Genomic DNA, 72089 nt, shown 5'->3' with positions numbered 1-72089 from the left:
GACCACACATGGAATATTGTGTGCATTTCTGTGCACCAGTACTCAAGAAGGACAAATCAGAACTTTAAGTATTAAATGGAATGAGCAATATACAGAGAGGTTATCAAAATTTGGGTTATTTACCTTAGAAAAAAGATGACTGAGGGGCGACCTAATAACTATGTATTAATATATCAGGGGAAAATATAGAGATCTCTCCCACAATCTATTTATACCCAAGAAGGTTTCTATACCAACATAGAAAGGGGTTCTTTTCCGTAAGAGCAGTGAGACTATGGAGCTCTCTGCCCAAGGGTGTGGTGATGGTGAACTCGATAAAAGAGTACAAAAGGGGCCTGTACGTCTTTCTGAGCATTACAATATTATATTTTATAGTCACTAATTACTTAAGAAGGGTTGTTGATTCAGATGTTATTCCGATTGCCAGATTAGAGTCAGGAAGGAATTTTCCATGGGGAAAATTGGTCTCTACCTCATTGGGATTTTTTTTTTAAAAAAAAAACATTGGAGGCAGTGTTCAAAAACAACCTTCTTTTTGGCGCGGATATTGCAAGAACAAACTGCTGTACTGTCAGATTGAATTCAGGAAGGGGTTCATTTATATTAAATTGGTAATAAAAATCATTTTTTGCAATCTAAGAAAAAACAAAATTGACAACCAAAGTAAAAAAAAAAGTTTTTTAAATTGTATCAAATATCATATGTACTACACCTTATAGAACACGGATGGCACTAAAGCTGGCGGTTTCAACGGCCACAGTCTGCTCACACAAGATGAAGTTCATTTTAATAGTGGATGATGCTCAGGACTAAATTAGAGTCTAGATAGATGTCTCCCATAAATTATAAGGGTCATGGATTTGTCTGTCAGGCCAGTATTGGCCGCAGCAGAGCACAATATAGTACGGAATTGAGTTGTGACAAGTAACCTTGATTGATTTGTAGAGCTATGGTTTTCATTTTAGCCGAGGAAGCATATTTATTGTTAACGGAGTCCAAGGAAATGCTGATATGACCTTTTCTGAAAGTTAGTATGAAAAAAAAAAAACTTCAACATGAACCATTTCTTTGACAAAAAGAATCTATTTTACCGTTAAATATATTGCTGTTTTTTACCCACTGAAACTGCTGAACTTGTAATCTGTTTTTGCTTATATTTTCATTTAGATCTATGGCCTGCTTAAATTTCCAACCCGTAATAATTTTTTTTTTTATTCCTTGAGAGAAATAGCACTCGCTCCATAAACTATTTTAAATAGGCCGTAACACAAATAAAATTAAATGAGCCATAAAACGGAGTACAATCTGTGCAGTCGGCCAATTGGCTTTAAAGGTAAGAATTCTAATTAATGAGGCTATTAGGCATTGAGGTTTATTATATACCAGTATGTACTTTTTTATTTTTTCCATCTATTCAGTAAATTTTCGTTGACAGGCATTTCTCTAATTATAAAAAGCAGAAAAAACTTTTGCTTGCAAGAGAGTATCAACATAATGATGGTTCAATCAGCCCCTTAGCATGAGACCTCCATGTGTAAGGGGGTAACAGTGTATGGCATGTTGTTTGTTTATGTCCGTTCAGTATTAATGGTAGTGGTAAAAGGGACTCAGGGGTCCCTGGCTGCTCCCTTGAATTTTACATCTGGTTTCTGAGCACCTAAGCAGGTACTGATATTATGTATAGTGCAGTTACAGATGGAGGCGGGGTCAGCATATCTCTTTTTTATAAAAACACTTGACCAAACCTGAACAATATGAATTACGTTTCCATTGGAAGGGTTGTATACTTGAACATTACTTCCCAGTGACTCATGGCTTAGTCTCTTAAAGAGACAGTAGCCAATTACTTATCACCCATTATATGTATACTCATTACATCCTGTTTTACACTGATATAATAACACTTTAACCAGAAGTCACATGTACAATATGTCTCAATCATGGTCCGGTAAGGCACTTCAGTCTCTCTGGTTACTGTCTGTATTCATAAATCATATTTTACTTAAGGAGGTCCTCGACATGCACTTTCATCGCAGCCTTGTGCACTGTTTGTGCAAACATCTTGTGCGTAAGACAGACCATCTTCTTCATATATCAATAAATCCAGAGCTCCACAGCCTAGTGGACTCACTGTTTCACAGGTGCAAGGTCAATCATGCAACGACTGCATAGACAGTGGTACGTCATTTCAATGTACCATAACTGTTCCTTGGCACGTAGCGCCTCTGTAAAGTGCCTTGCCCCCCCTGTACATGCAGTTCTTAAGCGTTTCGTGGAACACCATTCAGCTGAGAGCTGCCCCTAATTGGTCCCTGCGCTGAGCCAATCAGAGGCAGCACTTACTCACCCATTCATGAATTCATGAATGGGTGAGTGAGAGCTGCCTCTGATTGGTGAGGCTGTGACCAATCAGAGGCAGCTTATTCAGCAGGCGGGGATTTTAAATCCCCACCTGCTGAATACTACAGAAAGCAGTTCAGGAGAACTGCCGGCCAGGCGCAGCTGAACTCCGGCTGCAGCAGAAAGGTGAGTATACATTTTTTTTTTATTTTTACACATTTTAGGATGATTTTCAGGTAAGGGCTTATATTTTTAAGCCCTTCCCGAAAATTCATCCCGCGCTCACCGGCAGCCCATTGCTTTCAATGGAGCCGGCTGTATTGCCGGCTCCATTGAATTGAATGGGCTAACATCGTTTTTCTCTGCCACAGCTGTTACAGTTGTGACAGAGCAGAACGATCTTTATGATGACAGTGCGGGGGGTTCCACTCATTGATCACCCTCACTGTGTAATATCTAATTTGCGTCTCCTCCCTTTCAGTTTCACCTCATTGCTTCTAGTCTTTCCTTGTGCAGATGAGAATAGGGCTGATCCCTCTGCATTGTGACAGTCCTTCAGATATTTGTAGACAGCTATTAAGTCTCCTCTCAGCCATCTTTTTTGCAAGCTAAACATTCGCAGATCCTTTAACTGTTCCTCATAGGACATGATTTGCAGACCGCTCACCATCTTGGTAACTCTTCTCTGAACTTGCTCCAGTGTGTCGCTGTCTTTTTTAAAGTGGGGTGCCCAGAACTGGACACAGTATTCCAGATGAGGTCTGACTAAGGAAGAGTAGAGGGGGATAATTACCTCACGTGATCTAGACTCTATGATTCGACATCCCAGAATAATGTTTGCCTTTTTGACTGCTGCATCACATTGTTGACTCATGTTCAGTCTGTGATCTATTAGTATACCCAAGTCTTTTTCTCTTGTGCTGCTTAGCCCAATTCCTCCCATTCTGTATGTGTTTTCTTCATTTTTCTTGCCCAGATGTAGGACTTTGCATTTCTCCTTTTTAAATACCATTCTGTTAGTCGCTGCCCACTGTGCAAGGTTTTCTAGATGTTTTTGAATACTCTCTCTCTCTCTCTCTTTCCTAGTTTTGTGTCATCAGCAAATTTGATCAGTTTTCCATCAATTCCCTCCTCAAGATTATTTATAAAAATGTTGAACAACACTGGGCCTAGGACAGAGCCTTGTGGTACCCCACTTGATACATTCTTCCTTTTGGATATGCAGCCATTAATGACCACTCTTTAGCGCAGAATAGTGAGTGCTGCTCTAAAGTATAATACAGGATGTAACTCAGGATCAGTGCAGGATAAGTAATGTATGCACACAGTGACTCCACCAGCAGAATAGTGAGTGCATCTCTGGAGTAAGTTGTGTGTTGGAGAGCTCTGCTGGTTCCAGGGTGTGGTCGCAAGAGGCAGGTGTAGCTCTTGCTGGATCCCAGGAGCAGTGCACTATTTCTGGATTCATCTGCTATGGAGTCCCGTGCCCCCCCCCCCTTCCCCCGGCTCCGGTCGGGAGGGGGGAGGAATGAACCCCAGGAGGGGAGAGGATCTAGCCGGGGTACAGGCAGCGCCACCCAGACTCCCTGGAAGGACGTGGAGCACAGGAAGACCAGAAGCCAAACCAAGAGCAAGGTCAGTGCTGCAAAGGCACCTACAAGTGCCAGCTGGGGAGAGCATAAGAGGTGCGAATCTGTGACTGCCACGGCGTCTCGGATAGCTGCGAGTTTAAAAGACTATAGGGAGGTCGGAAAGCAGCTCCAGAAATATCGCAGGGAGCTACAGACTGCCCTCAGCGATCTGGATAAGGCCCCACGGGGAAAGAAGAAAATTACTGCAGCGGAGAGAGTTAAATCCTGCAAGGAGGCAGTAGACTACTACAAAGAGGAGAGGTATAAGATACTGCAAGCCAGCAGCCCATTTAAAGAAAAACTCTTAAATGATGAGCGATTTTCTGGAATGGCGCATGTGAGCAGCGACAGTAGCTCTGATGAGTCAGAAGATGCACGGGAGGGGATGGCGTTATGTTCAGGGGAGCAGCCGTCCCTACAGCAGAGGGGACCTGCAGGGAGCAGCATTCCTGCAGAGCAGGTTAGCCTGCCCCCCACATCGGAGGAGTCCAATGCTGAGGATGCAGACGACGACAGCGACAGCAGCAGCGGTGAGGGGGCCCTCATCATGCAGCAAATTATGCTGCTGGAGTCCCCAGAAAGTATGCAGAACATGTATTTTGGTGACGACATGCCTGAAACAACATCTGCGGGCAAAAAGAAACAGAAAAAAAAGATGAAGACCACCGTGCAGGAGAGGTTTGTGTACGTCACCAAGCACTCCGGTCCGGCTGCAAAGTCAGATCGGGGTGCTAGCCCTCGTATACCCCTAGTCCCGGGCTCTGCAGTAGGTCCGGTGCAGGGGACTGGGGAAGAGAGGGTTAATGCGGCCCAAAACTCCATTCCTGCTTGTGCCAGTAGTGGGAATGGAGGCGATAAGGAGACAGAGAAGGTCCGTGGAAAAGATGGAATGAGGGGTCTCGGCCAATCCGGAGGTGCTGGTGCTGATGACCGTTTTGACTCATAATGAGTCCTCTCTTGTTACGATATCATGACTTGGATAAGTTGGTAAGGAGAGGTGGTGGATATGCCCAATAAGAACCGGGACGAACACGGCATCTGGTCCGGAGCCTGGACGCTTATGGTGAAACTTAAGCATTCAGGGAATTCGGTGGCCCACATACCATCTGAGGCCTTCCTTGGCAGGGATCGTATCTTGGCCTTCTACCAGGGGCAGCCGAAGCTCTGTCACAAGTGCAGCGACCCCACACATTTGAGTGCAGCCTGTAATGTCATCAAGTGCGCTCTGTGTGGCGAGGTAGGTCATCTTGTGGCATCTTGTACAGAGATTAGGTGTCACCTGTGTGGTGACCTCGGTCACCCATTCAGTCGCTGTCCGCGCTCTTTCGCCAATGCGGTCAGGGCCCCAGTGGAGGAGAGCCATGAGGTTGCTTCTGCAGGGGAGGGGACCAGCAGAGGCGATGGAGCCCAGGAGCCAAGGAAGAACAAGCATGCTGGGGCAGCCAAGCTAAGGCACCAAGAGAAGCGCGGAATGGGCAGGGAGCTGGTGGAAACCCAGGTGGCAGGTGGGTCAATGCTGGCCCCTGCTCCCGACACAAATCATGTGGCTGAGGCTCCAGGGGACAGGGAGCTGGATGAGGAGGTCAGGAGGATCCAAAGGGAAGAGGATGCCACTTATTCAGATTCTTCCCACTATGAAAGTGTGGGTGAGGGCAAGGATGAGTGGCAAAAGAAAAAGCGCAAGCAGGGCTCCAAGAAAAAGAAAAAAAGGGAAGGGAAATCTTCCCCTGCAATGGCCCAGGTGCAGGAAGGCAATCCAAACTCTCCTCTTGTTGGGCTCTCCAACAGGTACCAAGCTCTCTCGTCCTCGGAGGAGGCAGAGGGAGAGGTGTCTAGGGCAAGTGTGGGGCCTACAGGGGGTGCTGAGCCTTCCTCTTGTGGGGGTTCAGTGACCTCCAGGGGAAGGGCTGGCCCAGAGCCCAGTGGCAAGGAGGATGAGGTTGAGGAGCCCCTTGCCATGGACCTTTCAGTGTCCAAGAAACGTGGCAAGGGGTTATCCTCAGACCCTGATGAGAAGGGGGGTGGGAAGAAGAAAGCCATCTAACTCAATCACCAATGATGGCGGGACCCGCTCCGTTGACGCTGGCATCCATTAATGTTGCCAGCATTAAATCTGATATGGCTAGATTCGAGGCCTTTGATTTTCTCGGCCGCGTTGAAGCTGACATTTTGTTTTTGCAGGAGACCAGGCTGCCAAATTTGGCAGCTGTGCATAAGGCAAGGAGGGAATGGAGGTCTGGTCCATCTTACTGGTCTCTTGCGGCCGAGCCATATAGCGGAGTGGCGGTACTTTTTACCGCAGCGGTTGAATGCCGACGGGTTATCGAGTTAGAAATAGGGAGGTGCCTGATCCTGGATGTTCTCATGAAGGGACAAGAGCTTCGGCTAATCAACATCTATGGTCCCCAAAACAAGCGGGACCGCAAGGCTCTCTTTATGAGGATCAAGCCGTACCTTTTTACCAGTCGGCAGGTGATCTTTGGGGGTGACTTTAACGCAGTCACGAGGACCCGTGACAGGGAAGGCTCCCTAGGCAAGCTGACTTATGATAGCGTCGCGCTTAATAGCATAGCTAGCGAAGCTCGCCTGGTGGATGTCCACATCCGGCACACCCCAGGCCACGCGGGTTTCACCTATTATAGAGGCGAGTGCAGGTCTAGAATAGATAGGTTTTATTTGAAGGAGGAAGCCATCTCTTCACCAGTTTCTGTTGTTGAGGTGGAATTCTCCGACCACTGTCTGATTTTGTTTTCTCTGAATGTTGCAGAGACCCCCCGGATGGGTAGAGGCTTATGGAGGCTGAATTCATCACTCCTGGAGGAAGCAGAGATAAGACAGTCCTTTGAGGATTTTCTGCAGAGCCAGGTACCATTACTGGATCTTTGTTGCAGTAAGTCAGAGTGGTGGGAGATGCTCAAGATCAGGGCGGCGAGGTTCTTCAGCCAGCTCTCTAGCCTTAGGAGCCTGAGTAAGTACTGTCTTTATCAGGGACTGGGGAGGAAACTCGAACATCTCGTCTCGACTGGAGGTAGCCGAGAGGATATCTCCAGAGTGAAGTCTTTGCTCAAGGGGTGCCAGTATAATAGGCACGCATCTTTGGTTTTTGAGAGGGACTTCGGGAAGTACCACTCGCCCGACCCCTACAGAAACTGCAAGATGTCAGTGAATAGTAAAGTTGTCACTGGACTGATCGACGGTACGGGATCTCTGAACAGGTCCAGATCAGGGATTCTGGAAGTCATCAGATCCTTCTACTCGCGCCTTTTGAGAAAGAGGGATCTAGATCGAGAGGTAATGTCAGCTTTCCTGGCTGAAGCTGTCCCTGAGCCAGGAGATGACATCTCCCTTAATGTTTTGACGGAGGAGATCAACATAGAGGAAGTTAAACTGGCGATTGATGGGCTTGCGCTCAAAAAATCGCCAGGACCGGATGGCTTAACATCCGAGTATTATAAAACCTTTAAGGACCTCTTGAGTCCCCTCTTGACTGAGGTTTTCAATGAGTGTCTTTCCTCGGACACTCTCCCAAAGTCAATGAGGAGGTCGGCTTTGATCCTTCTGTCAAAGGGTAAAGACTCGAGCCATATTGAGAACTGGCGTCCCATAGCACTTCTCAATACGGACAGGAAGGTTCTGGCAAAAGTGCTGTTTAATCGGCTGGTCAAGTTTGCACCCCGGCTCCTCTCGGGCGCCCAGCATTGCTCTGTTCCAGGCCGTAGCACCTTTAGTGCTGTTCTCGGTGTCCGGGAGGCAGTGGAGCAGGGTAGGGCTGGTCACTGGGAGGGGTACCTGCTGTCCTTGGATCAGGCCAAAGCATTTGATCAGGTTAATCACAAGTACCTCTGGTCTGTTCTTCTGAGATATGGCCTGCCAGTGGGGTTTGTCAATTGGCTCAGGACATTGTACGCGGGGGCTATTTTCCCGCTAGTGAACGGTTGGGTCGGCCACCCATTTGAGGTTGGGTCTTGCGTCCGTCAGGGTTGTCCTCTGAGCCCCTTGCTGTACGTTTTTGCCATTGATCCTTTCCTTAGGAGGATTGATGGTGGGCCTATGGCTGGGGTCGGGATGGATCGGGCGGTGCCGGAAGCCACCCTCAGGGTGGCAGCATACGCTGATGACGTCACCGTCTTTGTGTCCTCGAGGGGGGAGGCAGAGTACGTGATGGCAGAGGTGGATCACTACTCGGAAGCATCCGGGTCCGGCATCAACTGGGACAAGTGCGAAAGTCTCTGGTTAGGAAGGGGAGATCCTACATTTGGTCTCCCGGACACCCTTCCAGTGCCCCAGGACGCTAAAGTTCTCGGCATCAAATTCGGCCGGGGAGATTACCCCATGCAAAATTGGGTGGTCAGGCTCAATGGTGCCACTCAGAAGGTGGCCCAGTGGAAGGGTTGGTCTTTGACCCTTCGGTAAAGGGTTAACCTGATCAAAACATACCTGCTCCCTTTATTCATCTACCTGGGCAGCGTATGCATTTTGCCAGAGCCTCTCTGGACCTGGGTCTACAACCTGTTCTTCCTAATGTTGTGGGGGAACAGGTTGAGCCTAATTAGGAAAGATGTCACATATCGCACGAGGAGACTAGGGGGGTTATCTATGGTCAACCCCATGGTGTTTCTTGTAAACACCTTTGTTAAGATCAATATAGGCAACCTCTGGCAAGAGAGGGCTCCTCCGTGGGTATTCTCCTGTTGGGGATGGCTTCGGCCTTTCTTCCAGGAATGGGAGACTGGAGGGCGAGTGAAGGATCTTCGCACGCCGCACGGGCATCTTCCGGCTTATGCTACCGTGGTTCTGAAGATGATATGTCGGTGGGGTCTGGGGATGTGGGAGATCAGAACTCTGTCGAGGAAACTCCTCGATAAGAGGGTTCTGTTGACCCATTTCCAGAAGCCCCTGGCGGTCAAGGACTGCCCAAGTCGGGACCTGGAGGGAGGGTTACGTTTATTGAATTCTGACAGGATCCCCTTGAAGTTTTGGGACTTGACTTGGCGCTGTTTCCACGGGAGACTGTATGTAAGGGGCAATTTGAAGAGCAGGCCGCTGGTGGATAGGGGTTGTCCCCGCCAGGAGTGCAGCGATGTGCTGCAAAGCATGGAGCATTTCCTGCTTCAGTGTCCCTTTAATACAGAGGTATACAATCGGGTGGGAGCCTCCATTGGTTGGCCCAGGTTGGCACGCCTCTCGTATGCAGAATGGGTCTATGGGGCATTCAGGGACCTTGGTGGCAGGGACCAGTGCACTTTATTCTTAGTCAGCCTAGTGGTCAGGTTTCACATTTGGAATGCACGGTGTTTAGTTTCAACGGAAGAGAAAATCCTCCCCGTGGATGAGGTGAATAGAAACATCCTGGGTGACCTGGTGAAGGTGCGCTCTCTGGATTATGAGAGGTTGGGCACTACTAAGGCCTCTCTCCTATGGAAAGGGTTTGTATTTCGTTAGGGACAGTCTTCTTATTGTTAGGGTCTTTTTAGGGACAGACTAGGGAGAGGTAGGGACAGTTTCTCTGAAGGTAAGTTTTAGGGAAGGAGTAGGGACAATGTAGGGACAGATTAACTATAGGGATAGTTTTTCTCTATTTGGTCGGTGCCCGGCTTATCATATCCAGTCCTTGTGGAGGGCTGTGTGTGACACTAGTAGAGTTTTTGTTTTCGGTCAAAGATAAAGTATGTACTGCTGCAGGTAACTGAACCTTAGGCTTTCGGGTATTAATGTGTAGTGTTGGTTTGTAGTTGTGTAGTATAAGAGATGTTATATGTTTTGTTTTGTATATAGGGCTAGGGGTTATAGATAGGTTGGGTGGGGGTTTATTGGGGGGGAGGGAGGGATTTATGCCTCAGCCGTAGCTTGACACGTCCCGGACAATGAACACTGGGCATGGACTGTTGGTGCGGGCGTGGCCCTCAGGCTGCGGTGGGCAGGGTGTGTGTATGCAGTGCAGCTCGGCTCGTCCTGAACATAGACATTGAGCACGGACTTGGGATGCAGGCGTGGCTCCCAGGCTGCACCGTAGGGGGTTGTTTGGGGTGTGTGGTGGTTTGGTCTGGGTATAGGGTTAGTTTAGGATTATGTAAGGTTTTATTCTTTAGGTGGTGGGCATTAAAAAAAAAAAAAAAAAAACAATTTTAAATTAATAAATAAAAAAATAACAACAACAAAAAAAGGCATTGGGTTGTTCTTATTGTTGTTATTATTATTACATTTGTTATTGTTGTTTTAAAAAAAATTGCTTCGGTTATTAGTCAAGTTTTCTTTCTTCCTTTTTGGGATTTCTGGCTGGATCCTGTGAGTTAGGGATATGTTTTCTTACATGTGTGTATATTGCTATATGTAGTATGTAGTGTATATGTATTGGTGAGTATGGGTGAGTGTAGTTTTGGAGTGTAGGTTGGTGTAGTGTGCTGTGTGTATTATTAGGACCAGATGGACCTTTTGCTTTTGTTCCTTTATCCTGAAGTAAGGCAAAGTACAGTTAATATAAGTGATCATTTGTTTTGGTTTTATGTTTATGTCTTATGTAGAGATGAGCGAACGTACTCGTCCGAGCTTGATACTCGTTCGAGTATTAGCGTGTTCGAGATGCTCGTTACTCGAGACGAGTACCACGCGATGTTCGAGTTACTTTCACTTTCATCTCTGAGACGTTAGCGCGCTTTTCTGGCCAATAGAAAAACAGGGAAGGCATTACAACTTCCCCCTGCGACGTTCAAGCCCTATACCACCCCCCTGCAGTGAGTGGCTGGTGAGATCAGGTGTCACCCGAGTATAAAAATCGGCCCCTCCCGCGGCTCGCCACAGATGCGTTCTGATAGAGATCAGGGAAAGTGCTGTCTTGGTGGAGTTGCTATAGGGAGAGTGTTAGGAGTATTTTAGGCTTCAAGAACCCCAATGGTCCTTCTTAGGGCCACATCTAACCGTGTGCAGTACTGTGGAGGCTGCTTTTTGCAGTGTTGCACTTTTTTTTTTTGTATATCGGCCGTGCAGAGCATTGCGCCCTGCAGTAATTATACATAGTGCAGGGCCAGTAGTGGTGAGGCAGGGACAGAAGACATATATTGTGAGGCAGGGACAGAACACATATATTGTGAGGCAGGGACAGAAGACATATTTATTGAATATAGTCAGTGGGCCTTTGCAAAAACATTTGGGGAAAAAAATCTATTTGGGCTGCCTGTGACTGTCCTCAGTGTTCTGGGTCTGTGCTGGGTATAGTTGTCCTCCTAATTCATACGCAGCCAGCTAAGTGTTACAGCAGGCTTGCGCAAAATTATTTCCTGGCTCTGTGTTGGCTGTTAAATCACTGCTATATTCCAGTCCACAGTGCAACAGTCTGCAGTTATTTGACATACTCCAGGGCCAGTAGCGGTGACGCAGAGAGAGAAGAGATATATTTATTGAATATAGTCAGTGGGCCTTTGCAAAAACATTTGGGGAAAAAAATCTATTTGGGCTGCCTGTGACTGTCCTCAGTGTTCTGGGTCTGTGCTGGGTGTAGTAGTCCTCCTAATTCATACGCAGCCAGCTAAGTGTTACAGCAGGCTTGCGCAAAATTATTTCCTGGCTCTGTGTTGGCTGTTAAATCACCGCTGTATTCCAGTCCACAGTGCAACAGTCTGCAGTTATTTGACATACTCCAGGGCCAGTAGCGGTGACGCAGAGAAAGAAGAGATATATTTATTGAATATAGTCAGTGGGCCTTTGCAAAATTATTTGGGGAAAAAAATCTATTTGGGCTGCCTGTGACTGTCCTCAGTGTTCTGGGTCTGTGCTGGGTGTAGTAGTCCTCCTAATTCATACGCAGCCAGCTAAGTGTTACAGCAGGCTTGCGCAAAATTATTTCCTGGCTCTGTGTTGGCTGTTAAATCACCGCTGTATTCCAGTCCACAGTGCAACAGTCTGCAGTTATTTGACATACTCAAGGGGCCAGTAGTGGTGACGCAGAGAGAGAAGAGATATATTTATTGAATATAGTCAGTGGGCCTTTGCAAAAACATTTGGGGAAAAAAATCTATTTGGGCTGCCTGTGACTGTCCTTAGTGTTCTGGGTCTGTGCTGGGTGTAGTAGTCCTCCTAATTCATACGCAGCCAGCTAAGTGTTACAGCAGGCTTGCGCAAAATTATTTCCTGGCTCTGTGTTGGCTGTTAAATCACCGCTGTATTCCAGTCCACAGTGCAACAGTCTGCAGTTATTTGACATACTCCAGGGCCAGTAGCGGTGACGCAGAGAGAGAAGAGATATATTTATTGAATATAGTCAGTGGACCTTTGCAAAAACATTTGGGGAAAAAAATCTATTTGGGCTGCCTGTGACTGTCCTCAGTGTTCTGGGTCTGTGCTGGGTGTAGTTGTCCTCCTAATTCATACGCAGCCAGCTAAGTGTTACAGCAGGCTTGCGCCAAATTATTTCCTGGCTCTGTCTGGGCTCTGAAATCACCGCTGTGTTGCAGTTGACAGTGCAACACTCTGCAGTTCTGTGACATACCCTAGGGCCAGAAGTGTGGAGGCAGGGACAGAAGACATATTCATTGAATATAGGCAGTGTGCCTTTTCTAAAAAATATTGGTCAAAAAATCTATTTCGCCTGCCTGTGACTGTGCTCAGTGTTCTGGGTCTGACTGTGCTGGGTGTAGTAGTTCTACAAAATCATACGCAGCCAGCTAAGTGTTACAGCAGGCTTGCGCCAAATTATTTCCTGGCGTTCCGTAAGCGAAGTCAGCCTCCAACCACAGGCCAATAAGCGGCACATTTAATTACAGCGTTCTGTTTCTGCATTACTGGTAATTAAAGATGAGCGAACACCAAAATGTTCGGGTTCACGTTATTCGAAACGAACTTCCCGCGATGTTCGGGTGTTCGTTTCGAATAACGAACCCCATTGAAGTCAATGGGCGACCGGAACATTTTTGTATTTCGCCGATGCTCGCTAAGGTTTTCATGTGTGAAAATCTTGGCAATTCAAGAAAATGATGGGAACGACACAGCAAGTTCTCCTCTGCCACAGCTGTAACAGCTGTGGCAGAGAAGAACGATGTTTGCCCATTGAATTCAATGGAGCCGTCAATACAGCCGACTCCACTGAATGCAATGGGCTGCCGGCGATCGCGGGATGAATTGTCGGAAAGGGGTTAAATATATATGAATTCATGAATGGGTGTGAGTGAGGGCTGGCCTCTGATTGGTCAGGCTGTGACCATTCAGAGGCATCTTATTCAGCAGGCGGGGATTTTAAATCCCCGGCTGCTGAATACTACTCACAGCTGTTCAGAGCAGTTCAGGAGAACTGCAGCCTGCCGCGCTGAACTCCGTCTGTCGGCACCAGGTGAGTATATATATATTTTTTATTTTTACACATTTCTGGATGAATTGCAGGAAAGGGCTTATATATTTAACCCCTTTCCGACAATTCATCCCGCGATCGCCGGCAGCCCATTGCATTCAGTGGAGTCGGCTGTATTGCCGGTTCCATTGAATTCAATGGGCAAACATCGTTCTTCTCTGTCACAGCTGTAACAGCTGTGGCAGAGAAGAAGGATTTGTCTTCTATATGTTCTCAATGGGGTTGGCGCTGCTGCCGCCGGCCCCATTGAGCGCATATAGAAAAGATTTCTCAGGGAAGAAAGTTAAAGTAACCCGAACATCCGAACATCGTGTGGTGTTCGTTACGAATAACGAACATACCGAACACCCTAATATTCGCCCGAGCATCAAGCTCGGACGAGTACGTTCGCTCATCTCTACTGGTAATACACCATGCTGACGGGTAGGGGTAGGCCTAGAGGACGTGGACGCGGGCGAGGACGCGGAGGCCCAAGTCAGGGTGTGGGCACAGGCCGAGCTACTGATCCAGGTGTATCGCAGGAGACTGCTGCGGGATTAGGAGAGAGGCACGTTTCTGGCATCCCCACATTCATCTCACAATTAATGGGTCCACGCGGTAGACCTTTATTAGAAAATGAGCAGTGTGAGCAGGTCCTGTCGTGGATGGCAGAAAGTGCATCCAGCAATCTATCGTCCACCCAGAGTTCTGCGCTGTCCACTGCTGCAACTCTGAATCCTCTGGCTGCTGCTCCTCCTTCCTCCCAGCCTCCTCACTCCATTACAATGACACATTCTGAGGAGCGGGCAGACTCCCAGGAACTGTTCTCGGGCCCCTGCTCAGATTGGGCAGCAATGGTTCCTCTCCCACCAGAGGAGTTTATCGTGACTGATGCCCAACCTTTGGAAAGTTCCCGGGGTTCGGGGGATGAGGCTGGGGACTTCCGGCAACTGTCTCAAGACCTTTCAGTGGGTGAGGAGGACGATGACGATGAGACACAGTTGTCTATCAGTGAGGTAGTAGTAAGGGCAGTAAGTCCGAGGGAAGAGCGCACAGAGGATTCGGAGGAAGAGCAGCAGGACGATGAGGTGACTGACCCCACCTGGTTTGCTACGCCTACTGAGGACAGGTCTTCAGAGGGGGAGGCAAGGGCAGCAGCAGGGCAGGTTGCAAGAGGCAGTGCGGTGTCCAGGGGTAGAGGCAGGGCCAGACCGAAGAATCCATCAACTGTTTCCCAAAGCGTCCCCTCGCGCCATGCCACCCTGCAGAGGCCGAGGTGCTCAAAGGTCTGGCAGTTTTTCACTGAGAGTGCAGACGACCGACGAATAGTGGTGTGCAACCTTTGTCGCGCCAAGATCAGCCGGGGAGCCACCACCACCAGCCTCACCACCACCAGCATGCGCAGACATATGATGGCCAAGCACCCCACAAGGTGGGACGAAGGCCGGTCACCGCCTCCGGTTTTCACCGCTGCCTCTCCCCCTGTGCCCCAACCTGCTACTGAGATCCAACCCCCCTCTCAGGGCACAGGCACTACCGTGGCCTGCACCCACACCCTCACCTCCGCTGTCCTCGGCCCCATCCACCAATGTCTGTCAGCGCACCGTCCAGCCGTCGCTAGCGCTAGTGTTGGAGCGCAAGCGCAAGTACGCCACCACGCACCCGCACGCTCAAGCGTTAAATGTGCACATAGCCAAATTTATCAGCCTGGAGATGCTGCCGTATAGGGTTGTGGAAACGGAGTCTTTCAAAAGTATGATGGCGGCGGCCCCGCGCTACTGAGTTCCCAGTCGCCACTACTTTTGCCGATGTGCTGTCCCAGCCCTGCATGACCACGTCTCCCGCAACATTGTACGCGCCCTCACCAACGCGGTTAGTGGCAAGGTCCACTTAACAACAGACACGTGGACAAGCACAGGCGGGCAGGGCCACTATATCTCCCTGATGGCACATTGGGTGAATTTAGTGGAGGCTGGGACAGAGTCACAGCCTGGGACCGCTCACGTCCTACCCACCCCCAGAATTGCGGGCCCCAGCTAGGTGGTGGTATCTGCGGCGGTGTATGCTTCCTCCACTAAACCACCCTCCTCCTCCTCCTACGCAACCTCTGTCTCGCAATCAAGATGTGTCAGCAGCAGCAAGTCGCCAGCAGTCGGTGTCGCGCGGCATGGCAGCACAGAGGTGGGCAAGCGTCAGCAGGCCGTGCTGAAACTACTCAGCTTAGGAGATAAGAGGCACATGGCCCACGAACTGCTGCAGGGTCTGACAGAGCAGACCGACCGCTGGCTTGCGCCGCTGAGCCTCCAACCGGGCCTGGTCGTGTGTGACAACGGCCGTAACCTGGTGGCGGCACTGCAGCTCGGCAGCCTCACGCACGTGCCATGCCTGGCCCACGTCTTTAATTTGGTGGTTCAGCGCTTTCTGAAAAGCTACCCATGCTTGTCAGACCTGCTCGGAAAGGTGAACCGGCTTTGCTCACATTTCCGCAAGTCCCACACGGACGCTGCCACCCTGCAACATCGGTTTCATCTGCCAGTGCACTGACTGCTGTGCGACGTGCCCACACGGTGGAACTCTACGCTCCACATGTTGGCCAGGCTCTATGAGCAGCGTAGAGCGATAGTGGAATACCAACTCCAACATGGGCGGCGCAGTGGGAGTCAGCCTCCTCAATTCTTTACAGAAGAGTGGGCCTGGTTGGCAGACATCTGCCAGGTCCTTGGAAACTTTGAGGAGTCTACCCAGATGGTCACCATTCCTCTGCTATGCCTCTTGAGAAGTTCCCTGCAAAGCATAAACGCAGATGCTTTGCGCTCGGAAACAGAGCCGGGGGAAGACAGTATGTCGCTGGATAGTCAGAGCACCCTCCTGGCTATATCTCAGCGCGTTGAGGAGGAGGAGCATGAGGAGGATGAGGAGGAGGGGGAAGAGACAGCCTGGCCCACTGCTGAGGGTACACATGCTGCTTGCCTGTCATCCTTTCAGCGTGTATGGCCTGAGGAGGAGGAGGAGGAGGAGGAGGAGGAGGAGGAGTAGGAGGAGGAGTAGGAGGAGGATCCTGAAAGTGATCTTCCTAGTGAGGACAGCCATGTGTTGCGTACAGGTACCCTGGCACACATGGCTGACTTCATGTTAGGATGCCTTTCTCGTGACCCTCGCGTTACACGCATTCTGGCCACTACGGATTACTGGGTGTACACACTGCTCGACCCACGGTATAAGGAGAACCTTTCCACTCTCATACCCGAAGAGGAAAGGGGTTCGAGAGTGATGCTATACCACAGGACCCTGGTGGACAAACTGATGGTAAAATTCCGATCCGACAGCGCTAGTGGCCGAAGGCGCAGTTCCGAGGGCCAGGTAGCAGGGGAGGCGCAGAGATCAGGCAGCATGTACAGCACAGGCAGGGGAACACTCTCTAAGGCCTTTGACAGCTTTCTGGCTCCCCAGCAAGACTGTGTCACCGCTCCCCAGTCAAGGCTGAGTCGGCGGGAGCACTGTAAAAGGATGGTGAGGGAGTACGTAGCCGATCGCACGACCGTCCTCCGTGACGCCTCTGCCCCCTACAACTACTGGGTGTCGAAGCTGGACACGTGGCCTGAACTCGCGCTGTATGCCCTGGAGGTGCTTGCTTGTCCTGCGGCTAGCTTCTTGTCAGAGATGGTGTTTAGTGCGGCAGGGGGAATCATCACAGATAAGCGTACCCGCCTGTCAACCGACAGTGCCGACAGGCTTACACTCATCAAGATGAACAAAGCCTGGATTTCCCCAGACTTCTCTTCTCCACCAGCGGACAGCAGCGATACCTAAACAATACGTAGGCTGCACCTGCGGATGAAAGCATTGTTCTCTATCACCATCAAAAACGTGGACCTTTTAGCTTCATCAATCTGTGTATAATATTCATCCTCCTCCTCCTGCTCCTCCTCCTGAAACCTGACGTAATCACGCCGAACGGGCAATTTTTCTTAGGCCCACAAGGCTCAGTCATATAATTTTTCTAAACAATTTTTATACGTTTCAATGCTCATTAAAGCGTTGAAACTTTCACCTCAACCAATTTTTATTTTAACTGGGCTGCCTCCAGGCCTAGTTACCAATTAAGCCACATTAACCAAAGCGATTAATGGGTTTCACCTGCCCTCTTGGTTGGGTATGGGCAATTTTTCTGAGGTACATTAGTACTGTTGGTACACCAATTTTTGGCTGCCCTCGCCTACAGTGTAATCAAATTAATTTTTAGCCCACCTGCATTACAGCTGACGTTACATCAGCTGTGTTGGGCAATGCAATGGGATATATTTATGTACCGCCGGTGGCTTCCTGGCACCCACCCATGCTGTGGGTCCAAACGGAGTTGTAACTGCATGTGTCCACTTCTAAAGAACCCCAGTCTGACTGGGGCATGCAGTGTGGGCCGAAGCCCACCTGCATTAAACATGACATTACCTCAGCTGTGATGGGCAATGCAATGGGATATATTTATGTACCGCCGGTGGGTTCCAGGGAGCCACCCATGCTGTGGGTGCACACGGAATTCCCATTGCGGAGTTGTACCTGCCTGTGACTATTTATAAAAAAACGCCGTCTGACTGGGGCATGCAGACACCTTGACAGAATGAATAGTGTGTGGCACATAGGTTCCCCATTGCTATGCCCACGTGTGCAGCTCCAGATGGAGGTGGCACAGGATTGGATTTCTCATTGCTTCTGTACAGCATTGTGGGCTATTGCCCCGCCCCTTTTAAAGAGGGTCGCTGCCTAGCCGTGCCAACCCTCTGCAGTGTGTGCCTGCGGTTCCTCCTCATGGCAGACGCACTTATAAATAGACATGAGGGTGGTGTGGCATGAGGGCAGCTGAAGGCTGCGCAGGGACACTTTGGTGTGTGCTGTGGACACTGGGTCGTGCGGGGGGGGGGGGGGGGGGTGCTGGTTGGTCAGCATGTAACCCAGGAGAAGTGGCAGCGGAGTGTCATGCAGGCAGTGATTGTGCTTTGTTGGAGGTAGTGTGGTGCTTAGCTAAGGTATGCATTGCTAATGAGGGCTTTTCAGAAGTAAAAATTGTTGGGGGGGGGGCCCACTCTTGCCGCTATTGTGGCTTAATAGTGGGACCTGTGAACTTGAGATGCAGCCCAACATGTAGCCCCTCGCCTGCCCTATCCGTTGCTGTGTCGTTCCCATCACTTTCTTGAATTGCCCAGATTTTCACAAATGAAAACCTTAGCGAGCATCGGCGATATACAAAAATGCTCGGGTCGCCCATTGACTTCAATGGGGTTCATTACTCGAAACGAACCCTCGAGCATCGCGATAATTTCGTCTCGAGTAACGGGCACCCGAGCATTTTGGTGCTCGCTCATCTCTAGTCTTTTGCCAAGTGAGCGATATTTATGTTCTGTTTATTGTTATGTTTTTCACTTCTATATATATAAAATTGAATGTATGCGTGTCTGTCTATCTGTCTGCGTGTCTGTCTGTTTGTCCTTTATGCGCTACTACACCATTCATCCGATCGCCATGAAACTTTGGGAAGTTGTTGAGTACACTCCTGGGAAGATTATAGGCATAGTACAACTATCGTATGATAAATGGCGCGCGTGCAAGCGTCGACAGTTACGCCCCCCCCTCACGTAGATTGTTTGATTTCCATCATTGCCACCAATTCTCTCACTTCCCAATGTCGTAGAAACATGAAATTTGGCACGACCATTGATTATGTCATAACTAGGAAAAGCTTATGGGTCCCAACTCGATTATTCGATTCTAAGCGCCAAAGAATTAGCATCCAAATTTTACGTACGGAATCTAATTTCCTCACTTCGCGATGTCATAGAAACTTAAAATTTGGCACGAGCATTGATTATGTCATAAATAGGAAATGTTAATAGGTCCCAACTCGATTATTCAATTCTAAGCGCCAAAGAATTAGCGTCCAAATTTTACGTACGGAATCTAATTCCATCACTTCCCAATGTCATAGAAACTTGAAATTTGGCACGACCATTGATTATGTCATAAATAGGAAAAGCTAATGGGTCCCAACTCGATTATTTAATTCTAAGCGCCAAAGAATTAGCGTCCAAATTTTACGTACAGAATCTAATTTTCTCACTTCGCGATGTCATAGAAACATGAAATTTCGCATGAGCATTGATTATGTCATAAATACGAAAAGTTAATGGGTCCCAACTCGATTATTCAATTCTAAGTGCAAAAGAATTAGCGTCCAAATTTTACGTACGGAATCTAATTCCATCACTTCCCAATGTCATAGAAACTTGAAATTTGGCACGGCCATTGATTATGTCATAAATAGGAAAAGTTAATGGGTTCCAACTCGATTATTCAATTCTGAGCGCCAAAAAATTAGCGTCCAAATTTTACGTGCGGAATCTAATTTTCTCACTTCGCGATGTCATAGAAACATGAAATTTGGCATGAGCATTGATTATGTCATAAATAAGAAAAGCTAATGGATCCCAACTCGATTATTTAATTCTAAGCATCAAAGAATTAGTGTCCAAATTTTACGTACGGAATTTAATTTTCTCACTTCCCAATGTAATAAAAACTTGAAATTTGGCACGACCATTGATTATGTCATAAATAGGAAAAGCTAATAGGTCCCAACTCGATTATTTAATTCTAAGCGTCAAAGAATTAGCGTCCAAATTTTACGTACGGAATCTAATTTTCTCACTTCGTGATGTCATAGAAACATGAAATTTGGCACGAGCATTGATTATGTCATAAATAAGAAATGTTAATGGGTCCCAACTCCATTATTCAATTCTAAGCGCAAAAAAATTAGCGTCCAAATTTTACGTACGGAATCTAATTCTCTCACTTCCTGATGTCATCTATATATATATAAATGAATGTATGTCTGTCTTCCTGTCTGTCCTTTATGCATTACTATACCATTCATCCAATTGCCATGAAACTTTGGGAAGTTGTTGAGTACACTCCTCCGAAGATTACTGGCATAGTACAACTATCCTACGATAGGTGGCGCGCGTGTGAGCATTATCGACAGTTATGCCCCCCAGACAAAAATCGTTTGATTTCCATCTCAAGCACGAAAGCAAAAGGCATTATGAGCAACGGGATGCGTGTTCAACTACAAAATGATGCATCCGCCGAATGTTTCGCATGACAATTGCTGGATATTGATAATGCTGAGGTAAAATGAAAGGTGTGCTGTGATTGGTTGCTATTTCTTATATTGCTGAGGTAACATGAAAGCTGTGCTGTGATTGGTTGCTATTTCTTATACTGCTGAGGTAACATGAAAGCTGTGCTGTGTTTGGTTGCTATATATTATACTGCTGAGGCAACATGAAAGCTATGCTGTGATTGGTTGCTACTTCTTATACTACTGAGGTTACATGAAAGCTGCGCTGCGATTGGTTGTTATCTAGATATATAAAAACGAATGTATGTATGTGTGTCTGTCTTCGCAGCAACGCGCGACGGGTAAGCTAGTTTATAATAAAAAGATCTACAGGATATAACTCAGGATCAGTACAGGATAAGAAATGTATGCACACAGTGACCAAACCAGCAGGATAGTGAGTGCAGCTCTGGAGTATAATACAGGATGGAACTCTGGATAAGTACAGGATAAGTAATGTATGTACACAGTGACTCTACCAGCAGAATAGTGAGTGCAGCTCTGGAATATAATACAGAATGTAACTCAGGATGAGTACAGGATAAATAATGTATGCACACAGTGACTCCACCAGTAGAATAGTGAGTGCAGCTCTGGACTATAATACAGGATGTAACTCAGGATCAGTACAGGATAAGTAATGTATGTATACAGTGACTCCACCAGCAGAATAGTGAGTGCAGCTCTGGAATATAATACAGAATGTAACTCAGGATGAGTACAGGATAAATAATGTATGCACACAGTGACTCCACCAGTAGAATAGTGAGTGCAGCTCTGGACTATAATACAGGATGTAACTTAGGATCAGTACAGGATAAGTAATGTATGTATACAGTGACTCCACCAGGAGAATAGTGAGTGCAGCTCTGCAGTAAAATACACAATGTAACTCAGGATCAGTACAGGATAAGTAATGTATGTACACAGTGACTCCACCAGCAGAATAGTGAGTGCAGCTCTGGAGTATAATACAGGATGTAACTCAGGATCAGTACAGGATAAGTAATGTATGTACACAGTGACTCCACCAGCAGAATAGTGAGTGCAGCTCTGGAGTATAATACAGAATGTAACTCAGGATCAGTACAGGATAAGTAATGTATGTACACAGTGACTCCACCAGGAGAATAGTGAGTGCAGCTCTGGAATATAATACAGAATGTAACTCAGGATGAGTACAGGTTAAGTAATGTATGTACACAGTGACTCCACTAGCAGAATAGTGAGTGCAGCTCTGGACTATAATACAGAGTGGAAAAAGCCAGTACTATACATTTGGTATATTGTGAGAGTTTCCATTTTGTGGTATATACTGTACAACGAACCTATACGTTACTTGAGCTCCAAAAAAAAAAAAAAATTATAATTACATATAAAATCAAATAGGGTTCAAAGCTGGACTTATCCTTTGAAGACTTCATTGTCTTAAAATGGTTACTTCATGAAGACATTTGACATATATGTATCATAGCTAAAATGGAGAGCCATGGTGTACGAGTGGCTCCTGGTTTTGTATTACATGGATGGTCATTGATCTGGGGAACAGCCTAGTTGACTATGGCTTTCCTCTGGCAAATCAGCTGTTTTGCTTAGATGTTTACCCTGATGGCCACATATTAGATGGGGTAAATATGGTTCTATAATATACAAATTTCCTCATTTCTGTTTACTATGTTTTGATATGTCCATCCATATTTAATCATCCCGAGTTGCTGTAATTTTACACAGCACTTTGAATTCTCATTACACATTGCAGATAGAAGCTCTTTCAATTCTATCAAGAATGAAATATAAAAATCAAGACTGGCTGAGTCTATTACTTTATGAATTCTCAAGCGTCCTTCAATGTGTGAGTGTTTTTTTCTCCAGCCAGTTGGAGATCAGCAATCTTTTTATAAGTGAACGTCCAGCTGTTAGATATAATGGGCCTCTTTCTACTTCAGCTTGAGAACCAAACTGTTTTTGCCTATTGACTCTTATTGACGACGATGGTAGAATCAGGAGAAGGAGCAAAATCTTCTTTATTCTCTAGTATTATGTTGTTCTACTGAAATAAAGTACAGAGATAGTAAATAAATTATTTCTTCTAATGTCAGATATTTTGGTGGCTTAAAAGGATTCTGTCATCAGCTTCATGCTGCCTGAACCACGGGCATCCCACCCAGGACTGTTGCCCTGCGTATATATTCTATTCTGAAACCCGTTGGTGTTTTACAATAAACAGACATTGAAGTTAGACTCATAGCTGAGCTCCGAGTCAGAGGCAGGTCGTGCTGGCCCTACTTCTCAAAGGACCTGAACTTGACAAGGGGAATATGATCTTCCCAAAATCCTACCTGACGGATTGAGTATCCCTTGGGGTTAACTTTGGTGGCTCTGCACCATAAAGACAATGCCACATTGTTGCACAACAAGGACAGTCATTAACTTACAAAGTATAACAGTTGGATGACGATATACAAGTTTGTTAATTGGCGAGAGCAGCACATTGGCTTAACCTCTCTGTCTCCAACAGCTACTACTGGACTCTCCATCATCTCCTGACACCGGGACAGTTTATGTCTGCAAGAAGGTAGTGCCAAAGACAGGGAAAGAGTGTCAGGAGATGACTTAAACTCCAGGAGTAGCTGTGACAGATGAAGAGGTAAAGCCAATGTGCTGCTTCTGCCAATTAATAAACTTGTGTACCGCCATCCAACTTCTATACTTTGCCAGTAAAGGACTATTCTTGTTAATGTGCAACAATTTGTCATTGTCATTTTGGTGCTGAGGTACCCCAGCTAACCCCAAAGGTATACTCAATACGTCAAGTGAGATTTTATACACAGTACTGTTCAGTAGTTATAGGCATGTAAGAATGCTTTCAAAAATATATTTGTCAATTAACAAAATGTAAAGTGAACAAAGGAGAAATGTAAATCGCATCAATATTTTTTGTCTCTGCCTTCAAGTCAGCAGCAATTCTTCTGGGTATACTTGCACACAGAAACAAGGCATGGAGGTCGTTCCAAACATCTCGGAGAACTAAGCTCAGATCCTCTGTGGATGTAGCTTGCTCAAATCCTTCTGTCTCTTCATGTAATCGCAGACAGACTGGATGATGTTGAGATCAGGGCTCTGTGGGGGGCCATATTATCACTTCCAGGACTCCTTGTTGTTCTTTATGCTGAAAATAGTTCTTGATGACATTGGCTGGATGTTTGGAGTTGTTGTAATGCTGCAGAATAAATTTGGAGCCAATAAGACACCTTCCATTTTTGAAAAAATTCTTACTCCACACCTGCCTAAAATCTTTCACAGTGATATATATATTGTCATGCCTGTATCCGGCTTTCTCTGTTCTCCTTCTCTCTGTGTGTTGTGTGAGCAGCTTCTATGTGTGGTGGCTGCAAGAAAGGTTTGTGTCTTGTGGTTTTGTTTGGTTATGTCGCTGGACTCATGGTTAGTGTATGGACTAGCGGTATAGCTAGGAGCCATGACGTGGCCCACTAGTTTCCATATTTTGGCCAAAATGTCACCAACTACCCAGCATTGATAACATTAACATCTGCTACTAGTGTTTGTGTATTGGCTTCTGTATGGTTGATTATGGCTCTGTGTGTCTTCTTATCCTGTCCAGTTGTCCCTGTCAGTGGTGGCATGTGTATGCATCCTAGCCTGGGTGCATGGGTTCCTAGGGGCACTAAGGGCCCAGATCTGATGACCGCTGAGCTGCCACCTATTGGGGCAATGTCCCTGTTCGGGTAGGTCCTTGGTCATCCTCCTTTGTAGAAGATAGGGAGGTGTTAATCGGTGGTTGTTTCACATAGTGTTCCCTATCCTTAGTAATGTTCGTGTGGGCCCAGTGCTCACTTGTCCACACGAATGTAACATATATGGCATATATGTGCACTATGCACTTTATTTGCATATTGAGGAATTTTATATGGGCTTTATGCCATATATATATACCATTTTGTCCTCCAGGGGAGGGGCGGTGACGACACACTGGACTTCAAACGTGCGTAAACTTAACTTTAGTTTTTATTTGGCATGGCACACTCCAAATAAAAGCAACACAACGTCCTTTTAATCCAATAAGGTGCACCACGCAGGGTGCTCAGGCCCACACAGATGGCATTCCCACCTCAGGCTGTCAGGCTGTGTGCCTCTCCTCAGGCTGTCAGGCTGTGTGCCTCTCCTCAGGCTGTCAGGCTGTGTGCCTCTCCTCAGGCTGTCAGGCTGTGTGCCTCTCCTCAGGCTGTCAGGCTGTGTGCCTCTCCTCAGGCTGTCAGGCTGTGTGCTCCTCCTCAGGCTGTCAGACTGGATCACAAAGTTCATATACACCCCACCTGGGTGTTGAGGTTAGAGTGGTCACCCCTATCAACCTGCCGACTTGCCTGGTCTGTACTAACTCCACTGAGCTGTCTCTCTGGCTCTCTCAGCCAACATCTCCCCTGACTGTAGCCAGAATGCACACTTATATCCCACCTCCTGACCCCACCTGTGGGCGTTTTCGCTTTTCTCAGGCACCAGAATGCCTGTCTGTTGCCCCCTACAGGCCCTTCTCTGTAGTGCACCTTTAAAATTTATATATATATATATATATATATATGTATATACATTCCTTAAAGCACATATAAAATTCCTGTAGGACATACAGGTATAGGAAAGGTGAAAGAAAGGGTGTATAAAGACCTTTTGAAGACCTGCCAACTGTGACACCTTATGGCTTCTCTCTGCCCTATTACCTCACTTGACACTAGTTTTCTGCTCTAAACTCTCTTTTTTTATCTGCAGCTCACAGCTCGCCATTATTCCCTATATACAAACAATATGAGAATTGCGCAGGGGTAATTAAGAGAAGTGGAATATGAAAAGAGCAGGAATAAAGACATAAGAATGTAATTGCTTTGCACTAGTTAATTAGGGAACAGCGGAGTGAAGATAAGGGAGGTCGTAGAGGAAAGAGATTTAATAAAATATAACCCCAAAAGCCGTGAATATCTTGTTTTAATTATTCATAAATATTTCGATGCTTAGCTAAAGGTTTTTTGGAAAAATATGCACAATACAAGCCAAGCATCAGCGAAACAGAAAACCCAGGAAACTCATTCAATGAGATTCCATTTACAGCACATAAAATACATTATTCTCTATTCGAGAAAATAAAATCTTATTACTAAAGAGTATTTAAAGGGCCACTCCAGTGATTAAAAAAAAAATCATTCATTATGTAGCTATCTCCCCAGTATCTATAGGTCACCTAGTGTTTTTTTCCTATCTGAAACTCCTGGGCTCTTTTTTCCCAGATGCTCACGTAATCTTACTTCTGACCAGCTCAGATCTACTTGGGGTTATGTGTTCATTTTCTATGTCAAATTCTCAGTTTGTGTGATGCTGTTACATGAATCTACCACAGACACTGCTTACAGAGCGACACAGACACTCCTTTCACAATTACTGATGACGATCGTGCAGCTTTTGTCACACAGGCATAATAGAGGAGATCACAGAGCATCCTCCTGACTGCATACTTATAGGCTGTAGCTTATTTAGATGAATATAGATGGTAATGATCATTGAACTGTCCTCCCCCAGCAAGCAAAAATGATATAACCTCAGCTATTGCTGTGCTGATGCATTATGGGATTGATGTGAAACTTAAAGTAAAAAAAATCTCAACAAGACTGTGCCTCATAAGCATCAGAGAGGAGGCTGCACTGCATGGAAATGGCTGCAATACACAGAGGAGATCTACAGAGTGTGACATGCTATCAGGTGAGGGGGACAGGGATGGAAAATGTGTTTTTGCTGGAGTGGCCATTTAAAGGGAATGCCTTCTGTGTTTATTTTTTTTAAACTTTTTAAAAAATTTCCTTGGGGCTGGTCATATTGGAGACACCAACTTCCTATATTTACTGTATGCAGTGCAGCAAGGGTTTTGTGCTTTATGGCAGCAGCAAGGTACGGGCAGAGTGAACTTAAAAAAAGTGTGCACAGACCAATATTGTCTCTAGAAGCAGATGGAGTACACTTCCTCACCGGAGACTAGGGGTGGCAGGAGAGCTGTAAACAGTGCTTTGTCTGAGTATATAGTGTTACCATGTCTGATCTAGGCTTCCGGCAATACAAAAGAATGGTGATCTGTCCTCTTCACTCTAAAGGTACCTTTACACACAGAGATTATCACCCAAATAATTCATGGAAAAAGCGATTTTTGGAGATAATCGGCCCATGTACACACAGCCACCGACAGGGCACTGAGCAAGAAATCACTCACTTGTCAGAGTTGCTTGGTTTTTAGCTTACCTAAAAAGCAAGTAATTATCAGCCATGTAAACAGGCAGACAGTCATCTTTGAATGACTGCCTGTTCATAGTGAATAGTGACAGGCAGCCAAAAAAGATCTCCGGCTTACGCGCCCAACAGTTGTCCTGTGAAAAGGTACCTTAAGGCTTCATGTCGCAGATCTTCAGTGCAGGCTGGATGAGGTGCCTTAAATGAATCCACAAGAGGAGGGGGGGTGTTACTGGCTATCATTGAAGAGACCCAATGGGTGACTTTTTTCAGGCAATTTTCCATTTCAAAAAGTCTAAGGCATCTCATCCAATCAAGCAATGACTCTGCTCTGTACAGATAAAGGGCAGGAACTCTTCCATTTGGAGAAATCTCTAATTTGACTGGCATGAATTTATTTGCATACTCTTTCCTTGCCTGAAACTAACTCTTCATACACTCACTTGTTCACTTCAATGAGAAGTGCCCCCTCGACTACCCCAAATCCCTATGTAATGCAAAGGATGACAGTTGCCCCGTTGTGTCTCTTCAATGAGAATCAGTGCCCCCACTACTGAGTTGCATCTAAGACATCTCATCCAGTCAACCAGCCCCATGCTATGTACTGATGAGGGCAAAGAACTCTGGAATAGTCTGCTTACGGATGGGTTACTCTTTCTTTAATAGAAATTCCTGGTTTGGCTGCTAATTTGCAAACATTTCCCCATGTATAGTACTGCCTGCAAATAAATCTTTATAAACCCACCTGGTCGATTCAATAAGAACTAGTCCCCCCCAAAAAACATAAACCTATGTAATTCAAAGAATGAAATCTGTGCCAAACCTTACAGAGAAATATAAACATTGGAAACTGAAGTGAATGGTGTAGGGTTCCCCTCAGTGAAGACATGATCCTGACTGCTAGGGTGAAAACAGGGGAACCACAGATGCTGCCTCCGATTTTAGTCCCAAGTGAAATACGTTCTGAGGCAGAGCAAATCCACATCCACTGCTATGATAGATTTTCATCTGTTTCCTTAACGCCTTGCAGGGTCGTCGGGAAACCAGCCACAGGTTTCTTATCTCAGCCAGGAAATGCTAGGCCCATTTACACTGCATGAGTGTTGGGCATCCAGTGACCGGCATGTAAACTGGAACATATCAATATTTTTTTATATTTTTTCACATTTAAACTCACTATAAATGGTAGTCAGCACCCCGCTGCCATTATTTACAGTGATTCTGATTCCCCCCCCCCCCCCCCCCCATATGAAGTTTAGCTCTTCTAGGATTTTCCTGATATTTTCTTAGTTGCATTTTTCTGAAAAAGCCGTAGAGAGCTTATAGCACATCAAAGGGTCTGATTGTTGGAAGGTATCACTAAGAAGAAGGGGACTGAAACAGTTCCAAGGCATTACATAAACCATGGGACACAGTGAAGACAGTCATCAAGAAGTGGATTACATTTGGCACAACAACCAAGAACTGGGCGTCCCTCAAAAAATGATAAAAAGACCAGAAGATAATTGGTCCTGAAGGCTGCCAGGAGGCCAACAGCAACTTTAAAGGAGCTGCAGGAATTTCTGTCAAGTACTGGTTGTGTCAAAGGCTACATCAGCAAAGTATTAGTTTTAGGGTGTGCATATTTATACAGCTACATTCTTTTAGTTTTTTTTGTGTTTTTATTAATCTTTCCGCCCTATAAGATTTCCGTTCGTTTTTCAGTGAAATTGTACAGATAATGGGTCACTTGGAGCGCTTATTCACATGAACCATATTCTCATGCACGTTTTGTGTTATGTGATGCACACAAACCTTGCACAAATATGAAATCCATTCTTTTGAATGGATTTATTTGCATGAGGATCACGATTTCACAAAAGTGATGTGAAGTGTCTTTGAATAAAAAAACAATTCACACTGCGTGAAAAACGTACATTGGCAGGCGCAATATCGGGCTGAGAAACTCACACTCGCCTGTGTGAATGTAGTCTGAAGATGAAAATAAATCTGAAATGGTTCGTTTCTGCTGGATTTTTAAAATGGCAAAAACATTGCATTTTAACGGGGGAAGGGGGGTGTGAAATTTTTATATCCACTGTAAAGGCCAATTTACACGGCCCGATGATCACTCAAAGATTGCTCAAAGGACAGTTTGATCGCTCAAAGGATATTGCGATCATTTTGCATAAACGTTTAAGTAGCTACTCAGCTACTTAAGAGCAATTAATTGTGCAAATGAAGCCTTAGCTGAAAGCAGTTAATAGCGGGAGAGCTCTTATCTGTGCTCACATCCTTTGTTCTCCAGCCGAATACAATGCTATCAGCACTTCCCGTGGAGAACTGCTGATAAGGCTGACTGACGAGTTTTAGGTTGGACTAAATTTAACAATCAGCTAGCAGTGCACGAAACGTACACGATGGGCGCACATTTAGACGCAACGTTTATCGCTAAAACGATCGCTTTTTAGCGAACATCACTGCATGTAAATGGGCCTTAACACTTTCGTTTGTTATTTCCTTCAGATTGATTGCTACATGAACAATCTTCAATAATTCCATGCAAGTTGCGGACATATAATTTAGGAAGAATAAAAATGAAAGTGATTTGAGGACCATTCTAGACCATTTATGGGTCCTCAAGTTTCTTTTCTTCCTTACATGATATTGGTGGCCTGAGCAGCTGTCAATCACCCATATTGTACACATTACCAGACCCAGGTAATCCATTCTTGCAAATGAGAAGTTAAGAATTTCTCTATCATCACAAACACTGAATGACTACTTTGTTAGAGACCCCCATCTAATAGCACATTAGACCTCCTTTGGCCTCCAGAACCAAATCATTATGGCATAGATTCCACTCGATGTTGAAATCATTCTGCAGCAATGTTGGCCCATGCAGACAGAAATTTTCCTGCAATTGCCACAAATTACATGGAGCTCCTAACATGTACTGACCAGCTGACAGGAAGGGGTCATCGATTCATGCTGCTTGTGCCAAATTATGACTGTCAATCAGCATGGTGCAGCAGAAATCTGGATTCATCTGAGCAGGAGATGTTTTCCACTGCTCAGTTATACAATTTTTGTGCTCTTTTGCCCACTGGATTTGCAATTTTCTTTTTCTTTTGGACAGTAACGGCGCTGGAACTGGTCGTCTTCTGTTATAGTTCATCTGTTCTAAGGAATGGTAAGTTGTATATTTGGACTTGTTAATTGGAGCACTAGTGTTGTACTTGGCTACAATTTGCTTAAATGTATACCAACTATTTATCAAATGACATTTTTTTTCTGACCCTTTTTTCAAGAAGTTGTTTATATCTACAGGATCCCCTTTTACCGAATGTTTTTTCTCAATCACACTATTATTGGTATACTCAGCACTGTTGTATGAGAAATCCCCACGCAGTTGGCAGTGAAATCCCGTCTACGGCAAGTCTAGCACCGATGACCAGGCCCTGATCCAAGTCACTCAAATCGCTGGATTTTCCCATCTAATGTTGATTTACAATGAAGCTTATCTTGCGATTTTATGCTGCACTCCTGGGTCACGGCTCTAAATTCCATTCAGAGAAGCTCCAATCATGAAACGGCATCTTAAAGGCTGTATTTACATGGGGAAACATGTTACTGGTGCGAGATACTCGGACTGATATAGCACTTATAGTCCTGTGATTTTCTGAGTGCAATGCGTTTTGTGAGAAAAACGTAATGCATCTCTGAACATCTCATGAAGTCATGCATGAAAATCACATATTATTTCTATAGGTAAAAAAATCGTTATGTGAGTGCGATGCAATTTTTTTCTACTCCCATTAGGAAATAATGGGTGATACTGACCAAAAAAATAGAACATGTTGAGGTGTATCGACTCGCAGTGTCGCTGCGATAAGAAAAGTCACCCTTGTAAATAGACACATTGCAAGTAACGGGTTCTATTTTCATGCAAATTTTGTACGTCTCAAAATGCACAACACTTGCATAATAAAATCCCCCGTGTAAATACAACAGCATATATGGCAAGATTTACAAAAGTTACCATTTGCAGATGATGACCATACAATAGAGATGAGCGAGCACCAAAATGCTCGGGTGCTCGTTACTCGGGACGAACTTCCCGCGATGCTCGAGGGTTCGTTTCGAGTAACGAACCCCATTGAAGTCAATGGGCGACCCGATCATTTTTGTATTTCGCCGATGCTCGCTAAGGTTTTCGTTTGTGAAAATCTGGGCAATTCAAGAAAGTGATGGGAACAACACAGCAACAGATAGGGCAGGCGAGGGGCTACATGTTGGGCTGCATCTCAAGTTCCCAGGTCCCACTATTAAGCCACAATAGCGGCAAGAGTGGGCCCTCCCCCGCACTGTCAGCATAAAGATCTTTCTCCTCTGCCATAGCTGTAACAGCTGTGGCAGAGAAGAACGATGTTTGCCCATTGAATTCAATGGAGCCAGCAATACAGCAGGTTCCACTGAAAGCAATGGGCTACCGGCGATCGCGGGATGAATTGTCGGGAAGGGCTTAAATATATAAGCCCTTCCCTGCAATTCATCCAGAAATGTGTTACAATAAAAATATATACCGGCGTATAAGGCGACGGGGCGTATAAGACGACCCCCCAACCGTCACCTTATATGCCGGGAATACAGCGGAGCAAAGAATAAAAATCATTACTCACTTCACCGGGCGTTCTGCGGTGCTCCTGCAGGCTGTCGCTCCCTCCTGGTCCCCGGCAGAGCATTGCTTTCTGGACGCAGTGGTTGAAATCCCCGCCTCCAGAAACACACGTGCCTTCAGCCAATCACAACCATTCAATGACATCATTGTCATTGGCTGTGATTGGCTGAAGGCACGTGTGTTTCTGGAGGCGGGGATTTAAAGCCCTTCGTAGAGAAAGCAATGCTCTGCCGGGGACCAGGAGGGAGCGACCGCCTGCAGCAGCACCGCAGAACGCCCGGGGAAGTGAGTAATGATTTTTACACACAGCTGTCTTCTATATGTTCTCAATGGGGTCGGCGCTGCTGCCACCGGCCCCATTGAGCGCATATAGAGAAGAGAACAGGAATCGCAGATCGCACATAGGTGCGATCTGCGATTTCTATGGCCTAAGAAGGACCGTTGGGGTTCTTGAAGCCTAAAATCACTCCTAGCGGTCTCCCTATAGCAGCAGCACTTTCCCTGATTTATGTCAGAAGGCACCTGTGGCGAGCCGCGGGAGGGCAGATTTTAATACTCGGGTGACACCTAATCTCGCCAGCCACTCACTGCAGGGGGGTGGTATAGGGCTAGAACGTTGCAGGGGGAAGTTGTAATGCCTTCCCTGTCTTTCTATTGGCCAGAAAAGCGCGCAAATTTCTCAGGGAAGAAAATGAAAGTAACCCGAACGCCGCGTGGTACTCGTTACGAGTAACGAGCATCTCGAACACCCTAATACTCGAACGAGTATCAAGCTCGGACAAGTATGCTCGCTCATCTCTACCATACAATAAAAATGTAACTTTTTAATAGTAAACAAATATGTAGGATGTTTTGGAAACTTAGGTTAAAAGTGGGCATTTAGATTATTAAAGAAATTGAGTGAATACTATCTTTTGTTTTTGATATAATGTTGTGTTTTTTCTTTTTGGTAGCCTCCATTGATTCTGCAGCACATGCCATGATTGATTGGGAAGAAGAAGTCATTCATTATCTGACTGCAGTTTGATCAGACAATACTTTATTACAGATATCAGATGGATGAATCTGCTGGTCACCTGAGCGACTACTCCGAGTGTTAGTAAGTATTTAATAAATGAAAGCCTTGGTCTCCGTGGGCAGTGAATTACATGAGGAGAATCTTCTATTATGTATTATTCTTACTTTATTGCTTGTACTCAACCAGTAATGAGAATGACCTTTATTACGTAGAAGAAAAAAATGAATTTCAAGAGCAAGATAATCCACTGCTGACCACTATATCAAAGCTAGCGATGTCATGCATATATCCTATGCTATACGTACAGTACATTTTAGTGTATTAACCGTGGATATCATTTTATGCCCCATTAACCAGCATAAACTCCTCAATACATTTTATAGGGGAAGCACTGCTGAGAATTAATAAGGTATTTCTCTCTTATATGGCATATTGTATGCACTATGTTGACGAAACTATTGGGACACACATATACAGTGATGACATTTTATTTTATTCTCAGTTTTTAATTGGTCGCCTTTGGCCTCCATAATTGCAGAAGGCCTCATAGGCATGCTTTCAACCAAATTCCCATAGATGTGTGTAGGGATTTGCCTCCATTCCACAAGGACAGATTCAGATTGTGATGTGAGAGATGATGGTCATGTTGGTTGTGCACAGATACCTAGGTCATCCCAATGATGCTAGATAGCAGTCAGTTCCGGACTTTGGCTGGCCAATGAAGTTTGCAGATGTTCAGCTCCTCAAAACAAAACCTCAACACTGCATGGTGGGGGGCCCAATATGTTTGTCAACATAGTGTAAATAGAGGTGGAGATTAGAGATGAGCGAGCACCAAAATGCTCGGGTGCTCGTTATTCGGGACGAACTTTTCGCGATGCTCGAGGGTTCGTTTCGAGTAACGAACCCCATTGAAGTCAATGGGCGACCCGAGCATTTTTGTATTTCGCCGATGCTCGCTAAGGTTTCCTTGTGTGAAAATCTGGGCAATTCAAGAAAGTGATGGGAACGACACAGCAACGGATAGGGCAGGCGAGGGGCTACATGTTGGGCTGCATCTCAAGTTCACAGGTTCCACTATTAAGCCACAATAGCGGCAAGAGTGGCCCCCCCCCTCCCAAAAACTTTTACTTCTGAAAAGCCCTCATTAGCATGGCATACCTTAGCTAAGCACCACACTACCTCCAACAAAGCACAATCACTGCCTGCATGACACTCCACTGCCACTTCTCCTGTGTTACATGCTGCCCAACCGCCCCCCCTCCCCCCCAAAGCACACACCAAAGTGTCCCTGCGCAGCCTTCAGCTGCCCTAATGCCACACCACCCTCATGTCTATTTAGAAGTGCGTCTGCCATGAGGAGGAACCGCAGGCACACACTGCAGAGGTTGGCACGGCTAGGCAGCGACCCTCTTTAAAAGGGACGGGGCGATAGCCCACAATGCTGTACAGAAGCAATGAGAAACAGAATCCTGTGCCACCGCCATCAGGAGCTGCACACGTGGGCATAGCAATGGGGAACCTATGTGTCACACACTATTCATTCTGTCAAGGTGTCTCTGCATGCCCTAATCAGACCGGGCTTTTTAATTCATAGACACAGGCAGGTACAACTCCCTATTGTGAAGTCCCTGTCGACCGACAGCATGGGTGGCTTCCTGGAACCCACCGGCGGTACATAAAAATATCCCATTGCATTGCCCAACACAGCTGAGGTAGTAATGTCGTGCTTAATGCAGGTGGGCTTCGGCCCACACTGCATGCCCCAGTCTGACTGGGGTTCTTTACAAGTGGAAACAGATGCATTTATAATTCCCTGTGGACCCACAGCAGGGGTGGGTGCCAGGAAGCCACCAGCGGTACATAGAAATATCCCATTGCATTGCCCAACACAGCTGAGGTAGTAATGTCGTGCTAAATGCAGGTGGGCTTCGGCCCACACTGCATGCCCCAGTCAGACTGGGGTTCTTTACAAGTGGACACATGTAGGTTAAACTCCGTGTGCACCTACAGCATGGGTTGCTCCCTGGAACCCACCGGCGATACACAAAAATATCCCATTGCATTGCCCAACACAGCGGATGTAACGTCAGCTGTAATGCAGGTGGGCTAAAAATTAATTGGATTACACTGTAGGCGAGGGCCCACAAAAATCAACAGTACTAATGTACATCCAAAAAATTGGCCATGACCAACCAAGAGGGCAGGTGAAACCCATTAATCGCTTTGGTTAATGTGGCTTAAGTGGTAACTAGGCCTGGAGGCAGCCCAGTTTAACGAAAAATTGGTTCAAGTTAAAGTTTCAATGCTTTTAAGAGCATTGAAACATATAAAAATTGTTTAGAAAAATTATATGAGTGAGCCTTGTGGCCCTAAGAAAAATTGCCCGTTCAGCGTGATTACGTGAGGTTTCAGGAGGAGGAGCAGGAGGAGGAGGAGGAATATTAGGCACAGATTGATGAAGCAGAAATGTCCCCGTTTTGGATGGTGAGAGAGAACGTAGCTTCCATCCGCGGGTGCAGCCTACGTATTGCTTACGTATCGCTGCTGTCCGCTGGTGGAGAAGAGAAGTCTGGGGAAATCCAGGCTTTGTTCATCTTGATGAGTGTAAGCCTGTCAGCACTGTCGGTTGACAGGCGGGTACGCTTATCCGTGATGATTCCCCCAGCCACACTAAACACACTCTCTGACAAGACGCTAGCCGCAGGACAAGCAAGCACCTCCAGGGCATACAGCGCGAGTTCAGGCCACGTGTCCAGCTTCGACACCCAGTAGTTGTAGGGGGCAGAGGCGTCATGGAGGACGGTCGTGCGATCGGCTACGTACTCCCTCACCATCCTTTTACAGTGCTCCCGCCGACTCAGCCTTGACTGGGGAGCGGTGACACAGTCTTGCTGGGGAGCCATAAAGCTGGCAAAGGCCTTGGAGAATGTTCCCCTGCCTGCGCTGTACATGCTGCCTGATCTCTGCACCTCCCCTGGTACCTGGCCCTCGGAACTGCGCCTTCTGCCACTAGCGCTGTCGGATGGGAAGTTTACCATCAGTTTGTCCACCAGCGCCCTGTGGTATAGCATCATTCTCGAACCCCTTTCCTCTTTGGGAGTGAGAGTGCAAACGCTCTCCTTATACCGTGGATCGAGCAGTGTGTACACCCAGTAATCCGTAGTGGCCAGAATGCGTGTAACGCGAGGGTCACGAGAAAGGCATCCTAACATGAAGTCAGCCATGTGTGCCAGGGTACCTGTACGCAACACATGGCTGTCCTCACTAGGAAGATCACTTTCAGGATCCTCCTCCTCCTCCTCTTCCTCCTCCTCAGGCCATATACGCTGAAAGGATGACAGCCCAGCAGCATGTGTACCCTCACCAGTGGGCCAAACTGTCTCTTCCCCATCCTCCTCCTCCTCCTCATGCTCCTCCTCCTCCTCCTCCTCCTCAACGCGCTGAGATATAGACAGGCGGGTGCTCTGACTATCCAGCGACATACTGTCTTCCCCCGGCTCTGTTTCCGAGCGCAAAGCGTCTGCCTTTATGCTTTGCAGGGAACTTCTCAAGATGCATAGCAGAGGAATGGTGACGCTAATGATTGCAGCATCGCCGCTCACCACCTGGGTAGACTCCTCAAATTTGCCAAGGACCTGGCAGATGGCTGCCAACCAGGGCCACTCTTCTGTAAATAATTGAGGAGTCTGACTCCCACTGCGCCGCGCAAGTTGGAGTTGGTATTCCACTATAGCTCTACGCTGCTCATAGAGTCTGGCCAACATGTGGAGCGTAGAGTTCCACCATGTGGGTACGTCGCACAGCAGTCGGTGCACTGGCAGATTAAACCTATGTTGCAGTGTCCGCAGGGTGGCAGCGTGCGTGTGGGATTTGCGGAAATGTGCGCAGAGCTGGCGCACCTTTCCGAGCAGGTATGACAAGTGGGGGTAGCTTTTCAGAAAGCGCTGATCCACCAAATTAAACACATGGGCCAGGCATGGCACGTGCGTGAGGCTGCCGAGCTGCAGAGCCGCCACCAGCTTACGGCCGTTGTCACACACGACCATGCCGGGTTGGAGGCTCAGCGGCGCAAGCCAGTGGTCGGTCTGCTCTGTCAGACCCTGCAGCAGTTCGTGGGCCGTGTGCCTCTTCTCTCCTAAGCTGAGTAGTTTCAGCATGGCCTGCTGACGCTTGCCCACCGCTGTGCTGCCACGCCGCGTGACACCGACTGCTGGCGACGTGCTGCTGACACATCTTGATTGCGAGACAGAGGTTGCGTTGGAGGAGGAGGAGGAGGAAGGTGCTTTAGTGGAGGAAGCATACACCGCCGCAGATACCAGCACCGAGCTGTGGCCCGCAATTCTGGGGGTGGGTAGGACGTGAGCGGTCCCAGGCTCTGACTCTGTCCCAGCCTCCACTAAATTCAACCAATGTGCCGTCAGGGAGATATAGTGGCCCTGCCCGCCTGTGCTTGTCCACGTGTCCATTGTTAAGTGGACCTTGGGAGTAACCGCGTTGGTGAGGGCGCGTACAATGTTGCGGGAGACGTGGTCGTGCAGGGCTGGGACGGCACATCAGGAAAAATAGTGGCGACTGGGAACCGAGTAGCGCGGGGCAGCCGCCGCCATCATGCTTTTGAAAGCCTGCGTTTCCACAAGCCTATACGGCAGCATCTCTAGGCTGATCAATTTTGCAATGTGCACGTTTAACGCTTGAGCGTGCGGGTGCGTGGCGTCGTACTTGCGCTTGCGCTCAAACTGTGGCACTAGCGACGTCTGGACTCTGCGCTGAGAGACATTGCTGGATGGGGCCGAGGACAGCGGAGGTGAGGGTGTGGGTGCAGGCCAGGAGACGGTAGTGCCTGTGTCCTCAGAGGGGGGTTGGATCTCAGTGGCAGGTTGGGGCACAGGGGGAGAGGCAGCGGTGCAAACCGGAGGCGGTGAACGGGCATTGTCCCACCTTGTGGGGTGCTTGGCCATCATATGCCTGCGCATGCTGTTGGTGGTGCCTCCCCAGCTGATCTTGGCGCGACAAAGGTTGCACACCACTGTTCGTCGGTCGTCAGGCGTCTCTGTGAAAAACTGCCACACCGTAGAGCACCTTGACCTGTGCAGGGTGGCATGGCGCGAGGGGGCGCTTTGGGAAACAGTTGGTGGATTATTCGGTCTGGCCCTGCCTCTACCCCTGGCCACCGCACTGGCTCGGCCTGTGCCCACACCCTCACTTGGCCCTCCGCGTCCTCGGCCGCGTCCACGTCCTCTAGGCCTACCCCTACCCCTCAGCATGCTGTATTACCAGTGATTTGATTTCCCAGACAGGAAATAAATTGGCGCAAACCTGCAGGCCAAATATAATTTTTTCGCTTTTTTGCAAAGGGAAGGCCCCACTGCGTATATTCAATGAACAAGAAGTTTAATAACTGTGGTGTGGCCCTGAAAAAGTGTCACACAACTATAGTGTAGCAGAGTTATTAACTCTAGCAGAGCAGGTATTTGCCAGTCAGGAAAGACAATGGCGCAAGCCTGCAGTAAACCGTAGCTGGTTGCGTCTGATTTTTGTACGTTGTCCACGCAGCACACACGTACACGGAGACCTTAGGACTGACACAGGCAGGCCAAATATAATTTTTTGTCCTTTTTAGCAAAGGGAAGACCCCACTGCGTATATTCAATGAACAAGAAGTTTAATATCTGTGGTGTGGCCCTCAAAAAGTGTCACACAACTATAGTGTAGCAGAGTTATTAACTCTAGCAGAGCAGGTATTTGCCAGTCAGGAAAGACAATGGCGCAAGCCTGCAGTAAACCGTAGCTGGTTGCGTCTGATTTTTGTACGTTGTCCACGCAGCACACACGTACACGGAGACCTTAGGACTGACACAGGCTGGCCAAATATAATTTTTTGTCCTTTTTAGCAAAGGGAAGCACCCACTGCGTATATTCAATGAACAATAACTGTGTTGTGGCCCTGCCTACACAATTCTGTCCCTGTAGTATCAATGGAGGGTGCAATGCTCTGCACAGACGATTTTTAGAAAAAAAAAAATATGCAACACTGCTAACAGCAGCCAGCACAGTACTGCACACGCTTAAATTTGGCCCTAGAAAGGACCGTTGAGGTTCTTGAAGGCTACACTCACTCCTAACACTCTCCCTGCCTATGCACCACTTCTGTCCCTAATGCCGGGTGCAATGCTCTGCACTGCCGATTTTGAGAAAAAAAAACACTGCTAGCAGCAGCCTGCACACAGGTAGATGTGGCCCTGAGAAGGACCGTTGGGGTTCTTGAAGCCTACACTGACTCCTAACGCTCTCCCTACAGCAGCACCAGCACGATAGTACTTTCCCTCAGCTAACTCACAAGGCATGTGTGGCGAGCCGCGGGAGGGGACGACTTTTATACTCGGGTGACATCTGATCTTCCCTGCCACTCACTGCAGGGGGGTGGTATAGGGCTTGAACGTCACAGGGGGAAGTTGTAATGCCTTCCCTGTCTTTCAATTGGCCAGAAAAGCGCGCTAACGTCTCAGAGAGGAAACTGAAAGTAACCAGAACACCGTGTGGTATTCGTTTCGAGTAACGAGCATCCCGAACACCCTAATATTCGCACGAATATCAAGCTCGGACGAGTACGTTCGCTCATCTCTAGTGGAGATCCAATCTGTTTGACTCTCTTTTATTCCAAGAATGAAGGACGAAAGCTCCTTCTGCTTCTCCTTCCCACTTTCAACAAAATCATACCTTTTTTTCCGTTGATGTAACTGTTTGATGGATTGTTCTTTGCAGGGAGTTTTATTTTTCAATGCTACTATTTATTATATTATATAATGCACTAAAAAACGTTACATCATTTCTAAGTGGAGTGAAATGAAAAAAAAAATAATGCAATTTCACCATCTTTGGATAGGGGTCTTGTTTTTATGGTGTACACACTGCAGAAAACATGACATGATAAATTCATTCTGTGTATCAGTACGATTACAACAATGCCAAATTAATTTATTTATTTATTTATATTTTTGGTGTACTATTTATATGTCTCTCTCTTTCTATCTCTCTATCTCTATCTCTATCTCTCTCTCTCTCTCTATCTCTCTATCTCTCTATCTCTCTCTCTCTCTATCTCTCTCTCTCTCTCTCTCTCTCTCTCTCTCTATCTCTCTCTATCTCTCTCTCTCTCTCTATCTCTCTCTCTCTATCTCTCTCTCTCTCTCTCTATCTCTCTCTCTCTATCTCTCTCTCTCTATCTCTCTCTCTCTCTATCTCTCTCTCTCTATCTCTCTCTCTCTCTCTCTCTCTCTCTCTCTCTCTATCTATCTCTCTCTCTCTCTCTATATATATATATATATATATATATATATATATATATATACACGTTCATTGTCAAAAAATAAATCAAGCACCTAGAAGAAGTTGTCCGAATAGAATTAAACTTTATATGTGTGATTAAAATATTGATAAGCATGATTACAATATCAGAGCTAAATTCATTGCAGAAAACTGAACCCTTGAAGGGAGGCTCTAGTACCCTGTTGTACCGCCTCTAGCTTTCATACAAGATGTGATACAGGCAGGCATGGAGGCTCTAGTACCCTGTTGTATCTCCTCTAGCTTGGATGCAAGATGTGATACGGGGGCATGGAGGCTCTAGCACCCTGTTGTACCACCTCTAGCTTGGATACAAGAGGAGTTACATACGGGCATGAAGGCTCTAGTGCCCTGTTGTACTGCCTCTAGCATGGATACTAGATGTGATACGTACGGGTGTGGAGGCTCTAGTACCCTGTTGTACCGCCTTTAGTTTGGATACAAGATTTGATACGTATGGGCATGGTGGCTCTAGTACCCTGTTGTACCACCTCTTCCTTGGATACAAGATGGGATACGTACAGGCATAGAGGCTCTAGTTCTCTGTTGTACTGCCTCTAGCGTGGATACAAGATGTGATACGGGCAGGCGTGGAAACTCTAGTACCTTGTTGTACCGCCTCTAGCTTGGATGCAATATGTGATACGAGCAGGCATGGAGGCTCCAGTACCCGGTTGTACCACCTCTAGCCTGAATACAAGATGTGATACAGGCAGTCATGGAGGCTCTACTACCCTGTTGGGCCTCCTCTAGCTTGGATGCAAGTGATCATGGAGGCATATAGGTTTGACATTTGCTATAACTTAGCCTCTAGATCGTGCAAACTCAAAGTTGATGTCCTAGATCCGTGATGGCGAACCTATGACACGCGTGTCAGCACTGACACGCGTAGCCATAGTCGCTGACACGCGGCCACTGACCCCGTTAATGAATACCGGCAGTGGCCGTGACTCCCCTGCTGGTATTCACTAACCAGCACTACTAGCAGCGCTGATCCTGGCGCACACTGTGATGTCAGTGTGCACCGGGATCCTCCTTCCCCCATCCCCCGACATCTCCTACCTGTTGGTTTCGCGTCCGGGGGAGGAGGCGTCCTGCAACACACTGATGTCACAGTGTGCGCCGGAGACCATCGCTGTTAGTGGCGTGCCGGGCACAGGAGAAGCGGAGCATCCACGAGGTAAGTATGTGGGTCTCGTGGGGGGCAGTCACCGCTGGGGGGGCCCGCTTTAAGGGGGGCAGTCACCGCTGGGGGGGCCCACTTTAAGGGGGGCAGTCACCGCTGGGGGGGGGCCCGCTGTAAGGGGGGCAGTCACCGCTGGGGGGGCCCGCTGTAACGGGGCAGTCACCGCTTAGCGGTCCCCTGTAAGGGGGCAGTCATCGCTGGGGGCCTCTGTGGGGAGCAGCTAATGCTTGGGGCCACTGTGGGGGCAGGTAATGCTGGGGGCTACTGTTGGGGGCAGGTAATGCTGGGGGCCTCTGTGGGGGTCAGATACTGCTGGGGGCCTCTGTGAGGGTCAGATACTACTGGGGGCCGCTGTGGGGGGCAGATACTGCTGGGGGCCGCTGTGGGGGGCGCTGTCGCTGCTGGGGGCCGCTGTGAGGAGCACTATCACTGCTGGTGGCTCATCATTACTGAGATAAGTGAGGGGGAGGCTGGGAGAGGCGAGGGCCTGTGCTATGGGTGTTTTGGGTTTATTAAATACAGTTATACATTACAATTATACATATTTGTTATTTAAACTATAAATATCGCGAATTTATGGATTTCTTCTCGAAGTGACACACCACCCGAGTTATGCTCCGTTTTTTGGCAAATTTTGACTCACCAAGCTCAAAAGGTTGCCCACCACTATCCTAGATGGTCCAATACATGTTCTATTAGCAATAAATCTGGCAAACTGGCAGTCCACAGAAGTGTGTCAATGTTGTGAATGCATTTCAGTGAAGCCTGCTGGAGAATGCCTCTTGGAAGCTGCCATGAGAGGAACACATGTGGCTGCAGGATGTCTTGAACATATCGCTGAGCTGTCATTCTGCCCTTCACCGAAACTAGGGGTGACTGTTATGTGCGATGGCCCCCCAGACCATGGCACTAGCAGACCCTGATATGTACCTAACAATTTCTCTTATATCCTTTGGATTTGTTATTTCCTCTAATGACCCTTGCTGACCCATCACTTGTTCCCAGCTATGAATCCATAAGGTGCCTCACCAGAGTAGCCGCTGGTTAGTGGAGCATAGGCCATATTCCTCAAAAAGTGGTTAAAGGAAGAAAAGCCTGCGGTCTCTAGTTGTTGCTAGGCACAGTAGCTCGTGCCAAGCCTGATCTTGGTCTTGCTGTTGCCGTAGAAGGAATTTTTGCCAAAATATCTACGTGACAGTAAAAAAAAAAAAATATATATATATATATATATATATTACATTCCCTTTAAGTGACTGGGACTACAGCTACATGCAGCCAGAACTTTATCTCTAAAACCTACTGTAGGCCTATGCAGAAGATTTGGATCTCTGTTTTAGCAAAATGGAGCTGAGATTGCTAGGAAAACGTTTTACGAAATCACAGAGCTAAAAAAACTATTTTATTTTGCTCTCTTATTTTACCAGCATTTTACTAGCACTTTTTCCTCCGTGTGATGAAAACTCAGCAATAATCTCCATCTATATTTCCTTCTTTGTCTCTCAAATTTGATGCAAATTGTTGTGTAAAAATGTAAAAGCTTTTTCAGAACTGACAAAAAATGGATGGCTGTATATATTTTGGAAAAATATTATTTTTTCTTCGACAGAACATTAAATTGTTGCCCACTTAGCAACAGACTCATCTGCATTCAAAACTGAAGAAAAAAAAATAAAGCTTTCCCATATATTACACATCCAGCCAGCATTTTCCTGATGAGTCGCATAGCAATCTTCCCGGCTGCCAAAATAGGCCATTAACCAAAGTTGTTTGAAGATCAGGTACATCTGAATGTGGGATTAATAGCCCATTTTTCAATATGACATGACAGTGCGGGATTGAGAGAGCCGTTACATTTTCATGAACCATCATTGCAGTCTATCACATCATAATCACCAGACGTTTGTAGCAAACTTCAAATACCGCGGACATTGCCTCATTTTCTTACAACACAAAAATACGGAGAAGTAAAAAAAAGTAATAGGACATGATAGATTTTTGTAAATCCTTTCACTATTTCAACTTTTTACGTGTCAATATACGGCAAAATGCAGATTAGATTAAAAAAATACAAATTCCACGTGGACCAAGTCGCAGGTAACAAGCTAAGTTAGTTATAATATAACGCGCGTGTTACAGGTTACATTGGTGTGGCAATGTCAGATAGAGGGCACATTTTTATCAAAAACTTTTTCTGAACCATAACATTATTTACAAGACGTTTCTCCATATGAGGGTTCATAAACTGGAACGTTGCGTCACAGTTCGTCATAACATCATGCATCTGTATTTTCTTAAAGCAACTTTAACTAGATTTTACACTCCCCAGTGTAAGCTGCTGGTGCTTACATCTCCTTTTCATCTTCTCCTATTTGGCCACAGCAAGGCACGTCTCATGGGTCTTCATTTCTCTCTCACTAACTGAAACTTAAAGGGGTTCTGTCATTAAAAAATGTTAAGGGGTGTCACAACACTTTCAGCTGGCTGATTCTTCTGCTTCCTGTGACGTTATTTACATTCACAGACAGTCTCCTTCCTGTCCAGCAATGTATGCTACACCACTAGTTCACAGCCCAGCATGGAGTGCCGAGCTATTGTAGAGACTGCTCATGCATACTGTCTCTGCAATAGATCAGTATTCCTTCCTAGCCAGTAAATGCTGTGTTACAGGGAAGTGACCTTCACTGACATGCAGGAAGAAGAATGCGAGGAATGCTGGCTTCATAACAAGTCGGCCGGCTGGAGGTGACGTGACCCAGGGCACTGGAGATGCTGACCGATGAAAAGATGAGGTAAGTAGACTGTCTGTGGAGGAATAGGTGAGTATAGAATTTTTTATTTATAATGACAAAATCCCTTTACCTTCTCATGCACCATAGAAGCTGCGCCCTTTCCACGCAGGGCACCCAAATGTCAAAAACATAATTTATTCAAAGACCTACTCGCACAATAACTGCAGCCTTCTTCTTACGTCACATCATCTATAATTATAACCTGCTGATTCACCTTAAGAAGTGCCTTGCTACGTCATTACCTAAACATAGTACATCATAAACAAGGTAACGTAACAACTACTTAGCGAAAAACATTCAAGTTTTTGCAATGACCTATCTGGTGCCATTATTACTGCTTTATTCTAATGCTTAACAGTCTCAGTGAGTTCGTGTTTTACGGTGTCCTGGGGAATGAATGCACTCATGCATCTACTTCTCTGAGTCCACAGTGCTGTCATTCACTTCAGCCCCCAGGTCATCAGGGCTCACTAGTCTGGGAAAACTGCTTGCTGCACTGCCCTGTAGTAGGCGTCCGCCACTTTAAAGCCTACTGGTGCTCTCTTTTGCCTGGGCTGCTGCTTTGCTTAGGAGCTGTGATGAAGTCCCTCCTCTTATACAGCAAAGGCCTGAGAATGTTCCTGATGATCCTAGAAGGTAGGCAAGGACTAGCCCTGTTCTCTGTTGCCTGCTCCATGGTAGTGATGCAATCCAGGAGCAAAGCCAAAAGTCCTGCTCACTGCACTGGTGCAGAGAACAAAGTCCTGAAACACACAACTACACAAAGTCAGCAAAGCAATAGGGTTTTCCCCTTACATTAGTGAAAGGACGAATGTCCTAAGGAAAAGTAGGCTGTGGAAATCAAGTTGCAACAGCTTTCCTGCATTTTTGATTAATAAAAATCTACATGTGTAAGGGGTTAGTGCTGAGTAGAGATGAGCGAACGTGTTCTTAACAAACACTTGCGCACCCGGACACCGGCTTTACCGAGGACCTCAGTGTCCGCGCGTAAAGATTCGGGGGGCGCCGGGGGGCGGGGAGAGGCGCGGCGGCGCGGGCGGCAGCAGCGGGGAACAGGGGGGAGCCCTCTCTCTCTCCCTCTCCCCCCCACTCCCAGCCGCACCCCCCCGCGCTGCCACGGTGACCCCCGAACTTTTTTCGCCCGAGCACGGAATTGCACGCAAAGTTCGGTGTTCGGGCGAAAAGGGGCGGAGCCGAACACGTTCGCTCATCTCTAGTGCTGAGCAGTGCTCTCCCATACACAGGGCAGTGGCATTAAGCTGCTATGGCCGATTGTAGTGCTTAGCTCTGCCCCTTCTCAGTCATAGATTCCACCGGGAGAGGGGAATGGAGCAAGGAAGCGCGCTGACAAGTGCTACTGGTGGCAACCAGGACAGGCCATGCTCTGCTGTCAGAGATCAGTGACAGGGAGTGGGCACCTGTAAGTAGGCACAAAGCACCATTTTTTTTAGGCTGTGGGAGGTGACTTGCCGGTGACATGACTAATGTGTCACTGCCAAAAAAATAGCCCCACTGTAATGATAAAGTGAAAAGGGCTAGGCCCCCTGCTTACACTCTGCCCACCTCCCTGAAGTGCAGGAGAATATTCTCATGCAGAGCAGAGGAAAAGCAGACTGCAGCTGGAGAGAGCAGAGCAGCAGCCCTAACCCCTGCACGCAGCTACAAGCAGCAAGGGCTAATGTACCATAGCGATGATCATTAAGAAGGGCAGTGGGTAGTTCCCCATTCTGGATAGCTGCCCAGAGAGAGACTGCTAAGTGCCCCGATGAACTGGGGAGTCGAAGAAGCTGCGCAGACGGCAGACTAACCGAACCCTTGGGGTGAAGCACCTTGCAGCAAGTGGGAGGAGAGTGAGTATCCCTCCCCGCAATGCCTGACATCATGGTGCTGAAGACCTGCACCAGACATTTCGAGAGGCCAGTGTGACAGAAACATTGCTGATGACGAAAGTATCAAAAGCGAGCAGCAAAATGTGTTCCGAACAAGTCTGAGCATATTGTTGCTCCTGGGACTAAATAAGATTTAATCTCTGGTCAGGGCAGGGGGGTGATGGACTCATGGAGACTATGATTTACGGTGCCATTATTTAGACAGGTGCAAGGCCTTGCTGGTTAATTGCTGAGTAGTAATGTTATACTCTTATAGTGTAATGTAATGCCATGTAAAATGTGTTTACAGATGTGTAATGCATATGATGATGAAGGATATGTAATGGCGCAGTAAGGTACCTGGAAAGGAAAGTAAAAAAATGTGCTGCAGTATGCAATATGCAAAGTCTTGTGATAACCTCTGGATTTTAGTGACGTCTAAGACATGTGTCACGTCCTGTGTGTAAGGGCACGGCTCCTACGCAGCATGTGAGGTCGGCACCTATGGCCAATAGAGATGAGCGAGCACCAAAATGCTCGGGTGCTCTTTACTCGAGTCGAACTTTTCGCGATGCTCGAGGATTCATTTCGAGTAACGAACCCCATTGAAGTCAATGGGCGACCCGAGCATTTTTGTATATCGCCGATGCTCGCTAAGGTTTTCATTTGTGAAAATCTGCAAAACCCAAGAAAGTGCTGGAACGACACAGAAACGGACAGGGCAGGCGAGGGCCAACATGCTGGGCTGCATTTCAGGTTCCCAGGTCCCACTATTCAGCCACAATAGCAACAAGAGTGCCCCCCCCTACCAATTTTTACTTCGGACAAACCCTCATTAGCAAGGCATACCTTAGCTAAGCACCACACTACCTCCAACAAAGCACAATCACTGCCTGCATGACACTCCGCTGCCACTTCTCCTGGGTAACATGCTGCCCAACCCCCCCCGCACGACCCAGTGTCCACAGTGCACACCAAAGTGTCCCTGCGCAGCCTTCAGCTGCCCTCATGCCACACGCTGGCCTCACAGCCACACCACCCTTATGTCTATTTATAAGTGCGTCTGCCATGAGGAGGAACCGCAGGCACACACTGCAGAGGGTTGGCAGAGCCAGGCAGCGACCGTCTTTAAAAGGGGCGGGGCGATAGCCCACAATGCTGTACAGAAGCAATGAGAACTCCAATCCTGTGCCACCTCCGTCAGGAGCTGCAAACGTGGGCTTAGCAATGGGGAATCCATGTGCCACACAGTATTCATTCTGTCAAGGTGTCGCAAAGCTCAATCCACACTGCAAGGGGAAAGCCGTCAGCGCTCTGCCCCCTACCCAAGTCAGTCAGTGCCTTTCTGCCAGACAGGTCAAACACCGGGATGGGAACTAAGTTTGCACCAACAGCATAGGGGGGTCCTAGGAAGCCCAAGACATGAACCAAAAATTGATCTGAGCGGCCAAACATGGCAGACTTGCACCACGCCCACGACATAGGCCTCGGCCCACAGCTTCAGCAATCCTAGGCCTCTGCACAAACCCTCAGCAATAGCAGGCCTACAGCGGACTCCAATGCTAGCGTAGCTGTGCACGTCTCATTAGCGCTGTATTGCTCCTGTAGTTTGTCCCAATGCAGTCCCCCGGATAGTAGAGCTATCGTCAGATTAAATACAGGTGGGCTTCGGCCCACACTGCATTCCCCAGTCAGACCGGGGTTTTTAATACATAGACACAGGCAGGTACAACTCACTAATGTGAAGTCCGTGTGGACCGACAGCATGGGTGGCTCGCTGGAACCCACCGGCGGTACATAAATATATCCCACTGCAGTGCCCAGCACAGCTGAGGTAACGTCAGGTTTAATGCAGGTGGGCTTCGGCCCACACTGCATGCCCCAGTCAGACTGGGGTTCTTTATAAGTAGACACATGCAGTTACAACTCCGTGTGGACCGACAGCATAGGTGGGTCCCAGGAAGCCACCGGCGGTACATAAATATATCCCATTGCATTGCCCAGCACAGCTGAGGTTACGTCCGATTAAATGCAGGTGGCCTTCGGCCCACACTGCATGCCCCAGTCTGACCGGGGTTTTTAATACATAGACACTGGCAGGTACAAATCCCTAATGTGAAGTCCCTGTGGACCCACAGCATGGGTGGCTCCCTGGAACCCACCGGCGGTACATAAATAAATCCCATTGCAGTGCCCTGCTCAGCAGAGCTAACATCACATACAATACAGGTGTGCTTCGGCCCACAGTGCATGCCCCAGTCAGACTGGTAATATGTACCTTAACAGTAACCGCGTTGGTGGGAATGTGGTGGTGACTGCGGACCTAGTAGCGCTGTTTTATTTAGTTGGTTTTCGGAATGTGGCCAGGATTAAGTGGGCCATTGCGGGGGTATGGTGGGGGTGCTCTCTTGTTGTGTCGGTAAAGGTGAAATTCTTGGACTGCCACCAGACGGACCAATGCAAAGGTATTTGCCAAGAATGTTTTCATTGTTGGAGGAGGAGGGGGATGTTTTTGACGCACTATGTGTCCTCTCCACATGTCCGTGGTTATATGCACCTTAACAGTAACCGCGTTGGTGGGAAATGGCCTTGCCACCATCATGTCTTTGGGAAGCCTCCGTTTCATTTCCACACCCCAGTGACATAGCATTAGCAGCGGTATAGGCAGAGCCCAGAATTAGTAACATTTCAGCGGTAGCATTAGGGACAGGCCCCAGTAATATATCACTAGCAGCAGTATAGGGGGAGCACAGTCTTAGTTCCATTTCAGTAGTAGTAGCAGTCAAGACAGGCCACAGTAACATTCCCGTTGCTGCAGTTTAGGGAGATAACAGTCTCTTTCACATTTCAGTAGTTGCAGTATAGACAAGGCCCCAGTTACATTTATGTAGCAAAAGTGTAGGCCAACCCCACACGCCTTGCTGTAGCATGAGTGCAGGCGAAGCCCATAAAAATTACTAGGATTACACTGTAGGCGATGGCCCAAAAAAATTGGTGTACCAACAGTACTAATGTACCTCAGAAAAATTGCCCATGCCCAACCAAGAGGGCAGGTGAAACCCATTAATTGCTTTGGTTACTGTGGCTTAATTTGTAACTAGGCCTGGAGGCAGCCCAGTTAAAATAAAAATTGGTTCAGGTGCAAGTTTCAACGCTTTAATGAGAATTGAAACGTAAAAACATTGTTTACAAAAGTAATATGACTGAGCCTTGTGGGCCTAAGAAAAATTGCCCGTTCGGCGTGATTGCGTGAGGTTTCAGGAGGAGGAGCAGGAGGAGGAGGATGAATATAATACACAGATTGATGAAGCTAAAAGGTCCCCGTTTTTGATGGTGATAGAGAACGACGCTTCCATCCGCGGGTGCAGCCTACGTATTGTTTAGGTACCGCTGCTGTCCGCTGGTGGAGAAGAGAAGTCTGGGGAAATCCAGGCTTTGTTCATCTTTATGAGTGTAAGCCTGTCGGCACTGTAAGTTGACAGGTGGGTACACTTATCCGTGATGATTCCCCCAGCCGCACTAAACACCCTCTCTGACAAGACGCTAGCCGCAGGACAAGCAAGCACCTCCAGGGCATACAGCGCGAGTTCAGGCCACGTGTCCAGCTTCGACACCCAGTAGTCGTAGGGAGCAGAGACGTCACGGAGGAGAGTCGTGCGATCAGCTACGTACTCCCTCACCATCTTTTTACAGTGCTCCCGCCGACTCAGCCGTGACTGGGGAGCCATAAAGCTGGCAAAGGCCTTGGAGAGTGTTCCCCTGCCTGCACTGTACATGCTGCCTGATCTCCGCGCCTCCCCTGCTACCTGGCCCTCGGAACTGCGTCTTCTGCCACTAGCGCTGTCGGATGGGAATTTTACCATCAGTTTGTCCGCCAGGGTCCTATGGTATAGCATCACTCTCGAACCCCTTTCCTCTTCGCGTATGAGAGTGGAAAGGTTCTCCTTATACCGTGGATCGAGCAGTGTGTACACCCAGTAATCCGTAGTGGCCAAAATGCGTGTAACGCGAGGGTCACGAGAAAGGAATCCTAACATGAAGTCAGCCATGTGTGCCAAGGTACCTGTATGCAACACATGGCTGTCCTCACTAGGAAGATCACTTTCAGGATCCTCCTCTTCCTCCTCAGGCCATACACGCTGAAAGGATGACAGGCAAGCAGCATGGGTACCCTCAGCAGTGGGCCAAGCTGTCTTTTCCCCCTCCTCCACATGCTCCTCCCCCTCATCCTCCTCAACGCGCTGAGATATAGACATGAGGTTGCTCTGACTATCCAGCGACATACTGTCTTCCCCCGGCTCCGTTTCCGAGCGCAAAGCGTCTGCCTTTATGCTTTGCAGGGAACTTCTCAAGAGGCATAGCAGAGGAATGGTAACGCTAATGATTGCAGCATCGCCGCTCACCATCTGGGTAGAATCCTCAAAGTTTCCAAGGACCTGGCAGATGTCTGCCAACCAGGCCCACTCTTCTGTAAAGAATCGAGGAGGCTGACTCCCACTACGCCGCCCATGTTGGAGTTGGTATTCCACTATAGCTCTACGCTGCTCATAGAGCCTGGCCAACATGTGGAGCGTAGAGTTCCACCGTGTGGGCACGTCGCACAGCCGTCGGTGCACTGGCAGATTAAACCGATGTTGCAGGGTCCGCAGGGTGGCAGCGTCCGTGTTGGACTTGCGGAAATGTGCGCTGAGCCGGAGCACCTTTCCGAGCAGGTCTGACAAGCGTGGGTAGCTTTTCAGAAACCGCTGAACCACCAAATTAAAGATGTGGGCCAGGCATGGCATGTGCGTGAGGCTGCCGAGCTGCAGAGCCGCCACCAGGTTACGGCTGTTGTCACACACGACCATGCCCGGTTGGAGGCTCAGCGGTGAAAGCCAGCGGTCGGTCTGCTCTGTCAGACCCTGCAACAGTTCGTGGGCCGTGTGCCTCTTCTCTCCTAAGCTGAGTAGTTTCAGCATGGCCTGCTGGCGCTTGCCCACCGCTGTGCTGCCACCCCGCGCGACACCGACTGGTGGCGACGTGCTGCTGACACATCTTGATTGCGAGACAGAGGTTGCGTAGGAGGAGGAGGAGGGTGGTTTAGTGGAGGAAGCACACATCACCGCAGATACCAGCACCGAGCTGGGGCCCGCAATTCTGGGGGTGGGTAGGACGTGAGCGGTCCCAGGCTCTGACTCGGTCCCAGCCTCCACTAAATTCACCCAATGTGCCGTCAGGGAGATATAGTGGCCCTGCCCGCCTTTGCTTGTCCACGTGTCCGTTGTTAAGTGGACCTTGGCACTAACCGCGTTGGTGAGGGCATGTACAATGTTGCGGGAGACGTAGTCGTGCAGGGCTGGGACGGCACATCGGGAAAAGTAGTGGCGACTGGGAATCGAGTAGCGCGGGGCCGCCATCATGTTTTTGAAAGCCTCCGTTTCCACAAGCCTATACGGCAGCATCTCCAGGCTGATCAATTTGGCTATGTGCACGTTTAACGCTTGAGCGTGCGGGTGCGTGGCGGCGTACTTGCGCTTGCGCTCAAACAGTTGCGCTAACGACGGCTGGACGCTGCGCTGAGAGACATTGCTGGATGGGGCCGAGGACAGCGGAGGTGAGCGTGTGGGTGCAGGCCGGGAGACGGTCGTGCCTGTGTCCTGAGAGGGGGGTTGGATCTCAGTGGCAGGTTGGGGCACAGGGGGAGAGTCAGTGGTGCAAACTGGAGGCGGTGAACGGCCTTCGTCCCACCTTGTGGGGTGCTTGGCCATCATATGCCTGCACATGCTGGTGGTGGTGGCTCCCTGGCTGATCTTGGCGCGACAAACCTTGCACACCACGCTTCGTCGGTCGTCTGCACTCTCAGTGAAAAACTGACACACCTTTGAGCACCTCGGCCTCTGCAGGGTGGCATGGCGCGAGGGGGCGCTTTGGGAAACAGTTGGTGGATTATTCAGTCTGGCCCTGCCTCTACCCCTGGCCACCGCACTGCCTCTTCCAACCTGCCCTGCTGCTGCACTTGCCTCCCCCTCCGAAGACCTGTCCTCAGTAGGCTTAGCAAACCAGGTGGGGTCAGTCACCTCATCGTCCAGCTGCTCTTCCTCAGAATCCTCTGTGCGCTCCTCCCTTGGACTTTCTGAAATTACTACTACCTCACTGGTAGACAACTGTGTCTCATCGTTATCGTCCTCCTCACCCACTGAAAGCTCTTGAGACAGTTGCCGGAAGTCCCCAGCCTCATCCCCCGGACCCCGGGAACTTTCCAAAGGTTGGGCATCGGTCACGATAAACTCCTCTGGTGGGAGAGGAACCATTGCTGTCCAATATGGGCAGGGGCCCGGGAACAGTTCCTGGGAGTCTGCCTGCTCCTCAGAATGTGTCATTTTCATGGAGTGAGGAGGCTCGGAGGAAGGAGGAGCAGCAGCCAGAGGATTTAGAGTTGCAGCTGTGGACGGCGTAGAAGACTGGGTGGTCGATAGATTGCTGGATGCACTTTCTGCCATCCACGACAGGACCTGCTCACGCTGCTCATTTTCTAATAAAGGTCTACCGCGTGGACCCATTAATTGTGAGATGAATCTGGGGACCCCTGAAACTTGCCTCTCTCCTAATCTCGCAGCAGTCGGCTGCGATACACCTGGACCAGGAGCTCGGCCGGTGCCCACACCCTGACTTGGGCCTCCGCGTCCACGTCCTCTAGGCCTACCCCTACCCCTCAGCATGGTGTATTACGAGATTAGCAGAAACAGAATGCTGTAATTAAATGTGCCGCTTATTGGCCTGTGGTTGGAGGCTGACTTCGCGTACGTAACGCACTGCAGAGGCAGGCAACAATTATGTGCAAGGCTGGGTATTAATTCAACAACTACTACCCCCAGCAGAGACGCAGTAAACTGAAGGCAGTGACAGGCAGGCCTAATATTGTATTTTTTGGAAGTTTTTGGGAACAACCACACTGCTGTGATATACACTGTATTTCGATTTCCCTGTTGGAGGCTGACTTTGCGTACGTAACGCACTGCAGAGGCAGGAAACAATTATGCGCAAGGCTGGGTATTAATTCAACAACTACTACCCCCAGCAGAGACGCAGTAAACTGAGGGCAGTGACAGGCAGACCTAATATTGTATTTTTTGGAAGTTTTTGGGAAAAAGCCCACTGCCTATATAGCCAGTATACCTCTTTCCCTGCCTCACCAGTACTGCCCCTATACTGAGTAAAATGACTGCAGACTGAGGACGCTATGGTCTGCACGCCCAATATACAAAAAAAAAAAAAAAAAATGTGCAACACTGCTAAAAACAGCCTCAACAGTACTGCACACGGTCAGATGTGGCCCTAAGAAGGACCGTTGGGGTTCTTGAAGTCTAATATTACACCTAGCACTCTCCCAATGTGCCATGGCATCTGATAATGATGGCGACCGCTAATAATACTGATAATACATTGCAGTCCTTCTGCATCATCATAGATCCACAGGGTCAAGTCCCCTACAGGGACATAAAAAATGTAAAAAACAAATAAATAAAAACACGTAAACAAGTTGTAATTAAAAAAAAATCTTTTTAGTGCACTTTCCTCATTTTGTGCAACTTCCCCCCATCCACCTCAAAAAATACGTTTGGTATAGTCACAACTATAACAATCTGTTACAATTAATAGAACACTCATTTAACCTTGCTAAAAAAAAAAAGCTAAAAAACTGAGCCAAATGCCTTTTTGTTCATTTCATCTCACAAAAAAACGCAATAAGAGTTAACAAAAAAAACCAAAACATATGTACCGCAAAATGGTTCCAATAAAAACTACAACTTGTAATGCAAAAAACAAGCCCTCACAGAGCTCTATTAATGATAAAATACAAACGTTATGGAACTTTGAAAGCCGAAAATTATACATTTTCTAAATAAAAGGGTTTTTATTAAGCAAAAGTGGGGGGTGGGGGGGTGGGGGGAAATATATATATATATATATATATATATATATATATATATATAACATTCATATTATCGTAATCGTACTAACGTGCAGAAAAAAATGTATCATGTCATTTATTCTTCATGATTAATGCTATAACTTTCCTCCTCCAAAAAAAAAACAATTGCAAAATAGTTATGTTTTTTTTCTGTCCTTCAAAAAAAATTTGAAAACTTATGCAATGCATTATATATAGCCAAAAATGGTACCAATAAAAACTATAGCTCACCAGGCAAAAAACAAGCCCTCATACGGCCATGTTGATGGAAAAATAAAACATTATGGCTTTTGAAAATTGGAGGTGAAACACCCCAAAAATCATTACATCCTCAGGTCCAAAGTAGGCCACATCACTAAAGAGTTAAGAGAGTTTATGCCAAATGATTGTGTAACGTTAAAGTAGGTCAAACTCTTTTATGGAGCATATTAATGCGACTACAAGTTTCTGGAGAAACATGTATCGCCTCTACTTCCTTCTGTCACCTGCATCCTGCAACATCGGATGTTACATAAGCATTTTTTTGGGGGGCCCTTGTTTCAAACTGTTGTTTTTGTGACACTATTCAATACAGAAATTGTTTTCTGTGTAATTCCATATGATTGCGACAGAAAATAAATTGTGGCATGGAGGAAGTATTCTCCCCTAGGACCATGGCTTCTAAGAGAGGATATCTCCATACGCAGACAACCTGATAGAGAATTGTAGGGTAGGCGACTCAATAATGAAAAGACCTCAAGGGATTACATGTGTCACCGTACAACCTCCAACACATCATTCTGCCATGTGCATGAAAACTAATGAAAAAGCAAAATTAAGCTCCACTGCACTGTATAATAGTTCTTGATCATTTTACATGAGAAATTTGAATAATGGATATATACTACGTTGAGTCTTTCTATAGACATTCTGTATGCTGCAATGTCTCTGCTGCTTTTCAACCCTTTAACACATAAAAATAGAACCCAAAATGTTAATGGTGCAATCAGTCTACACTGACACTACATGTGCAATAAAGATCAATGAATCTCAGCACAGGGTTATTAAAAATGTTTTTCCCGATTTGAAACCCTCGTAGCTCGTGTGTAATGACCTTCAGATACATAAATTTGATATCAATGGAAATGGAAACTTAAACTGCTTTGTTCCACATCATAATAAATGTTTTCCCATCAGACGTGCTCAATGTCAGCCCCCTTTGTCACTCAACACACGTGGATCCTGTAGTCAAGTTCCTGCCATACACGTTGTAGAGTATCACGATTAACTGATGCAATGGCTTCTGTGATTCCTACTCCCAGATCATAGATGGTGGGAGGTAAGAGTGGCATGTAGATGCTACACTCCCCCAAAGAAAAAAAATCACAAGGTGTGAGGTCTGAGGAACATGGAGACGAAGGAAGAAGTTCACTATCATAACTACCCGCATGGCCAATCCATCTGATTGGTAGTCATCTATTTACCTCTCTTCTGACTTTATTGTGAAAATGATATAAGGTGGATGGCGAGGTTGCAAATGTGCATCGCTGCTTTATTAATTTCAATGGGATTACCGAAGATAGTCAAGTACTAGAGATGAGCGAGTATACTCGCTAAAGGCAATTGCTCGAGCAAGCATTGCCTTTAGCGAGCATCTCCCCCGCTCGAGACTGCAGGTTCGGGTGTTGGCGCGGGGGAGCGGTGAGTAGAGGCTGTCAGCAGGAGGGAGCGGGGGGGGGGGGGGGGAGAGGGAGAGAGAGATCTTCCCTCCGTTCCGCCCCGCTCTCCCCCGCAGCTCCGTGCCCACTGCCGGCACCCGAACCTGCTGTCTCGAGCGGAGGAGATACTCGCTAAAGGCAAGGCTCGCTTGAGCAATTGCCTTTAACGAGTATACTCGCTCATCTATATCAAGTACTCGTACTTGGCAATTTCTGATGCTCCTATTGAAATGAATGGAGTGGTAGTGTAGTACCGCAGAGTTGGGGTTCCACAGCACTGCTACAGCCACTGTTATGTCATTAAGTGTATATATCTTTAAATGTGTTAAATGTGTAAAATTGTAAGTGTATCACTTTAAATGTGTTAATTAGATGTGTCTGTGCTACCTAACTCTGTACGAGTTTGCAGAATTCACCCTAACCTGCTTCTATAGCTGTCAGTCACTCCTAGCTAGCTCAGGGATTGAATAGTCAGTTTTCCCCTAGCTCAGAATTGGGTGAAAGTTAGAAAATAAAAGGTAGGGAGTGGGCGGGGTTACTCAGTCAAGACCTGGAGATAGCAGAGAGAAGACAGCCCAGAGATAGAGACTAGGGAGTAACAAGGAGGGCATCTACAATAGCCAGTGCAGTGGGAAGTTGAACATCTAAGTGTATTAAAACACCAGAATTGTCAGCAAGGACAGAAGAGAAAAGAGAGAGACAGACACAGAGAAAGAAAGGAAATCAAGTCAGCAAGTCATATTGTATTAAGTCAACGTCAGGGAGCAAAGCTGGAAGATAATGTCAGTTTCCTGAGAAAAGTTCAGAAACAATCAATGTTGGAAAGTGTAGTTCAACATTTTCTTCTGCTTCAAGTGATTGTAATGTAAATTGTTTTACTACTGCAAGTTCAACAGTTCCCTCTCTCCCTGCAAATAAAGAGTTAAATTGTTTTCACCATCTAAGTCTGCTTCCTGAAGTACTTCCGACCAACCACAACATATGCACTGAGGTACCACATGACGCTGCATGACAGCAACGACTATTACCCCCATTATTGTTTAGATCTCCACGTTTTATATTTAGGCTTTCTGTCCAGAATGGGTCCCCACGTATTTACGTGCTGGCGTCATGACAAACCAAAACCTGTAGTAGTTAGACCTTAAGATCGGCCTTTTTCCACTCTGCCAGGAGGTGCAGCAGACCCACTGTGACTACCATCTCATTTCCCCCTGCTGCTTAACACCTCCTAGGTCTGGGTTGCTGCAGTAGCATGTCTTTGCATCCTCCTCTTTATTCATGTGGGGAGTTTTTGAATTCTTGGGATTGGCGGGGGTGCCAATAGTCAGACCTTGACTGACCATAAAGACATCCCTTATTTTGTGGATAGCGGATAACTTTATAACTTGACACAACCACTTCAAGGACTCCAATTCCTCACAATACATTTTAATGCAATATCATGACATCCTAGCAAAACCCTTCGTATGCTGTAACACCCGTAACAACCACTGGGTGGCCACAAGTAGAAAAACATAGGATAAACATCTCCCAATAGAATATTGCAAAATCTTTTTTTCTTAGAGCTCGTGATCTTGCCCTACACATGGGCACAGAAACAATGAAACTTGACTGGCTCTGTCACTCTCTACAGAGGCCTATAGTATAAAGACTGGTTTGCACATACGAAGCAGAGATGCTGGCCATCTCCTTCCACTTTAGCCTGGCAATGTTGTTCAAGTCTACGGATAGAGATAGACATATTTTTTAACACATTTTTGGTGATTTTTTTTCAATGCCACTATATGCATAAAAAAAATCATAAAATCCCTCAGTTTTCACCCCAACCACTAACAATTAAAATAGCTTGACCCTTCCTGTTCTGTAGAGAAAACTTCTCAGGGGCAGTACCGTGAGTAAGTCATCCACCCCAGCTACATTAATTTAGAAGTAATCAGTTCAGTGCTGCCTGCCTCTGTGTCTCAGGTGGGTATTAATTGATAATTTGAAGCCTAAGGCCTCCTTCCCACGATCGGATTTACGCCGCGTAATTCGCGGCGAAAATCTGCTGCGTTGCCCGCTGCTATTAGGTTCTATTGAACCTAATAGCACAATGCTCACGATACGGAATTCCACCGCGGAATTCCGCACCGTGAAATCTCCCATCCTCACCCACGGCATGCTCTATTTGCCGCCGGTGTACGCGCTGACGGCTTCCATTGCAGTCAATGGAAGCCGTCCGTTTACGCTATCTCCCGCTGTAACACAGCAGAAGATAGCGTGAAAACGCTTTCCTGCCTACCGCCGCCGCGTCACGTGACACGGCCGGCCACGTCATGTGACGCGGTGGGCGTGTCACATGACGCGGCGGTGGTGGGCGGGGAAGCGTCTTCACGCTATCTTCCGCTGGTAAGTATGGGGTCTCTGGGGGGCGCCGTGACGGGCTTCGCCGCGGAATATTCCGTGACGGGCTTCGCCGCGGAATATTCCGCGGCGGAGCCCGTCACGCTCGTGTGAAGCCGGCCTAAGGGTAAGTTCACACTGCAGAACTTTTAGGTTTGCAAATTTCACCTCTCAAAACTGTGGATTTCTGTTGCAGTTTTTGTTATGGATCTAAAATTGGATTTAACCCTGTCAAAGAGCAAAATTCACATGCAGAACTTTGACATGTTTCGTCAGTGTCTGTGTATTTAATATGTGGCCCAAGACAACGCTTTTTCTTCCAATATGGACCAGAGATGCCAAAAGATTTGACAGACATGTGTTAAATAGAGATGAGCAAGCACACTCGTTCGAGCATTAGGGTAATCGCGATGCTCGTTACTCGAGTCAAACACCACGCGGTACTCGAGTCAATTCCATTTCCTTCCCCGCATGTTTAGCGCCATTTTCTAGCCAATAGACATGCGGGGAAGGCATTACCACTTCCTGCTGTGATGTGCCAGCCCTATCCCACCCCCCTGCAGTGAGTGGCTGGCGAGATCAAGTGACCGCCAAGTACTTAAAGCGGTCCCGCCCGCGGCTCGCCTCATACACCCGCTGGCAGAGGTTAGGGAAAGTGCTGCTGCTGATATAGGGAAAGTGTTAGCGTAGGTCCTGTCTTCAAGAACCCCAACGGTCCTTCTTAGGGTTACATCTGACCGTGTGCATTACTGTTGTGGCTGGCTGGGAGCAGTAGTGCACCATTTTTTTTTTTTTTTATCTCGGGCTGTGCAGGCCATTTGACCTATAGCGTTCTCAGTCTGCAGTGTATTATACAGAGTATAGGGAAAGTGCTGCTGCTGATATAGGGAAAGTGTTAGAGTAGAATCCTGTCTTCAAAAACCCCAAAGCTCCTTCGTTGGGCTACATCTGACCGTGTGCATTATACTTGTGGCTGGCTGAGAGTTGTGGTGCATCCATTTTTGCTTTACGCATCTAGGCCTGTTTCCAGCCTTTCAGTAACAGCGTTCTCAGGCTGCAGTGCCGTACAACCAGCTCTCACCGTGAAACTGCACTCAAATATTTCCTAGCCTGCTGCAAACGACTTCATTTATACCGTTCTGTGTCTGCAGTGCATAACAGAATTTTGGGGCACAGTCACTTCTATGGGGAAAGTTATATACACTATACAGTCCGTATCCTCTGTGCAAAAAACCCAAAGCTCCTCTGTTGGGCTACATCTGACCGTGTGCATTTTAGTTGTGGCCTGCTGAGAGATGTAGTGCATCCATTTTTGTATTACGCATCTAGGCCTGTTAGCAGTCTGTCAGTAATAGTTTTTTTCAGGCTGCAGTGCCGTACAACCAGCTCTCTTCTTGAAACATCCCTCAAATATTTCCTAGCCTACTGCGAACGACTTCATTTATACCGTTCTGTGTCTGCAGTGGATTACACAGTGTTGGAGCACAGCCACTTCTATAGGGAAAGTTATATACACTATACAGTCCGTATCCTCCATGCAAAAACCCTGAAGCTCCTTCTTAGGGCTACATCTGACTGTGTGCATTTTAGTTGTGGCCTGCTGGGAGTTGTAGTGCATCTATTTTTGTCTTACGCATCTAGGCCTGTTCCCAGACTTTCAGTAATAGTTTTTCAGGCTGCAGTGCCAGACAACCAGCTTTCACCGTGAAAGTGCACTCAAATAATTCCTAGCCTGCTGCGAACGACTTCATTTATACTGTTCTGTGTCTGCAGTGCATAACAGAATGTTGGGGCACAACCACTTCTATAGGGAAAGCTATATACACTATACAGTCTGTATCCTCCGTGCAAAAACCTCAAAGCTCCTTCTTAGGGCTACATCTGACTGTGTGCATTTTAGTTGGTGCCTGCTGGGAGTTGTAGTGCATCCATTTTTGTATTACGCATCTAGGGCCTAGGCCTGTTTGCAGCCTGTCAGTAATAGCGTTCCCAGGCTGCAGTGCCGTACAAGGAGCTCTCACCGTGAAACTGCACTCAAATATTTCCTAGCCTACTGCGGACGACTGCGTTTATACCGTTCTTTGTCTGCAGTGCATAAGACAGAGGTCTCAGCGCTAAACAGTACTGTAATATTACCCGGGCCACTGCAAAGTATTTCAGCTCTGCCGCTGTGCAGAGTGTCTCACAATACCCTTTCCTTGGTGGGGTTGGGATAGCTGCAGTTACCAGCACTATCCACTGGCTTTAGAGTCTTTCCCACTCCATACAGCCTCTCTTATCTACAAGTCTCTGTGAGCAGTAAATTACCCCTAGGTATCAGCGCGCGACAGTGGGTTACTTTTTTCAAGTCACAGCTTAGAGCCTCCGCTATCTACAAGTCTCTGTGTGCGGTGAATTAAGCCACAGTTGTCAGTGCTGTACAGTGGGGTAATTTATTTGGGCCCTGCTCTATTCTTAATCTGCCATGATGAGGAGTAGGGGTAAGGATCGCGGACGTGGACGTGGTCGCGGACATCCAAGTGAGGGTGTGGGCACAGGCCGAGTTCCTGGTCCAGGTGAATCACAGCCGGCTGCTGAGGGATTAGGAGAGAGGCAAGTTTCTGGGGCCCCCAGCTTCATATCACAATTTACGGGTCCGCGTGGTAGACCTTTATTACAAACAGAGCAGTGTAAGCAGGTCCTGTCGTGGATGGTAGAAAATGCGTCCAGCAATGTATCGACCACCCAGTCTTCTACGCAGTCCACTACTCCCAGCCTAGGGACTGCATCTCTGAATCCTTTGGCTGCTGCTCTTCCTTCCTCCCAGCCTCCTCATTCCATGAAAATGATATATTTTGAGCAGGCAGACTCCCAGGAACTGTTCTCGGGTCCCTGCCATGAGTGAGAAAAAATGGTTCCTCTCTCACCTGAGGAGTTTGTCATGACCGATGCCCAACCTTTGGAAAGTTCCCGGAGTCCGGGGGATGAGGCTGGGGACTTCCGGCAACTGTCTCAAGAGCTTTCAGTGGGTGAGGAGGATGATGATGATGAGACACAGTTGTCTGTTAGTGAGGTAGTAGTAAGGGCAGTAAGTCCAAGGGAGGAGCGCACAGAGGATTCAGAGGAAGAGCAGTTGGACAATGAGGTGACTGACCCCACCTGGTTTGCTAAGCCTACTGTGGACAGGGCTTCAGAGGGGTAGGCAAATGCAGCAGCAGGACAGGTTGCAAGAGGCAGTGGGGTGGCCAGGGGGAGAGGCAGGGCCAGAGCGAAGAATCCCCCAACTGTTTCCCAAAGCACTACCTCGCTGCAAGCCTCGGTGCAGGGGGCTAGGTGTTCAAAGGTGTGGATGTTTTTCAGTGAGAGCGCGGACGACCGACGAACAGTGGTGTGCAACCTGTGTCGCACCAAGATCACCCGGGTAGCCACCATTACCAGCCTCACCACCACCAGCATGCACAGGCATATGATGGTCAAGCACCCCACAAGGGGGGATGAAGGCCATTCACCACCTCCGGTCACACCACTGCCTCTTCCCCTGTGCCCCAACCTGACACACAGATCCAATCCCCCTCTCAGGACACAGGCACGAGCGCCTCCCGGCCTGCACCCACACCCTCACCTCCACTGTCCTCCACCACGTCCAGCAACGTCTCTCAGTGCAGTGTTCAGCTGTCACGAACGCAAATACGCCGCCACGCACTCGCACGCACAAGCTTTAAACGTGCACATTGCCAAATTAATCAGCCTGGAGATGCTGCTGTACAGGCTTGTGGAAACGGAGGCTTTCAAAAACATAATGGCTGCGGCGGTCCCGCACTACTCGGTCCCCAGTCGCCACTATTTTTCCCGGTGTGCCGTCCTAGCCCTACACCAGCACGTCTCCTGCAACATTAATCGTGCCCTCACTAACACGGTTACTGGGAAAGTCCACTTAACCATGGACACGTGGACAAGTAATGGCGGGCAGGGCCACTATATATCCCTGACGGCACATTGGGTGAATTTGGGGGAGGCTTGGACCGAGTCAGAGCCTGGGACCGCTCATGTCCTACCCACACCCAGTATAGCAGGTCCTACCACGGTGCTGGTATCTGCGGCGTTTTATGCCACCTCCTTCAAACCCTCCCTCTCCTCCTCCTCCGCCACCACTACCTCTCAATTAAGAAGTGTGAGCACGTCGCCAGCAGTCGGTATCGCGCGGTGCGGCAGCACAGAGGTGGGCAGGCGTCAGCAGGCCGTGCTGAAACTAATCAGCTTAGGTGACAAGAGGCACACGGCCCCTGAACTGTTGCAGGGTCTGACAGAGCAGACCGACCTCTGGCTTTCGCCACTGAGCCTCCAACCGGGCATGGTCGTGTGTGACAATGGCCGTAACCTGGTGGCAGCTCTGAAGCTCGGCAGCCTCACACATGTGCCATACCTGGCCCACGTCTTCAATCTGGTGGTTCAGCGGTTTCTGAAAAACTACCCCCACTTGTCTGACCTGCTCGGCAAGGTGCGCCGCGTCTGCGCACATTTCTCCAAGTCCACCATGGACACTGCCACCTTGAGGACCCTGCAACATCGATTTCAGCTGCCAGAGCACCGACTGCTGTGTGACGTGCCCACACGCTGGAATTCTATGCTGCACATGTTGGCCAGGCTGTACGAGCAGCGTAGGGCAATAGTGGAATACCAGCTGCAACATGGGCGGTGGAGTGGTAGTCAACCTCCCCAATTCTTTACTGAGGAGTGGGCATGGATGGCAGATATCTGCCAGGTCCTCGGAAACTTTGAGGAGTCAACCCAGATGGTGAGCGGCAATACTGCAGTCATTAGCATTACCATCCCGCTGCTTTGCCTACTGAGAAGTTCGCTGCAAAGCACGAAGGCTGACACTTTGCGGTTGGAACTGGAGACGGGGGATGACAGTATGTCCATTGATAACCAGACCACCCTCATGTCTATATCTCAGCGCGTTTTGGAGGAGGAGGAGCAGGAGGAGGAGGGGGAAGAGACAGCTGGCCACACTGCAGAGGGTACCCATGCTGCTTGCCTGTCATCTGTTCAGCGTGTATGGGCTAAAGAGGAGGAGGAGGAGGATCCTGAAAGTCATCTTCCAAGTGAGGACAGCGATGTGTTGCATACTGGTACCCTGGCACACATGGTTGACTTCATGTTAGGCTGCCTTTCTCATGACCCTTGCGTTAGACGCATTCTGGGCAACACGGATTACTGGGTGTACACCCTTCTTGACCCACTGTATAAGGAGAACCTTTCCACTCTCATTCCCGAAGAGGAAAGGGGTACGAGAGTGATGCAATACCACAGGGCCCTGGTGGAAAAAGTAATGCTAAACTTCCCATCTGACAGCGCTAGTGGCAGAAGACGCAGTTGCGAGAGCCAAGCAGAAGGGGAGGCGCGGGGATCGGGCAGCATGTCCAGCGCAGGCAGGGGAATACTCTCCAAGGCCTTTGCCAACTTTATGGCTCCCCAGCAAGACTGTGTCACCACTCCCCAGTCAAGGCTGAGTCGGAAGGAGCTCTGTAAAAAGATGGTGAGGGAGTACGTAGCCGATCATACCACCATCCTCCGTGATGCCTCTGCTCCATACAACTATTGGGTGTCAAAACTAGACACGTGGCACAAACTTACGCTGTACGCCATGGAGGTGCTGGCCTGCCCTGCCGCTAGCATCTTGTCAGAGAGGGTGTTTAGTGCAGCTGGGGGAATCATCACGGATAAGCGTACTCACCTGTCAACTGCCAGTGCCCACATGCTTACACTCATAAAGATGAACAAAGGCTGGATTTCCCCAGACTTCTCTTCTTCACCGGGGGAGAGCAGCGGAATCTAAAGATTCTTTTAGCTGCAACCGGAGAAAAAAGCATTCTCCATCACCGGAAAAAAGGGCGAATTAGCTTTGTCAATCACTCTCGGATATTATTACTCCTCCTCCTCCTACTCCTCTTCCTAAAACAGCATGTCATCAGGCTGAACTGCCAATTTTTCTGCTGCCCAAAAGGCTCTGCTTACAATTTTTTTACAATTTTTCAAAGTTTCAAAAGTATTGTATTGATACTTTAACAGTCAGAAACCAATTTTTTTCACAGGGCTGCCTCCAGGCTCTGTTACAAATTAAGCAACAGCGAGCTGTATCTTTAAAAAATGTTTCTGGGTCTCACCTGCCCTCGCGGTTGAGCAATTTTTCAGGGGTGCACTTGTACTCTAGGTACACCAATTTTTCTGGCCATCGCCTATACTGTTATCTAACTAACTTTTCCGGCCTTCGCCTATACTCATGGTATACCAATGTTTCAGGCGTTCGCCTATACTCTTGCTACAGAAATGTTACAGGGGTCTGCCTATACCTTTGCTACAGGACTGTTACAGGGGTCTGCCTATACTTCTGCTACAGAAATGTTACAGGGGTCTGCCTATACTTCTGCTACAGAAATGTTACAGGAGTCTGCCTATACTTTTACTACAGAGATGTTACTGGGGTCCGCCTATACTTTTACTACAGAAATATTACTGGGGTCTGCCTATACTACTGCTGCAGAAATGTTACAGGGGTCTGCGAATACTTTTACTACCGGAATGTTAGAGGGGTCTGCCTATACTTCTGCTACAGAAATGCTACAGGGGTCTGCCTATAATTCTGCTACAGAAATGTTACAGGGGTCTGCCTATACTTTTACTACAGAAATGCTACTGGGGTCTGCCTATACTTTTACTACAGAAATGTTACTGGGGTCTGCCTATACTTTTATTACATAAATGTTACTGGGGTCTGCCTATAGCTTTGCTACAGAAATGTTACTGGGGTCTGCCTATACTTCTGCTACAGAAATGTTACTGGGGTCTGCCTATACCTTTGCAACAGAAATGTTACTGGGGTCTGCCTATACCTTTGCTACAGGAATGTTACTGGGGTCTGCCTACACTATGGGTGCACAAAGACTTCCCATCGCGATGTTTTACCTATCTGACACAAATACACTGACTGACTAGGGCAGAAATGTGGGCCGAGGCCAAGGTCCTTGGCGGGGTGAGACTCTCCCATGTTTGGGCACTCTGATTTCTTCCTGTGTAATACCATCTTTGTGCACTGACAGCGTAGGCAAGCCCAAGGAACTCAAAGACTTCCCCTTGTGGTGTTGAGCTATCTGTGTGGGGACACATGGATTTCCCATTGCTATTTAACTCAGGGCACCTTGGTTCACACAAGGTGGAGGCTGGGACCGAGCCTGACCCAGGGCCCGCTCACATACTTCCCACACAGACTATAGCGGGTCCTGGTCATGGTTTCTTGGCCTTGTAATACCACCTCCTCCTCCTGCTTAGGGTCAGGGGATCACTGGGCAACATGGGCAACATGTATTTTCTCTTGTGTTACCATAGTTATCTGAGGCAATGGCTTGGGCCAAACAAAAGGAGCGTTACTGCATTAATGAGACGTTCACTGCTGTACTAGCATCGGAGTCCGCTCTATGCCCGCGATTGCTAAGGGAGTGGGCAGAGGCCTATGTCCTGGGGGAAATGCAACTGCGCCTGGTTGGGCCTGGGAAACTTATTCCTGGTTAATCCAGTCTTTGGAGCGGTCAAAGCAAGCGTAACTGATTTAATGAGACCTTAACAGCTGTACTAGCATCGGAGTCCGCTCTATGCCCGCGATTGCTAAGGGCGTGGGCAGAGGCCTATGTCCTGGGGGAAATGCAACTGTGTCTGGTTGGGGTTGGGGAACCTATTCCTGGTTAATCCAGTCTTTGGAGCGGTGAAAGCAACCGTAACTGATTTAATGAGATGTTCACTGCTGTACTAGCATCGGAGTCTGCTTTATGCCCACGATTGCTGAGAGTGAGGGCAGAGGCCTAGGTCCTGGGGGAAAATGCAACTGCGCCAGGTCTGGCCCATAGAACTTTTTCCTGGTCAATCCAGTCTTTGAAGTGGTGAAAGCAACCGTAATTGATTTAATGAGACGTTCACTGCTATACTAGCATTGGAGTCTGCTTTATGCCCACGATTGCTGAGGGTGAGGGCAGAGGCCGAGGTCCTCAGCGGACAAAAGTCTGCCATGTTTGGGCACTGTAATTGCTTCATGTTTAATACTTTCCTTTGGTTCCTTTGGCTCGCTTATGCTGTGAGTGCACAAAGACTTCCCATAGCGGTGTTTTACCTGTCTAACACAAATACACTGACTGACTAGACCAGAAAAGTAGGCCGAGGCCCTTAGCAGGGTGAAACTCTGCCATGTTTGGGCGCTCTGATTTCCTCATGTGTAATACCATGCTTGAGTTCCTTGGCCTCGCCTATGCTGTGAGTGCACAAAGACTTCCCATTGCGTTGCTTTACCTGTCTGGCAAAAATACACTGACTGACTAGGGTAGAAATGTGGGCCGAGGTCCTTGGTGGGGTGAAACTCTGCCATGTTTGGAGCACTCTGATTTCTTCTTGTGTAATACCATCTTTGTGCACAGACAGCATAGGCAAGCCCAAGGAACTCAAATACTTTCCATTGCGGTGTTGAGCTATCTAACACCTACACACAATGAATTGTGTGGGGACACATGGATTTCCCATTGCTATGTAACTCGTGGCACCTTGGGTCACTCAAGGTGGAGGCTGGGACCGAGCCTGACCCTGGGCCCGCTCATGTGCTTCCCACACAGAGTATTGCTGCATTGTGGAGATGTGTAGAAGTGCTGGCACCTGAGTCCCCTTTATACCCACTTTTGCGGCTCCTGACAATTTTGTGACGGAGATGGCACAGGATTGGAATGATCGTACGTCAATCTATCATCAATTCTCAACAGCATCGTGGGCTATCGCCCACACTTTCAAAGAGGGTCGCTGCCTGGCCCTGTCAACCCTCTGCAGTGTGTGCCTCCAGTTTCGCCTCATCCAGTACGTGCTTATAAATAGACATGAGGGTGGTGTGGCTATGAAGCAAGGGTGTGGCATGAGGGCAGCGGAAACATTGTGTGCCCTGTGGACGCAGGATCGTGCGGGGGGGTTGGACAGCAATGCTAGCATGTAACCCAGGAGAAGAGGCAGCGGTTTCACCTGCAGGCAGTGATTGTCCTTGGTTGCAGGTAGTGTGGTGCTTAGCTAAGGTGTGCCTTGCTAATGAGGGTTTGTCCGAAGTAAAAATTGTTAGGGGGGTGACGCCAGACTCTTGCCCCCATTTTAGCTTAATAGTGGGACCTGGGAGCCTCAGATGCAGCCATGCATGCTGCTCCTGCCCTTCTCTATCCGTTTCTGTGGTGTTTCCATGGCTTTCTGATGTTTTCCAGTGTTTCACAAGTCATGACCTATGCGGAGCATCGGTCCCATACAAAAATGCTCGAGTCGCCCATTGACTTCAATGGGGTTCGTTACTCAAAACGAACTCTCGACCATTGCGAAAAGATCGACTCGAGCAACGAGCACCCGAGCATTTTGGTGCTCGCTCATCCCTAGTATTAAAGCATTAGGCCCATTAGTTATGATTGAAGATTCTGTGTGGTTAGTGGCCAGATGGCTAGGTTTTTGTTTATGTACTGTTCTAAATATAAAGTATTGTGAATTGTTGCCATGATAAAATTAAACTGGCAGGCTTAATTTTTAAAGAAAATTCCAGATGTAAAGATAGTTCCTGGTGTGCTGCCATCCTAAATGGAGAAGGTGCTAGTCGAGAGGCATAACTAATGACCCATTGTCACACTACTTACTAACTGCGCCACACAAAGGTAGCATGGGCCACTCCTCTTCTGCTTCCGTCAAGCCAGCCGCCATCACCTGACCTATTAAAACAACATACATAACATATTTAGCAGTGAAAGAAGGAGCCAGTGTGTCACTTCTCTATAAAACTATGAATCTCAGGACATGCTGGGAGTCATAGTTTTGCAGCAGCTGGAAAGTAATAGATTGGGGACCAATGCTCTAGATCACTTTTATCCAAAATAAGAGAATTACATTAGTCTACTTTAAGCTGCTGTTTGCTTGGGCTGAACAATGCTAAACAGCAATAATTTCAACCTGTTGACAAATGTATAAAAGCAAAACTCTCTAAAAATCATTGCCTTTGGGAGCTGACCTTTTAAATGTAAAATGCAAAATTAAAATTGGAACCGGAAATTGCTTTACAAATGAAAAAGTATTTCAGAAGTCGAGTTCTTCGATTATATAGCAGCTGAATGAGCGGAAAAGCCTAATATATTCTCCTGGTGTCTTGTTGGTAGAGAATCCATAAGCAGATAGGACACCAAGTAGGAGAAATGTAAATGCCTAAGTCCAGAGGTGGCTGCTCATCGCAGATATCTGAAGTCTGGACCATGCATCATTTCTGTGTGATCTTTTCAGATTTTTCATTTCTCACTGGAATTATCTAAAAAAAAGCCTAAAAAAAATTTGACAGATTTGTTGTTATTCACTGGAAATAAAAGCCATCGGCCATGTTAAGATTGCACAAAGCTTCCTACGGAGCAAAACAATCAACTTTCCACTAAAAGTTGCAAAGCCCCAGGGCGATATATACTAACACCGAGCTTGCTGCTGAGAGGCAGTGACATGTAAAACATGAAATATTTGTTTACGCCATGTAACGTGCAATATAGTCAAGATATCTAATTACAGCAATGGTTGTCGCTCAGTGGAATGGAAAGGATAGGGAATAGTATAATATTGTGCAGTGAAAGAGTGACTTTTTGTAAATATGTAATTATCTTAGGCTAAGGTAGGAATCTAAGGATGATTCAGATGCAGATGCGAGGTGCTGCACTCAAGCACAGATCTGGAATCCTGGATGAAATTGCTACATCTGTTGCGCCTAGAATCTATGTAAAGTAGAGAACTGCACACACGGAACGCCAAAGGCAAGTGAACTGTAAACTAGACTCACGGGCAGCCATAACACAAAGACCCAAACTTCACCTGCAAGAAATGCAAGCTTGTGTCTCTACTGGAGGAAACATTTTCAAGAGAGAATAGCTACATTGAAGCTCATTAAAGGGGTTCTGTCACTTAAAAAAAAAAAAAATCTCTATTAATGTATTCCTTTCCCATCAGTCTACTTACCAGATCTTCACCTCCCCCATCTTCTCCTGTCTCCTGCAGTCCAGGGGGATGACTTCACCTTCAGCTGCCTGATTCTTCTCCTTCTTGTGAGGTTATGTACATTTGGTTGGCAGTCTTCTGTCTGCCAGCCAATGTACGCTATGCCACAGCTCACAGGCCAGCAAGAGAAATGTCTATCTGCTTCAGAGATTGCTCATGTGAGCTGGCTCTGAAATATATAACAATCTTTTCCTAGCCAGTGAACGCTACAGCACAGGGACCTGACCTTCACTGACCCAACCGGAAGGAATGTGAGGAATGCAGCGTTCAAAATAAGATGGCCCAGCGTGCAGTGAGGTGACCCAGGACACTGCAGGAGCTCAGCTAAGAGAAGATGTGCTAAGGAAACTGGCAGGGAAGGAATAGGCAAGTATAGATTTTTTTTTAATGACAAAACTTCTTTAAGGAAGGTAAGGATTTTCTTGACAGAGCAGATGAGTCTTCAAAATGTTGAAGGAAAAGAAATCTACAGTGTACGTGCAGAAGCAAAGGAATGGAAGCATGTGACCCAAAAAAGCAGGAGGATCAGGAGTCTGCCAGCACCCATACTACTTGGGAACCAGTACCAGGTTCTTGAGCAGAAGGAGAAAGAGGTACAACAAGCAATCATTCTACCCACAAAGAACAGAGCAGAGAAGAAAATGGTACAGAGCCAGATTTTAATGAACTCAGAAAGAGGGTACGAAGAATCCAATGGCTGGATGTTTTTAAGGAGAGAAAAGTCCAAGAAGGTTTGGAAATATTACGAAATTAGATTTTCAAAGCACAATCATTAACAATTTCTAAAAGAAGGAAGAATGGGAAGCTTTTAAAGAGACCAGGATGGATGAACACAGAACTTGCACACGTTAAAAAGGAAGAAAAATATGTTTATCAAAAGGGAATATCTAAAGAATTTAATGCGGTCTGGAGCAACTGTAGGGTAAGTGTCCGAAAAGCTAAAGTTATTTGGGAATTGAGGCTTGCGACAGTGCCAAAAGCAATAAAAAAGGATTTTGGGGGTATGTCAAAAGCATAGTCAAAGATGCTATTGGATGCTTACAAGATGAAAATGGTGAATTGGTTAAGAATAATGTTGAGAAGGCAGATCTTTTAAATTTATATTTTATGTCTGTTTCTCTCTGAAAGTAGATGTAACATCAACTGATCTTCCCTGTGTTATTGGGGGAATAAAAGAATGCAGGCTATCTATAAGAAGAGAGATGGTGAGGGAACACTTAGCTAACTTAAATTAATTCAAGTCTCAAGGTCCAGATGAATTACATCCTAGGATACTAAAGGAAGCAGCAGAGGTAATTGCTAACTACTTGCAATATTCCTTGAAAATTCCTGCAGAACAGGAGAAGTTCCAGAAGATTGAGAAAGGGAAAATGTTGTCCCTATCTTCAAAAAAGGGAAGAAGATGGATCCAGAAAACTACAGGCCATGAGTCTGACTTCTATACTGGGAAAGATCTTTGAACAAATTATTAAACAGCATGTATGCAAGTACTTGGATAAAAATTGAGTAATTATCTAGAGCCAGCATGGGTTTGTAACAAACAAGTCATGTCAGACTAATCTAATTTCCTTCTATGACAGAATCACCGACTGGGTTGATCAGGGAAATGCGGTGGATATAGTATATCTTGACTTTAGTAAAGCATTTGACAAAGTATCTCATACCATAGTTATTGAAAAAAATGACCAAATATGGGATTTACAAGGCAACTGTTAGGTGGATTCACAACTGGCTGAGTGATCGTATTCAAAGAGTGGTCATAAATGGCTGCACATTCAAGTGGAAGAATGTACCAAGTGGGGTACCACAAGGCTCTGCCCTAGGCCCAGTGTGGTTTGACATTTTGATAAATGATCTGAAGGAGGGAATTGATGGGAAACTGATCAAATTTGCAGACGGCACAAAGCTAGGAGGGATCGCTAACACTAGAGAAGAGAGAGTATTCAAAAAGATCTAGAAAAGCTTGAACAGTGGGCAGCAACTAACAAAATAGTATTTAACAAGGAGAAATGCAAAGTCCTACATCTGGGCAAGAAAAATGAAAAAAGCACATACAGAATGGAAGGAATTGCGTTAAGCAGCAGCACACGTGAAAAAGACTTGGGTATACTAATAGATCATAGACTGAACATGAGTCAACAATGTGACGCAGCAGCCAAAAAGGCAAACACAATTCTGGGATGTATTAAAGGAGATGTCCCGCGCCGAAACGGGTTTTTTTTTTTTTTTAAACCCCCCCCCCGTTCGGCGCGAGACAACCCCGATGCAGGGGTTAAAAAACCCACCCGCACAGCGCTTACCTGAATCCCGGCGGTCCGGCGTCTTCATACTCACCTGCTGAAGATGGCCGCCGGGATCCTCTGTCTTCATGGACCGCAGGGCTTCTGTGCGGTCCATTGCCGATTCCAGCCTCCTGATTGGCTGGAATCGGCACGTGACGGGGCGGAGCTACACGGAGCCCCATAGAGAAGAGGAGAAGACCCGGACTGCGCAAGCGCGGCTAATTTGGCCATCGGAGGGCGAAAATTAGTCGGCACCATGGAGACGAGGACGCCAGCAACGGAGCAGGTAAGTATAAAACTTTTTATAACTTCTGTATGGCTCATAATTAATGCACAATGTACATTACAAAGTGCATTATTATGGCCATGCAGAAGTGTATAGACCCACTTGCTGCCTCGGGACAACCCCTTTAAGAGAAGCATAGAGTCTAGATCACGCAAGGTAATTATTCCCCTATACTCTTCCATAGTCAAATCTCATCTGGAATATTGTGTCCAGTTCTGGGCACCCCACTTTAAAAAAGAAATAGACAAACTGGAGCAAGTTTAGAGAAGAGTTACCAGGATGGTGAGCGGTCTGAAAATCATGTCCTATGAGGAACGATTAAAGGATCTGGGAATGTTTAGCTTGCAAAATAGAAGGCTAATAGGAGACTTAATGGCAGTCATCCCTATTCTCATTTGCACAAGGAAGGACTAGAAACAATGGGATGAAACTGAAAGGAAGGAGACACAAAAATAGATATTAGAAAAAAGTTTTTGATAGTGAGTTAAAACAAAGACTGGACAGATATCTGTCTGGGATGATTTAGTGAATCCCATACTGAGCAGGAGGTTGGACCCGATGACCCTGGAGGTCCCTTCCAACTCTACCATTCTATGATTGTATGACTCACCAAAACACTCACCTAACATACCTGCATGCATACACAAATGGAATAGATTAGGTACGAGGTATTGGTTTGTGTTTTGGCCAAAACACTTAAGCCCGCAAGCCCTCGATAAGGGTCCTCATTGTCTCGCAGGTCCCTACTCTAGCGAGACAACTAACCCCGGGAAACCTACCTGTAAGCGGGGGAGTGTCCCGATAGGGACAGCCCCACGC

General features: G+C 47.3%; 1 long non-coding RNA gene across 1 annotated transcript; it reads right to left on the bottom strand.

Moving 5' to 3' along the window:
• Positions 1–23634: 23634 nt before the first annotated feature.
• On the bottom strand, positions 23635–68814 carry LOC136626892 (uncharacterized). The gene is made up of 3 exons (XR_010792704.1): positions 68664–68814; positions 67316–67387; positions 23635–23681 (listed from the first exon to the last, which is right to left on the bottom strand). It is a non-coding gene; the product is annotated as an uncharacterized lncRNA (long non-coding RNA).
• Between the last annotated feature and the right edge of the window lie 3275 nt (positions 68815–72089).

Source organism: Eleutherodactylus coqui, chromosome 5 (assembly GCF_035609145.1).
Source record: "Eleutherodactylus coqui strain aEleCoq1 chromosome 5, aEleCoq1.hap1, whole genome shotgun sequence".
NCBI lineage: Eukaryota > Metazoa > Chordata > Amphibia > Anura > Eleutherodactylidae > Eleutherodactylus > Eleutherodactylus coqui.
Note: the sequence above shows the minus strand (reverse complement) of the source record. Positions and strands in the feature narration are given on the sequence as shown.